Genomic DNA, 60,948 nt, shown 5'->3' on the forward strand with positions numbered 1-60,948 from the left:
TGTGGACCACCCCCAGAAGACCCCCGGGGCTGCTTCTCACCCGAGGGAGACCCGTGCCACCGTATCTGCCCCGTCAAGATCTCCGTGATGATCCCTCCTCGGCTCGTCCCCGCTGCCCTGGTCCTCAGTCTCAGCCCTCAGACCCAAAACCAGCAGGTGACTGTCACGGATCGTGGCACCTCGCTGCAGGATGCTCGACCTTTCAGAGCACAAATATCCCGGACTCGAGAGCTGAAACAGGAGCCAACAGGGCCGCGTCTTCTTAGGGTTTGTAGAGTACCTACCACGATCCGTGTTCCCAAGACATCCTGCCAAAAGAAGCGTGTCTTAATTCCCTGTTTTATTTATTATTTGCTTGGGGGGGGGGGGGGGGGGGGGGTGCGTGTCTAATTTATTTCCCTCTGTTTTACATGAAATGTGGAATGTGCTGAAGAACCTCCTCATTTTCCGGTTGACTTCCAAGTGCTTAGTTGGAGTTAGCTTTGTGGAGACGTGTGGTTTTTGCAGTGCTGTTGCTCCAGGATTATTTATTAGCCATTATTTATTTAATTTATTTTCCTCCTGCCCTGGCGGTCTATCTTCTGGTGACTGAACCAAGTACTTTAGCCGAGGGGTTGCATATTTAATGGTGAACTCCATATTTAACATTGCCATTTCTCGTGTTTTGGATGGTGCCCAGCAGCTCCCAACTCGTCCCCTGTATTTCTATGAGCAATAACTTTTAAAGGCTATGCAACTATTTTTGTTTTCAAGAAAATGCAGGCAACTATTTTTGAAATCCCCACTGGCCTCGCGAGCCCGGCTGGCCGAACCTCACTCTTTTACCGAGGTGTTTTGTACAGAGTTGGGAATTTGGAGATGATTTGCGCTCCGGAGGTCCCTGCCCAGCCCCTGGATCCCGGGGCTTGTTTCCTTTTGTACTGAGAGCAAATGTTTATCCTTTTGTAAAGAAAGCAGAATTGGGTTTTTAGCTCAAATAAAGTTGTGGTCTTGTTTGAAGCAACATCACCGCGGGGCTGTCGTCTCCTTGTCTGTGGTCTTCAGCGTGGTGGCGCGGGCTGCCTGGCAGGGAAACCAGAAGGACCCGGGGAGTTTTGATCCCAACCCCCCCATGCTGGGGTCCAGCTGGGATCCCTGACCACGGGGCTGGGCTCCGTGCGCTGCTGGGAGTCAGGATGGTCCCCAGGGGTGGCAGGAGGTGGGTGGCACTGGGCTCCCCCGTGGGGTGGTGGCATTTAGCATCCAGCTGCTGCTGGCTCTGCCCTGGGGCTCTGCTCGCTGTCCCTGACACTTCGACCATCTGCAACTGGTTTTCATGGGCTGCACGTCACAAACATGCTCACACACATGTTGGCGTGTGCCCAAACATACGTGTGGACTCGCACACGCACATGGGGACCTCCCCTTGCACCCCAGCAGCCATGCGCACCCCCCACAGCCGCACTCACACACAAATATCACACGTGCACAGCAGCACTTTGCATGCTGGCACGCCATCCTCTTGCTCCCCCCCCACACAGCTGCATGTGTGCACACACAGGAGGTTGCCAAAATGTACACACACGCAGGTGTGCACGCACCAACGTCCTGGTTTCACCCCGGCCACGTGCAAGGCGTGCATCGCCCTGCCCGCGCTCGGCGCTTTGCTCGCCGGAGCCTGCCTTGCCCAGCTGTGCTCAAATCCTGGAGCAGCTCCTGGCTGCCGCTGGGGCCTCTCGTCCCCGCCGTCCCCTCGCATGGGGACCTGAGTGCCACGTGTCCCTGTGCCGCTCGGTGCCTCCCCGTCCCCCCCCCATCCCCACGCCGGCTGCTGCACGGAGCCCGGTGGGAGCCGCCGAGCGCCTCGTCCCTGCAAGCTGTGCACGGCAAGGGGGCTCTCTCGGGGGGGGGCCCGCAGCTGCAGCTTTGCTGCTAAGGGATGGGGGGACGTGCAGGCGGGTGTGGAGGCCTCCTGAGTCCCCTAACCAAGAGGGGACCCCCCCCCCCCCTACACCGGGGTCTTACCCTGCCCCAGGCTGTGCGTGCCGTGGGCTGGGGGTTATTGCAGCCGGCAGAGAGGGTGAGACCCCCCCGCAGTGACCCCTGCAAGGATGCTGGGGCAGCAGTGGAGGGAAAAACAGCCTCTGGCTGTGGCAACGCTGCCAGCTCAGTGCTGGTGCCCAGAGTCCAGCTGTGCCCTGGCCCCCCCGGCCCCCCCCAGCACCCTTCGGTGGCCAAACTCATCTCCAAAACGCAGGGAGCTGCACCAGGCTGTGGCCAACGCCACTGTGCTTGTGCACGGTCCCTTGTGAGCTCACAGCCGTTTCCTGGTGCCTTGGGGGGGCTCTTGGACTTGGGGGGACACTCAGGGGGATGCCCTGGTGTCTCTGCAGCATGCAGACGCTTCACCGTCTGCTCAGGTTTTGGGGACAGCAGTGCCACTTGTCACTGTCCCTAGCGAGGACGTGCAGCCACGGTGGGCATCTTGGCTGCGGTGCGAGGAGAGCAGGGTCCCTGCCCCATGAGTTTAGTCCATCAGGAGCACTTACCCGGCCTTAATGACTAATTAGCATTGAGCACAAAGGAGCCTTTGTTAAAAACTCCCCCCGTCCCATGCCGTGTCTCAGCTGGGGCTGGAGGATGCTCCTTCGGGAAGAAGGACCAGGGAGGCTGGAGCAGGGGATGGTCCGTCCTCTCCTCCTGCATCTCAACGTGATGGGAGAGCATCGCTTTTGGGAAACGGCTCTCTGTGGGGTGGTGGGACCCCAAGCGGAGAGGTTTAGCCTGGTGGACTCAGCACGCAGAGGTGCCAGGCTTCCTGGAGGTGCCCCAGCTGGAAGCACTTGGGGACGGAGATATGCCAGAGCAGGGAGACCGTGTGTCCCCCAGCGTGGTTCAATAACGGGGTGAAAAGAGATGAACTCGGCAGGGAAATGAGGCTCAGAAATAGCCACAGCAAACCTGGCGGAGCTCTGCACACCTCTAGGACTTCTAAAGCTTTGCTTTAAGTCCACTTGATCTCCATCCTGGGGACAGTGGTGCTCAGGGAAGACGACACCCCAGCTCGCCCTGGAAAAGCCGTGGTTGGAGCAACTCCAGGGGTCCTGGCTCCGAGTCGCCCTGGTTTCCACAGTGGGGTGGGAGAGCCCCGAGCTGTATAATTGCTAAGCCTTTTTAAAACCCAGTTTTAAAAGCTGTAATTCTGATATTGTTTGTAATCTGATAACGCCGTGAGCCACTGAGCTCCTAATGTGGCCAGCTTGGGAAGCCACGAGGCTTTTCCCACTAAGCCGAAATATCGGACGGTCGATTCTCGAGTTAATCATCTTTTCCCCCTTGGGGACATCAGATTTTGGCAACTAACTTTCTTGCTGATTAGTGCAGGGCCGGTGGGTGAGGAGCTGCACGTGGTCCCGGGGGACAAGGTGGTGGCACCCCTTTGAGCCCGGGGGGATTTGGGACGTGGCTTGTCTGCCCCCAAAGGGCACTGAGGGTTCGATGGGGCTTGTGCAAAGCTGGGACCCCCAGGCACACGCGCGTGGCACAAAGCAACCCATCGTTTGCACATCTGTCCAGCAGCCCACCAAGCCCCGGAGCAGTGTGTGAAGCTCCACACGGGGATGTGGGACAGGCAGGAGGGACCCCAAAAGCCAGGCTGGAGGAGAGGAGCGAGAGAGGGGCTTCATGCCGAGCACCGTCACAGCATGGGCGAAGGGCAAGGAGGCTCCACGGGGTAGATGTGTCCCCAGACCGTGCAGCTCCCTTGGGTGTTCTCCCAGCTGGTGGGCTTGAAGGGAATGGGACCTGAGGGGTTTGGGAGCAGGCCAGCCCCTGGAGCAATCTCATCTCCCTCGATTCAGGGGTTTGGAGACCACCCAGAGCTCCTCAGGACATCCCTGCAGCTGCTCCCCAACCCCAGGCACCCCCAGGGCTGCCCCACTGCCCTGCCACGTCCCCCCCATGCCCTGCTTTGGGGCCAGGGGAATGGGGCAGAGCCAAGTCCCCTCCCCATGTCCCCCCAGCCCCATGGGGGTCCCCATCCCGCCGGCTCCGGAGGAGCCTCCCGCCAGTGCGGGGCGGGGAATTCGTGCAAATCCCGGCGCTGGCTCCTCTGAGCCCCTAAGCTCTCCGCTCTGCTCCAGATCAGCCGCGCTTCAATCTGTTTGCAAAGCTGTACAGAGTGTTTACTCAACAGGGGCCAGGGGATTAGGGCCGGCGTTCCCCCGGCATCTGCTCAGTCCATCCCGCATCTCCAGAGCATCCCGCATCCCAGGACCATCCCGGCTCAGCCAGCTTTCCCAGGGCTGGGAGCACCTCGTTGAGGGAAGCAGGGAGCTCCGAGGATGCTCCGTGTCCTCCTGGTACCCAAGGGGACACCAGCTAAGGGACACCACGGTCCTGCCCCAGTGGTGGTGTGGGGTTCTGGTGGGGCTGGGTGGCCACGGGGGGCTCTGGGCTGGGTGGGCAAAGGACCAAGGGCTCCGTTCAGAGGATGCAGCGTGCAGCAGCTTCTTCTCCTCCAGGTCCCACCATCCTCCCCCATATGGGAGTCTCAGAGCTCATGCTTGGACCACGAAGGACATTTTTGGGGTGTCCCCAGGGCTCAGGTCTGGTGCTCCACATTGGGGGAGGAGAAAACCTGCCCCACGCGGGCGTTTCGGGCAGCCCCAGCCCTGGCTGCGACGCCTGCAATGACAGCTGTTGTGCACCGGCCAGCACACACGCGCTTCTTTTGTTATTTATTTTATTATTATTATTATTATTATACAAGTCCAGGAACCTCCCTGCTTAATCCCCACCAGATAAACTAACAGCGGAGAGATTTGGAGTTATTGACGAAGTCTTGCTGCTCGGGTGAGATTAGAGCTCTGCTTAATCTTGTAGCAGGAGGGTTTGGGGACGGTTTAATCAGAATTTGTACAGGAATAATCCCGTCTTTAAACTCATCCCTGGCCCAATCCCCCCCAAGTTGTAATCAGGCGGGGGGCTCTCCGATGAAGAGGCCCCTGGGGGTGTTTCCAGCTGGAACGATGCTCGGGGGGTCCCAGAACTGGATGCCCGGAGGTCGGAGCTGAGGGGAGGAAGGTGCTGAAGCCCCTGCATGCACCTTTGGGTGCTTCTGGCTCCACCAGCCATTCCCAGCAGGGGAAACTGAGGCACGGAGCCCAGCAGGGTGGTGTGGGGGACTCCCGAGCTGTCCAGCACGAAGCAGAGCGGCTTCCCCACGCCAGGGGATGGGGACCGGTGCCGGCACGGAGCAGTGGGAAGAGGCCCCCAAAATGCAGGATGCTGTAGGAGCGGGGCAGAGCGGCCCCAAAAGCCAGCCCAAAGCTCGGGGTCTCAGCTGGGCGATGGGTCCTGAGCCAGCAGCCATGCCCGCGATATTTGAAGGGCTGTAGCACATGCCAAGGACCCCCCTAACTCAGAAATAAAACACAAATCACCCGCAAACGAGCTTGCTAGCAGCATCCAGAGACCTCCAAACCCTGCCACGGCGCCCTCCGCAGCTCCCTTCACCCCTCCGTGCCTCAGTTTCCCCCCCAGGGAAATGGGCAGAGGCTCGGGGAGCGCCGGAGCCTCGCTCCTGGCGGGGACGCGGCTGCCTTTGTGCGGCGCCGTCCCTTTCAGGGAGCACAAAGAGGGGACCCGGCGGCACAGATGGACCCTTTCAGAGGGGAGCGGGCTCCTTTCTCCGTCTGCCGCCGGGGCTCTGCCTTCCGTCGCAATCCCCCTTAATTGAATCCGCACTTTCATAGCTCATTACCCCCCTGATGGATTGGATTAGCCCGGGCTGCAGCCCGCCGGCCTCTGCGGGGAACAGTTGGCTGCTCCGCGTCCCCGCGGGGAGCCCGCGCGCCGGGGCGCGGAGCGAGGTGCGGCGGGGGCACAGCCGGCTCCCGGCCGTTAGCCCAAGCCCACGGGCAACGGACGCGGCCACCGCTTGGCTCCCTAACGGCCAGAGCCAGCTGCGGGCCAGCAGCGCCGGAATCCCTGCCCCGCTCGCCGTGCCGTGGCCACCCCTCTGCCTGGCCCCCATCTTCTGCTCTGAACCCCCCCGGTGAAACCCTGGGGTCTTTTTTTCCCCCGGTGGCATTCGTTAGTTCGTGGGAAGAGCATCCCAGTGGGGCTGGGAGGGATGCAGGAGGGGTGAGGCAGCTCCGAACATCTCCGGGTTCGGAGCATCCACCCTGCACCTCGGGTGGTTTGGAGAAGAGGGGGCTCGGACCCACACGTGGGGCAGGGTCCCGGCACGTGCCGGTCCCCCCCCATATGGGATAACCCCATATGGGATAACGGCCTCGGCTGTGGCTCGTTAACCCCTGCTCTGAGGGCGCCTGCCCCAGCCCAGCTGTCAGCGATGCCCCTGCTTGGGGTGGGCTCGTCTCTCCCCTCCACCCCCCCACCACTCTGTTTGCCCCCCAGGGGGGAAGCACTGTGGCTGCAAATAGAGGATTTTCCACGCTTAAGGCCCGGCTAAGCTCCTGGCTGCACCGCAGCAGGATTCGACCCCAGTCCTTCATCCCCAGGTGGGCTGGGGGAGAGGGGGACACTGCCCCCGGGTCCCTTCTAGGTGGTTCCTTGAGCCTCTCATGCATGTGAGGATTTTCTGGGTCATTTTCCCTTCTGCTTGTGCTCAGCTCAGGGACAGTGAATTTCTGAGCCCTCCCTGAGCTTCCCATGCTCGGGACAGCATCTCCCTCCTGCACCAGCCTTGGCGTAGAGCATCGTGGCTGCTCGGGGATGGGGCAGAGCTGCTGGGGGGGGGTGGAATTTCTGCCCTCCCCAAAAGGCTGAGCAAAGGGAGCCGGACCCAGCAAGCCGCCCACCTGCAGGGCTCGTGGCCGCATCCGTGCCAGGGCTTTTCGCGGGAGGGTCCCAGCGATGCTTGCCCTGATGAGGGGCGGCGAGGAGGGGGCTGCCGAGGTGCCGCCCGCCCAGACGGAGAGCCGGCTCCGACATCTGATCGCCGCGGATGAAAAAAGTGCCCGCGGCATAAATGGTTTAGCATATTCCCCTCCGCATCCTCATCCTCTTAGCGAGCCGCGGCCGCGGGCAGCCCCGGCGGGCTCTCCTACCAGATGTGGCCGGAGTCCCATCGGGGCAGTTAGCGCCGTATCGCTTACGGGAGGGGATTAGAGAGCCTCCACTTAGAGTCCCGGTCCCCAAGGCCTCTCGGATTAGGATATAATGCAGCAGGCTTTGCTCCGCGGGGGCTCGGGTGGAGCTGGAACCCTCCTCATCCTCACTTTGCCCTGCCCGAAGACGCGGTGGTCTCGGGCTCGTGGGTGCCACCCCGCGCTCGCCCCCTTGTCCTGGCCTTTTGGTGGCAGGGAGGGGAACGGAGAAGCAGCTCCCGGCCATGGATGAAAGGATTGGAGACCCAAATTTGCAGCAACCCTTCACCGAAATATGTGTGTGTGGGGGTCTTGCCTGCCTCGGAGGCAGCTCAGGTCGCCCAGGGGAATGGTTCGGGCACAGGCGTCCTGCGTGGGAGATGCTCCAGCAGCCTCTCCGGAGGCTGCCCGGGGCCAAAAAGCCTCACTTCAGGGGTTCACCTCTCCCTTACATTAGGAGGGGGCACATCTGCCAAGGAGGGATTTTTTTTTTTTTTTTGGGGGGGGGGGGAACACAAGGAGACAGCCCCTTTCCTCCTCGGTGCAGGGAGCAGAGGCCAGAGCCCCCCTGGGAGCTCAGCTGCAGCGCTCAGCCCCGTGCCCCCCGTCCCCCCGCGAGCCCCCCAGCCGCGGCTGCGCTCAGGTGGGGGACGCTGCCGTGCTGCCCCCCCCACTCCAGAGAGCGCACATCGGCCCCATCGGACGCAGAGCTGGGGCGGAGGGGGGGGGGGGGACCCGAGTCCCCGAGTTGGCAACAGATGGCTGGAGGCAGCTTGCTGACACCTGCCCCTCCTCTCCACCCCTCTCCTGCCCCTTCCCTTTCTTCCCCGCTCGTTTTGTTTGATTTCCCAACGCTCGGGGGGAAGCCGGAGGGTCCTAGGCAGAAGGGGCAGGAAGATGATGAGAGGGGATGTGGCGGGGGCCCTGGAGAGGCTCTGGGGGGTCCTCAAATTGGGGGTGACACCGCTGTCCCCTCCTGCAGCGGGCAGGGAGCGCAGGGTGCCCAGTGGGGTGGACCTGGTGGAGGTCCCCAAAGGGTCTGCTGGGTCCTCGGCCGCATCCTGCTGGTCCTGTGGGTGCAGAAGGGCAAGGCTGGAGCAGGACCATGCCCACACCAGCCTGCTGGGGGCTGGGGGGGGGTCTGCTCAGCCCTGCTGGCTGTTCCCTGGAGCCTTCACAGCTCACAGCCCGAGACCAGCAGCCAGCCAGGAACGTGCCCACCTCGTTCCTCCTCACTCCCCTCCTGCCTGCAGCAACCCGGAGATCCCAATTCCTTCTGGATGCAGCTCCTCAGCACCACCTGAGCACCTCCCAGCCCTACACCCATCACCCCCGCAAGGCACAAGGTGGGTGACCTGTCCCTGCTGGGTTTTGCCTCCGTTCACCCCAAAAACGGGTGCAGGGAAGGCAGCCCTGGGTGCCCAGCGACCGCCAAGCGCAGGGGACCTGAGCTCTCTGTGACGCCTGGGATCCTTCTCGATGGAGATGGAAGGGAAATTGGGCATCCCGGAGGCTGCTGCGTGAGGTGGCAAGGCCAGCAGGTGGGCACACGTGGAGGACGGGGCTGGGGGGAGCAGAACCGGGAGGAGGAGCTGGGTCCTGTGCCAGGGCAGCCCCGCGGCAAGCCGCTCCCCCCCCCCCAAACCAGCTGCCTCACCACCGAAAAGCTTCGGGACGAGCTCCAGCGAGCACGAGGGTGCCCGGGGCATCGCTGTCCCCCCCGTGCCCTGCCCCACGCAATCTGCCCCTTGCCATCCCCCCGCCCCCAGCACAGCATCTCCCCGGGTACAACCGCAGCTCCCGGGCTGCTGCGTGCATCCCCTGGGAGGACTGGAGCGGTGCTGGGGGCGGGGGGGGGGATCCAACCGCGGGGAGCCCACCCGCACCCATCCCAAACACATTTCTATAAATCAAGCTCTGGCATGCCCCCCCCCACCCCCCCCCCAACCACCCCTCCTTCCCCTGCGGCGGGGTTTGGGGGGGGGGTCACCCGTGACCCCTGGCAGATGGCGCGGGGACGCCCACCCCTTCCCCAGCAGCGGTCGCAGCCGGCCATCTGTCGGGCAGCTCAAATCTCAGCGCTCCTGCCCGCGAGCGCCGCGCAGCATCCCCACCCCGGCACCCGCACTGCTGCAAGCCCAGGGGGTGCAGGAAGGCAGCGGGGCGGGGGGCACACAGAATGACACACGAGCCAACACCCTGGAGACGGTGGCCGTCCTGCCCACAGCACCCAAATCCCCAGGGGGAGGAGGTGAGGGTGCACGTGTAGGGCAGAGGATGGGGTGTGGGCAACTCGGGGGGCTCAGCACTGTCAAGCAGTAAGGGGGGTGGCAGGGGTCCTTGTCACTCCCCCCCCCACCCCAAGGGTGCTGGGACAGCGTGGGGAGGTGGGGAATAGAGCTACATCGGGTGCCATCTCCTTCGGCTGAGCTGCCCACAGGGGCTCTGGGATTTGTGCCCCGAGGCGCAGGAGATGTTGGGTCGCCCGTGCTAAGAAAGCCCCAGGAGCCCGGAGCAGCCCCAGCTCCGTGCTGGGAACGGGGGCCACTGGGGAGGGCCCCCACGGAGAGCACAGATGGGTTTGGGTGGAGGATGCACCTTCTGCAGACCCCGATTCCCCTGTGACAGTCCCCAGGGACGCAGCCGCGGGCACACAGCGGCTCTGCGGGTCCCCGAGCTGGGTAATTCCTCGGGGCAGGACCCGTCGGCAGCTGCCCAAGGCTCGAGGAGTGAGCGAGGCTGAGCCCTTTTGGCACCCAGGTGGGCGCAGGGCTGCAAAAAGGAAGGTGGGGGACGAGGTTTGGGGGGCACTCTGCAGGGTGAGCGGCACGGGTGGTGGCACCGACCCTGGCTGGCAGGGGCTTGCTCTGCCAAATGTCCTCGCCCCTCTGATGGCCCAGACCCAGGACAAAGAGGGGCTGCTCCCTGGAAGCCATGGAGATAAACGGGGATGGGGCTCCTGCTCATTAATGTGCCACAGTCCTGGGGGCTCTCAGCCATTCACTGTCCCCGGGGTCCCCAGAAGAGCCGGGACACTGCGTACGTGTGCACCTGCGTGGGAAGGGGATATTAAGGATATTTCCCTGCACACATTTCCCCGTGTAGCCTTCATCTGCAGGTGGATTGTCCTGGGATGGGGGAGTAAGGACCCTGTGTGTGTGGGGGTCTTCTTGGGGTCCCTGATGGAAGGGAACAGCCCTGCACTCTTCGTCCGTGTGCACACACGTGCATACAAACACTGAGGGGGTAAAATGAGAGGAGGGGACGGGGAGGATAGGGGTGGCCCCAGAGGAAAGGCGATTTGGGGAGCACCTGGCAGCACCCAGGGGTCCCAACACCCACCCTGTCCATGCGGCTGGGGAGTCGGGGGGCTTGCAGAGCTGCTGATGCCCATGGCACATCCCTTGGGGCAGAACAGCAAAAGCAGGGTCTCCAACACCGAGGAAGTGAATGCGTCTCCTTCCAGGGTCAGTGTTTATTTCGCTCGGGGGTGCTTCTTTCCACTGCAGATCCCTCTCTGCCCCCTGCTCTCCTGCCGCGACTGGGCGATGCATCACTCGGTGGTACCAGGGCTGCCGAGGCTGCTGCCTCCCTCCCCTCGCTGCCTCCACGCGGGCCACAGCCACCTCTGTCCTACCCCACGCCGGTCCTGGGGCTGTCCACCTCACAGGGGGGGACAAATCCTGCCCCACATGGGGCGTCCGCAGCGAGGGGCAGCCCAGGGCCCCGGAGCGGTGGGGCTGCGGCCGCCCCGTTCCTCCCAGCCGGGATGGGGGCAGCCTCAGGGCGAGATCACGTAGGCGGTGGCGATGTATTTCTTGCCAGGGCCGTAGGTGGACTTGGTCCAGGTGTAGGTCTGGATGCTGATGCTGTGGCCACCCAGGCTCAGGTGGCATCTGTGGGGACACACGCTCCACCCCTGAGCCCCACGCCCACCTCTCCCCCCTCCCCAAAGCACTCCCGGTGTCCCCATGTCCCCGTCCCATCCCCATCCCACCCCTGAGCTCCACACTCACCTCTTGCCCCCCTCCCCAAAACTCTCCCGGTGTCCCCATGTCCCCATCCCAATCCCACCCCTGAGCCCCACACTCACCTCTCCCCTCTCCCCAAAGCTCTCCTGGTGTCCCCACATCCCCATCCCAATCCCACCCGTAATGCCCTGAAGCTGGGCTGAGGGCATCAGGGGCTGATTCAGCTGCTCCGTGGGGAGCAGGAGGGCTCCGTGGCAGGAGGACAGATGGACGGATGGACGCGGTGCGGTACTTACGCCCTCCCAGGACGGGCGATGAAGCACAACGTGTAGACGCCGAACTCGAACTCGGGGCTGCAGCCGATGAACGCAGAGCCCACCTCCTTGTAAAAGCCATCCCAGCTGAACTGCAGCCCCAGCACGTCGGGGTAGGTGTCCCACTGGAGGGCAGGAGAAGGGGGTTCGGGGCTGAGACCCTCGCTGAGCTTGGCTCCAGGTGCAGCAAGGCAGGGAAGCCAAGCAAAACCCTTGTGCCCTCTCCGGGATGCTCCCAGCCTCACGCCTGCTCCTGTCTGGGAGCTTCATTTGCCCTTTGCAACCATCTTCTCCGGCCCTCCCCACGCTGCTTCCACCCCATGGTCCACCTACGGGGGCAGAGGGGTGAGCACCTCTGCCCCATGTACCGGGGGGGTCCCCGTTTGCCCCCCTCGGGACGCAGCTGATGGAGCGAGGTCAGCACTCCCTGCCCAAGCCCTCACCCGGCGGGAGCACTCACCGGCCCGTCGTAGTTGTGGCTGTAGTAGTTGACGAGTCCCTGCTTTTCCAGGAGGTAGAAGCGGATCCAGTTGTGAAATCCGCTCACTTGCCCTTTTTTAATCTCCCCTAAGCACAAACGAGACCCTGGGGTGAGCCGGGCACCCCCCGCTGCCCAGCCCCTGCCCCTGTCCCACCAGGACACGCCGGCTCTACCCGAGAAGACGTGCTCGAAGCCGCTGGAGTCCTTCTCGCCGTTGCCTCGGGAGTAGAGGCCAAACCACATCTCCTTCAAATCCGCAAGGAATTCCTGCTCGGAGCCGTAGCGGTCTGCGGGTAAAGCACCGTGGGGATGGAGGCAGGGAGATAGGAGCTAGGGGATCAATGCACAGGGACCCCGTTCCTCCCAAGCTCCACACTCACTTTTCTTATGGAGGAAAGCGAAGAGTTTCTTCATCAGCTCAGTCTTCATCACCTCCCTGAGGAAGATGTCCTGCTCCATCAGCTCCTCCGCTGTCACCTCCTCCTCCCGGCCGGTCGCCCTCTGGTAGTTGTCCAGCAGCCTGATGAAGCTGGCGTAGGTGGGTTTGGAGAAGAGCTTCTCATTCACGTACGCATAGAGCCTGGGAGGGAGGAGAGGAACCCTTTGGAAACCCTTTTGGACCCCTCTCCAGATGGCCAGGTCCTGGCCACGGTGGTCCCTTGCTCCTGGCCACACAGCGAGGGCGTTGGTGGCAGCGCCAGGGCACACTCACGGCCGGGGGGAGCGATCCTCCTGGTCATCCGTCTCATCAGGGGCAGCCCGGTACTGCGGGTTGATGGTGATGTCCTGGGGCCGGGCTTTGTTGTGATCGGCCCCGTAGAGCTGCTCGGAGACCTGCAGGAGCTCCTCGTCGGTGACGGCATCGTGGCTGCTGGAGAAACCCTCTGCAAGGAGAGGCACAAGGTGACCTCGGGGCGCAGAGGGTGCAGGGGGGTTCCAGCCAGCACCAGCCCCACGCTTTGGGGGCAAGAGCTTTCATTAAGTGAGAGGGGGACATCAGTCCCCGTCCCCCAGGCTCAGCACCAGCATGCAGAGGCTTTGCACAAACAGTGGCAGCACCGCACGGGTGCCAAAACCATGCTGCCCCACGCTGTTGGCCCCGGGAGCAAGTGGCCCAGAGGTGCACGGGGGGACCCGGGTGGTTTTCCTTGCCCTCGATCAGAAGCAGAGCCACTCACCACCAGCATGTCTGCGTGCTGCTTCCTCATCCCATTCCCCACCTGCACAAAAACAAGAAAAAGAGCTCAGGGTGATGGAGACGCAGGCTGGAGCTGCCCAGGACCATGCACACAAGTGCACAGCGGCACGGGTGGATGTCCGCATGGAACCAGCCCTTGGCACCCCATCACCGGGCTCCAGCAGCCCCATGGAGCCCCCTCCTCACGCAGCAGTGCTCACCCGGTCGGCAGTGCTCGTAGTAGTCCTCGCAGCAGTTGTAGTGGCTCTCACACTCGGCGTCGCAGTGGCACTCGTCCTCCTCGCTGTAGGGCTCCTCGCAGCGCCCCTTGCAGGAGTCGGGGGCCGTGTACAGGTCTTTGGGGGAGAGAAACAACAGCTTGGTCTGCGGGATGGACCAGCAGCCCTGCCTCATCCAGCCCCAAATCCAGGAGCTTCTCTGCCTTCTGCCCAAGCTGCCGCGTGGCTCTGGGTCCTGCCTGGTGGCAGGGGACAGCACAGGGACACCGGAGCTGAAGGTGTCCAGAAGTGAGGAAAGGAGCGAGGAAAGGAGCTACAGCTGCTCCGGAGCTGGGCCAGTTCCTCATTCCCCAGACCGTGGGGATGCTGAAGCGTCCCAACACCCATAGCTCAGCGCATTCCCTCCTTACTCCCATCCAAGCTCCCACCGTGAAGCTGTTCAGGATCCTTTCCCAACATTTTGGGGTGGCGTTTGGACCGTCTGAGTCCTCAGGACGCATCTCCGCGGGTCACTCGCCTTTGGCCGCAGACACGTGCCACGCCAGGGACCTTGGCAGGTCGCTTGGCACGGGGAAGCACCTTTTAGGCTCCCCACCACTAATTGCCTGCTCTGATTCACCCCCTTAACACCAGGCTTAGCGGCAGTGCCCCAGGCCCAGCCGTCCCCAGCCCGGAGGAGTGCCACATTCCAGACACCCTTATTTGCTGCCCGTCCGTCCGTCCTTCCGCCACGCTGGGCAAACTGGGGACTCCCCGCTGAACTATTTATGTGATGAATATGTTGGTCAGCCCGTGCTTTATTACACATTGTGGCAAAGCTAAAAATAACGCAGCGACTCAAGCCATGCTCTGAATAGCACAAATGCCACCTCTCCGAGGGGCAAGGGCCACCTGCTGCCAAGCAAAGCGGGCTGTAGGGGACCGAGGTGGGACCAGAGGCTTGGTTTTAATTAAGAGACAACCAGGAGGCATCGTGCCTAGGGAAGGTGCCTTTTTCTCTGCCCACTGCTTAACGATGCTCCTGACAAACAGGGCAGCCTGGGCACGGCTTCCCTGACACCCCCTTGGTGCCATCACCCCCAGGGACGTGCCAAGAAGCCATGCCCCAGACAAGCCAGCCCGCAAAGCAATCCCTGGAGGAGAGGGCGCTGCTTTCCCTTGCAAACCTGCAATCATGCAGCAGCATAAACACGGCGAGCAACACCTCTGGGTGGCCTGCCTTCAGTTTCAGCAGGTGAAACGTGCCCACGGGGCAGATCCTGATCCAGCAGTGCGCAGCGTGACCTCCGAGGTCACCCTGGGTGGTTTCTCTCTGCAGCCACTTTGCTTGCTCTGCTGTTTTCCATTTTCCCCAAACTATTTGTCGGTTTTGGGGATAGCAGAAACGTGGCCCTACAGGTGATGATTTGGGAGGAAGAACCTCTTTGCTCCAGCAGCCCCTGTTGGCTGGTCTTGCTGCAAAGGCGAGGGCAATCCTGCTTGATTTCATGGGATGCTCCTTGAGGAGATTCACCCTCGGTGCTACTTCGGTCCCACTTTTGCTCATGCTGATGCAGGAACAACTGGAAAGGGCTGCAGAGGGAAGGAGCATCCGATGGTTTTGGGGACAAGCATCCCTCGTGCAACCTGGTGTCACCCGTCTGTGCAGCAGGACAGCCGGGTCTGGAGCCCTGGTGGGGACAGCAGCTGCAATCCCCATCGTGCAGGACAGCACCCCTCTCACTCCCAAAGCAGAAGTAGGGATAAGTCGAGCTGAATGACACATCCAGGTTCGTTTTCCAGCAGGAGGGATTGTGCAAGGCAGGAGCTGCCCACACATCAGCCAGCACTGAGACGGTCGTGGGGCACGTGCTGCCCGAGCGTGTCGCAGCAAAGCCTGGTACCGGGGCGTGCGGTGACTCAGCGGAGGCTGGGAGCTCTGCAGAGCCCTCGGAGGAGTGAGTTCAGCATCATTTTCTACCACGGCTCGGGTGCAAGAACAGCAGCAGCAAGCCGAGGCTTCTCCCAGCGCAGGGCACGGGGATGACTGCAGGAGGCTGCTTGCCTTGCACAGCCAGGGAAGCTCAAACCTAAATAGAGCCAAGCAGCTGCAGGGCAGCCAGGCGCTCCTGATGGTCAAAGTTAGAGGAGCTGCTGGAGCTTTGGGGAAGAGAAGAGCTGATGGGAGAGCTCACAATGCTGGAGGAGGGCAGCCGGAGCAGAAGGACGTGGCCAGCTGTGCCCAAATGCTGCTGGTGCTGGGATCTGGGTGGGGGGAACCAAGACCTTCCTCCTGCCCTCTCCTCTGACCCATCGCTCCCCAGCACTAGCCCCAGGTGTTCGGCCTTTCCCCAGCAGAAAGCTCCACTTTCCAGATGAGGCAAGTTGAGGCCAGATGTGGGTTTGGCAACCAAACCCTCGGAATGGCCCCCGGTGGGACAGGACGGGCTGTGCTGGGCTTGCCCAGCCCGTGGATCTTCTCTATGCGCATAGAGTCAGACAAATATCACTGTCAAATATCTCATTTTCAGCTCTCCAGCCAGACCAGTCCCTGCCTGAACGCAGCTTTTGGACGAGAGCAAACTCGACTTTGTTTCCGCCAGGAAGCTTTGACGGGGAGAACACGGGCTACCTCCCGAGCATCTCCATTCCCCGAGGTGTGGGGAAACATTTTGGGGATAATTGGGCAAAACCTCCCGCCACCATCCTGCCTGGATGAGGATAAGGGCGGTTTTTACACCGTAGAGATGCACCACAAGCAGCCAGCGATGCTCCCTGGCTCCTCGCTCCCCCAGGCACGGGCTGGGGCCCCGCCGCCCACCCACAACACGGAGAGAAATTTGAGGTCTAGTTAGATGGGGCTGCTCAGGACCTCGTCCAGGGAAGTTTTGCCTTCAGGGTCCTTCCACCTTCTCTCAGGGCCTTGAGGAAGGATCTTGGAGAAGAGCAAAGCTCCCCTTTGGCTGCAACCCCCTTCATCATGTCCCAGGTCCCTCGTCCTGCCCCGCTGGCTGCTCCCCAGCTCCAGCACACCCCGGTGATGCTTCCAAGCAAGGACAGCTTCTGTGCTTGAGTTAAGCAAGATGAGAACACAGCAAATTGTCATGGCAGCCCACCAGCTGGATTGCAGCAACGACAGGATTGCAGCAGCAACTCCTCTTCTGCACCTGCCTTGCAAAATTCCTCTCCACTAACCTCGAGGCCAGATACAGCCTGCTTGCGACGTCAGAAAAGTGATGAAACTCCCTTCTTGAGAACGGATTACAGCTCGCATTTTATGTGAGAACACGGCCAGGACAACACCCGGTCACGTGCAGGATGCTCAGAAACAAAGAGGCCCAAAGCTGATGCCCAGAAGCTGCTCCTTGGCGCAGCATCGTGCCAAAACCAGAGTTTTTCCTGCTCGCCTATCCGAGCCCACCTCCAAACAGCCTTGGCTGAGCTCCACCTGCATCGTGCTCCGTCCCTGATGCCCCAGGAGCCCTGGCCCGGGCTTGCTGCTCTGCCCCATCTCCTAAATCTCTTGTTCCACACGAATCACATGCACCTCTCCAGCCAGACGCCCTACAACACACCAGCACCCACGATGACAATCATGACCACGATGATTGGTGTGACTGATGGGATGACCAAATGCCACCAAATCCAATTCCTGGAGCCACCCGACCTGCCCCACAGGATCCCAGCCTATTGACCTAGGAGCTGCCAGCACTTTTGGAGCTGTGCGGGCAGATCACAGCTCTCACACAGCACCCCAAGGCTTTGCTCACCTACCGAAGCTGGAATCCAGCTCAGGATGAAACCAGGTGAGAAGCAACTCAGTGCTGGGAGCCCCAGCAAATCCCAGTGTGCTTCCAGCCTGGACACTGGGGCTGTGCCAGCACAGCTGCCCCGACCAGCCCGTGCCCAGCCCGAGGGCTGTGGGATGGGCTGTGTGGACGTGCTGGGCTGTCCAGGAGCACAGCGGAGCTTCGGTGGCTTCTTTGGGCAGTGCTTGTGATGGGCAAGGCACCTGAGCTCGCGTCGTGTTCTCATTGCAACCGATGGGCTCCCGTCCAGCATCGGCCGGGAGGATTGCGGGTAAGGTAGCGGAGAAATATTACCTTTAATCCTCCCCCAGCACGGGAGGATGCAGGAGGCAGAGGAAGGGGGGTTTGGATGAAGAAAACCCAGCGGGATGCAGCGGGAAGTGACCCAGGGGGAGTCACAACCCAGCAAAGAGATGGAGGAAGCCCCCTCCTCCCCAGCTGAGCCCCCAGAGTCGGAGGAAGCCCACGACCACCACCCTCCACCCTTTCCCCTGCGAAGCTCTGCCGGATCCGACCCTCACCGAGCCCCCAGCCTCCTTCCAACCCCTGGCCACCCCCTCCCCAAGCCAAGCCCTGCTACTCACGGCCGGCCACGCAGCCCAAGGCCATCCCCACCCCGACGAGGAGCATCCAGGGCTTCATCGTCCTGCGGGAGCTGAGCCAGGTGCTTGGGATCACCTCGGAGAAGCCGGCTGGAAATGTGGGTGCTGGCCGGCGCTCCCTGCTATATGTGGGGCCCCGGGAGCCGAGGGAGGAGCCCGGTGCCACCGAGGAGCTCGCGGGCAGGCTGCACCCCGACTTTGGCAAAGCTCGTTAGGCGCATGTCCTAATTACAGGCTGCCCGGAATGGGAGGAGGGCTGGTAAATCCAGCTCCCTGCATTGCTCCACTCCTTGTGCCCCAGTCCCCCCCAGGCAGTGGTCGCGGAGCAAAGGGAAAGCTTTTTTTGTGGGGGGGGGGGGGGTGTCCCTGCCTGCCCACAGCCCTCATGTCCCCATGAATCAGTGCCACAGCTCGGTCCCTCCACGTGCTCCCTGGCACTTGGTGGTAAATCCCCTCGTACCCCCTTGGCACCTTTCTGCCCCCAGTTAATTGCAGGGGTAACAACTCCTTGCACAGTCCCCAGCACAGCTCAGCACCCCACCTCCCACCGGTCCCCAGCTCCTGCCTGTCCCCAGCTGCTCACAGGGCTCTGCTCTGAGCCCCATCAGGAAAATAACCCAAGCCCCCCTCCTTCTGGGGGCTGCTTGGGTGTCCGCAAGCATCGCCCTTCCAGGAAAGCGATGGGACCAGCAGCACCCATTGGTGTGCACCCCAGGGTGCACCCCAGCTGCTGTTTTCTGACTTCTTTGCTTCCCATATGGCGATGTGGATTTCTCAAGGAGCCTCACCTGGAGCCCAAACCCCAGGGTCCAGCATTTTCCTGCTGCACAGACAAAACCCCCCCTTGCTGCAGCACCTCCCCTGCCCACCCCTGCACCCTCACCGCCAGCAGGTCCAGGACAGGACCTCCCCACACAGGGGTCATCACCCCCACCCCAAATTAAGGGCATCACCCCCACCAAGTGTCCCCTCCAGCCCAGAGGAGGGGATTTCTGGGCAGCAAAACAGACAGCAACCGCCTGCAACACACCCTGCCCACATAGAAGGCTTGCAACAGTCTTAACCCTGCCGGGATGCATCATCTGGCACAGGTGAGCAGCGTTTGGTGTAATAAGGGCCAGGTTTGGCTTCCTCCTCACCCCTCAGTCATTTCCTCCCCTCCACCCTGGGCTGGTGACCCCATTGACCTGTCCTTGCTGACAGTGGTTTTGTTTTCTGTGACGTTTTCACGTCATCCTGTGCTGAGTCTGCTCATCTGCTGGCTCTTGTGCCAGGAGGCTGCTGCCACACGTGGCTACTTGTGCCCCGTCCGGGTGGGGAAACTGAGGCACGCAGGTGGCTGTGGTGAGCCCAGGCACGGCTGCTGGGGCTGTGCAGCTCCCAGGAGCTGGGCCTGGGGACGCAGCACCTCCCAGGGGACGAGCAGGGCAGAGGATTGGGGTGGCCCCCTCTGGGGCAGCACAAGCCAGAGCCACGAGGAGCAACGGGCGCCTTTCAGCCCAGCACCCCCGGGGCGAGCAGCATCGACGTGGGGCAGCCAGGGCTCCTTCCCCCCATCCCAGCTGCTGCAAGGAGTGAACTCAGGCTGCTGCGTGGCGAAGAAAGGTGACTGCAGCCGTGCATACAAAAATACCTCTATTGCTCACTGCGTGGGGGCTCCCCACCCCGCTGTCTGTGGCCTCGCCTGCCCGCAGCCCCCCGTGGGCTCCCGGCTGCTGTGCACTGCCGGGTCCGGGGCCCGTGGCACGGCCGAGCAGAGGCTCTTGGCCAGCTCCAGGGTGGCCCCGTGCGCCCTGAGCCGTGGGGAGCAGAGCCGAGGGCTGCCCCCCGGCTGGCAGATGCGTGCTGCCGCATCCCCGCTGCATCCCTGCTCCGTCTCCCTCCTGCCCGTCAGGACTCCAGGTCTCGGGAGAGCCGCAGCAGCTCCTTCTGGCTGTCGATGGCTTTCAGGTGCTGCAGGTAGGCCCAGGTGGAGACGGGGCTCCGCACGCTCAGGGACTGCTCCGAGCCTGCGGCGGAGATCTGGGCTCAGAGCTGGGCTCCCTCAGCCCCCTCCATCGCCCCTGGCTCGGCTCGTGCACCTCCTGCGGCCTGACTCAGCCGTCCTGCTCCATCACCTCCCACTTGGTTTGTGGCTCCCCCTCCATCCCCTATTGCCCAGCTTGCCAAAATCCCCTCCATCGCCTCCAGCTCAGCTCTCTGACCCCCCTCCATCACCTTTAGCTCAGCTCGTTGAACCTCCTCCACCACCTCCAGCATGGTTCACGCGTCCCCCTCTATTTCCTCTCGCCCAGCACATCGAAATCCCCCCCATCACCTCTATCCCGTCTCATGGATCCCCCCCATCACCCCCAGGAGCTGTAGGAGCAGGAGCAAACTTGCTCCACGGGGCAAAGCGATGCCCGGCTGGGGATGGCAGGGAGCAGGAGCTCCGAGGCGCCACCACCCCCAGCCCAATTTTCTCCCCCTGCAGCCAAGCTGCTGCCCTCAGGGTGCCCCCCACGGAAGGACGGTGTGCGCCCACGTAGCCCCACGGGGCGTGGGTCTCCCGGCACCGAACGTACACGTGCTCATCCTGACGGCCTTGGGGTCCTCTGGGCGGTGCGGGGAGCGGCTCCGCAGCGGGGAGAGCGGAGCTGGGTGCGGAGGGAGAGCAGGAGCTGAGCTACGGCCCCGTGGGGACCTCGCCCCCCGGCTCCTGCTCCTCGCCCCCCACCCCGGGGGGCACTCACCGTGCGCCTGGCCCCGGCAGCGCTGCAGGACGCGCACCGTCTTGGCCATCATGTGCTGCGGGCAATGCACAAAGGTCACTTGCTGCCACCCGGCACCATTTTGCTCCCCGGCTGGGAAAACACAGGCCCCCTGCGGCTTTAGCAGCGGCTGCCCTGCGACCCCCAGCCCAACAGCAAGGGGGTCCTGGCTCCCGGAGGAAGGGGGGGGGGGTTGACGCCATGTGGATGCTCTGGGTCTGCCTCCCCAGGGGGCGGCAGGACAAGCAGGAGCAGGGGAGCAACCCCCCCGCCACTCACCATCTTCTCAAAGTTGATGAGGTTCTCAGCCAGCGTACGATTGCCCTCGTGGATGAAGGTCATGTCTGCGGGGGGGGGGGGGGGGGGGAGGGATTTGGGGATCAGAGCGAGCCCCGGGCTTGGTTTCCTGGTCCCTGGGGAGGGCTGGATGTGTGCAAAGGGCTCTCCACGGCCCCAAAGCGGCGGTACCCACCTTTGAGGAGGAGGGGGACGAAGGGGATGATGGGGGGGCTCAGCTTGGCGACGGCCAGGCGATAGACCCGGTGGTTCCACGATGGGTCCTGGGGACAGAGCGGGAGCTCAGCGGGGTGGGGGTCTCCAGGGAAGGGGGCTCTGGTGCCCTGGCTTGGCACAGCCCAAAATTTGGGAGAAGGGAATGCCCCCCACCCTGTGCCACCCCTGTGACCTTGTAAATTTCGGGATGTTGGGGCAGGAGGGAGTCACAGCAAACCCAGAGGTATGGGGGTGGCACAGCCTCTGCCCCTTGTCCCAACCCCGTGCCCCCTCCCCAGCTCTGCACAAAGTGTCCGCACTCACCAGCATCCGCTCCAGCGCTGCGTGCAGCTTTCGGATCTTGTGGGGCAGCCTCTGCACGGAGAGGCGGGGTCAGGATGGCCCCATGCAGCCCCCCACTACACCTGAACCCCCTTTTAAATTTTCAGGCACCTCCAAGCCCCCCATCCCAATGCCCCTCTCCAGGCTCCAAGCTTGCTCCAGGTGCTTGGGAGCTTGGAGCTCGTTTCCACCGCGGTGTGCGGGATTTGGGATCTAACCATGGATGCGCGGTCGGATGCTGCCCCCCTACATGGTGGAAATCCTGCTCCCCGCCTCCCAGACCTTTTGGGAACAGGGTCAGCTTGGAGCCCAGCAGCCCGGCCACCCTCGTCCCTTCTCTAGCCCAGGGGACCCAGATCTGTCCTGCGGGATCTGTTACCTCCCAGGTCTTGGCGAGGCGGCTCACGGCCGTGTTGCTGACACCAAACATCACCGCGAAGAAGGAATTCAGGTTCTTCTGCTCCTTGAGGCTGCGGGCAGGGACAGGCTCAGCTGTGGGGTCACTAGCTGGTCCCGATGGGGACGGGGACACGGGTGGCAGGGCACTCACTGCGCAGCCAGCTTGATGAACTTGCGGAGGAGCTGGGCTCTCCTGCCCACCTCGGGGCAGAGGCACAGCTCCGTGGCCACCCAGTACTGCAGCTCGTTGAAGCGCCGCATGACGCGCTCCAGGTTGGCGGTGGTCACCTCGTGAAACTTCTGCGGCCCCACGATGTAGTGGATCATCTCCACCTGCAGGGCCGGCGGGGTGCCTGAGGGTGGCCGGGGGGGTCTCGGGGGACGTGCTGTGTCTCCCCTCCCGGTCCGGGCGCTTGCCCCGTACCTGGTGGATGCTCTTGAAGAGGTTCCAGTCGTAGTCCGTCAGGTGGCTGGCCAGGTCCTTGGAGCTGATGAGGTCCAAGGTCTCGGAGGAGCCGACGTGGGGGCCCAGCTGCTCGGGATGGGGGGTCTGCACACAGGGGAAGGGTGAGGGGCAGGGGGACACTTCCAACCCTGAGCCACTAGGGAGGCAGCTGGGGTCGGAGCCGGGCTCTTGCCTGTGGCTGGGCTCACCTAGCCTCCTCCATCACCTCTAGGTCGGTGAAAACCCCCTGTAGCACCTCTGGCTTGCCTCATGCACCCCCTTCATCGTCTCCAGCCTGACTCACTGCTCCTCTTCCTCTGCTGCCTTGGGTCCCCCATCACCCTTTGCTCAGCTCATCAAACCCTCTCCACCACCTCCAGCATGGCTTGTGGATGACCCTATATAGCTCAGCACGGCTCATGGATAACCCTATATAGCTCAGCATGGCTCATGGATGACCCTATATAGGTCAGCACGGCCCATGGATAACCCTATACAGCTCAGCATAGCTCATGGATGACACTATATAGGTCAGCATGGCTCATAAATGACCCTATATAGCTCAGCATGGCTCATGGATCCCTCTCCGTCGCCTCTTGCTCAGCTCACTCAACCTCCATCACCTCTGTCTTGGCTCGTGGACCCCCCCATCACCTCCCCGACCCACAGAAGGACCAGGAATGAGTGGGAGCAGACTTGCTCCACGGGGCAAAGCGATGCCCAACCTTCTTCCTACTAGCCAGAGCATCCTAACCACGCCGTGAGCAGCTGCTGACTGGTGTCTCCATCCAGCAGCTCCCAGCCCCGTGTTGACCCCACCAGCATGGCCCCCACGCTCACCAAGCCGCCCAGCTCCTCCACGCTCACGGCAAAGAGCCGCTCGTTGAGCCCCAGCGAGGTGAACACCCCCACGGCGTCCAGCTGCAGCCCCACTTTATCTGCAGGAGACAGGGCGACGGGTGCTGGGGTGCCTGCAGATCTCCGCTGAGGGACCCCAGGGTGCCTCGGGGGACAGATGCTCACCTCCGGCTGAATTCACCTTCACCAGGAGGTGTTCCCGGTCCCGGCCGAGCCAGGGGGTGAGGGACCGCAGGACATCCCGCACCGAGGCGTTGATGGGCAGCACCGTGATGAGGCACGAGTGGTCCGGTCTGTAGATCTCGTAGGGCACTGGGGGCGTTAAGGCTTCAGCACGGTGGCTGGAGGAGAGGGGATGGCCACATCCAAGGGGGACAGCCCCCACCGGCCCCCTGTGAGACCCCCTACCTTTGTCCTGGGCTCGTAAGGCACAGCTGCTGCTCAAAGCCGCCTCTTCCTGGCTCGCCAGCCAGCTCACGGAGCTCCGAGCCTGTGCCCAAGGTGGGAGAGAGCGGGGACGATGCCATCCCCAAAGCCACCCCTCTCCTGGGGGTCCCAGCTCCCCAGTTCCCCCCGACCTGCCACCCCCCCTACCTTGGGCTGGGGAGAAACGCTGCCGTCTCCGTTCTCCAACCTGCATGGAGAGTGGTGTTAAACCCCCAGGAGCAGGTGAAATGCAACCCCCTGGGGACCCCCATGGGGACAAGGGCATCGGCGGTGGCACCGGGGGGTCCAGCCTGGCACTGCTGCTCTCCACGTCCCCCCCCGGGGGATGAACTCACACTCGGGGCCGCCGGCGTTCCTGCTCCTGCACCATCCCTCCCAGGCGGGGGTCCCGGCTCGCCAGGTCGGCGAGGTTCTGGGGGAGGCAAGGGGGAGGTGGGGAGGGGTCAGAGTGGCACGGTGGTGGCCGGACCCCTCCTGGGGACGCCTCCTGCTCCCGGTACCTGCAGCAGAGCCGTGGTGCTGCGGTCGCCCTGCAGCAGACGCCCGTAGAGCAGCACCCACTGGCTCACCAGGCGCAGGATCTTGCGGCGTTTGTGCAGGGAGTAGGTGGCCTTTTCCTGCTCCGAGCCCTCCAGCGGCTCCGCGCGGAAACTGGGACCAGTTAAGGGCACCAGTATGGGGTGCTGTGGGGGGGGGGGGGGGGGGAGTGACATGGGGCAGGGGAGCGGGCAGGGCAGCGAGGGGACCCCTCACCCATGAGGACAGGATGGGAATGGGGATGTGCCTGGGGGATTTGGGGTTCCCACAGCCAACCCCTGATGTCCCACTGGGGTGGCAGGGACCAAGCTGAGCCCGCTGGTCCCCAGCAAGGGGGCGCACGCCGTGGCCCCCCCACCTCCAGCCGCAGAAGGATATTGGTGCAGCAGAGCTCTGCAGAGCTGCGAGGTCGGCATGAAGACGGTGTAGGTCAGCAGGAAATCCCCCAGGAGGGTGTCTGGAAGAGAGCAGGATGGCCCCCATCGTGCTTCGTGACACCCCCAGTGGGTTGGTGACACCCGTGGCCCCTTTGGGGTTGGCCTGGGATCTCCCCCCACAGCAACCGTGCTCCTTGCTGGTCACTTTTTGCTTCTAAATGCCGAGGAAAGGGTTGACCAAATTCTTTTCTTTTTGAAAAGAAGGAGAAAGGTCTGCACTTGGAGGAGATTTGACTCCAAGCGGCCTCAGATGGCGCCAGCTCAGCAGCTCTGATTTTTTGCCCACTGGGGACATCTCCTGGCTCCTGGCTCCTGGCTCACCCTCTTCTGCTGCTCTCCGAAGGCAGAGGGAGGCGCAGGGCCGTGGGAGAGGAGGGAGGAGATGCTCTGGAGCTGCTTCTCTCTCCCAGCCCCAGTGAGGGATTTAATGGTGAGAAAAGTGGCTGTTTTCGGTTCAACTCCTGTGGTGGTGACGGCACGGGGAGCAGGGGTCCCCCTGCCAGGACTGCAGGGTGGGAGCGAGCCCCCACCTACCCACGGGGTCGTAGAGCGTGGCGTCGAGCCTCATGAACTCCAGCAGATGCTCGAGGATCTTCTCCGGCGTCCCGGCCATCACCAGGTACCTGGGGGCAGAGGACAGGGTGCATCAGGAAAGGGACAGCGAGCACGGCGTGCCATCCCCATCCTGCTCCTCCGAGGGAAGCCAGGATGGGGCTGTGGAGCCCAGCCACGACCAGCAAGGTGGCCGAGGGACAGGAGACATGGGGTGGCAGCACCGGGAAGGAGGGACGGGGAACGGAGGCTGTCACCTGCTGCTCCGTGCCGCGGCCGGCTGGCTGCTGCCGCCCTGCAGGTTCTTCTGCAGGACCAGCACCACCTTCCCGTGCTCCTTCAGGCGCATGGTGTTGGCCTCCACGTCCTAGAGGGGGAAGATGGCCGGGGTAAAGCATTGCCTCCGAGCCCAGCGTGGGCAGGCACCGGGTTTCGGGGAGCAAGCGGTGCCCAGCCAGCTGGTTGCACCCCAAAAATCACATCGGCACACGGAGAACTGCCCTACCCTACAAACCCCATGGCTCTGCACATCCCACAGCCCCGGGAGGGTGCCCAGGATGGGGTGCTGCTGCTGTGCCCAGCATGGGACCCCCCCCGGCCCCCTGCCCACCTTGAGGATGTGGTTGAAGTCCTGCTTGTCCACCCGCAAGAAGTGGCAGTTGTCCTCCCGCAGGATGATGCTGGCCGCGCGGGGCGCGTCGTTCACCAGCGCCAGCTGCCCAAAATCGTCCCCCTCGTGCAGGGTGGCCACCAAGCCCTGCGGGGGGACAGGGATGGGGTGACAGCCCCGCTCCCCTGCTCCAGGTGGGCGATGCAGGGTGTCTGGAGAGCCCCACGCCTCAGCACCCGGCAGCATCGGAGACAAGGTGGCCTCACAGGGACGCACCTACCTTGCCGTGGGTGACCACATTCACCGAGCCCTTCCAGACGATGTACCACGAGGTGCCTTTATCTCCTTGGCTGAACACTGTGGGGAAAAACCGATGGGTTTTCTCTTGGGAGAGCCCGAGCATCCCTCATCAGCCCCATCCCACCCAGCCCCAGAGAGCGTTTCGGTCCCCACCATCCCCGGTCCAAGAAAATCCAGCTGGAGCATCCACACCGATGGCAACGTCCACCCCGCCTGGGGACCCTGTCCTCGGGGACATCCTGTCCCCAGCCCGCGGTACTCACGCACGGTGCCGGCTCGCTGGTGTGACTCGAACATCAGCACGGCCGCCAGCTCCCGCTTCACCTGCAGCAAGAGGCGCCCACCCTTAGGGCCAAGCGAGGAGGGGACACGCTTGGGATGGGGTGACGGGGTGGCAGGGGTCCCCAGGGACGGCTGGAGAGGGCCAGGAGAAGAGGAGGAGGATGCAGGAGGATTTGGGAGGGGATGGATGAAGATGGGGGGGGGCACTCACCGAGTTGGAGAGATGAGCCACAGCTTTAATGTGGAGCAGCTCCTCAAATATCAGCTCCAGCTCGTCCTCCGTGCGCTGGGCCGGCCTGGCAGAAGAAGGGTGGGTAAGCGGCTGCTGTGAGGACCCCGGGGCCCTGCACCCCTCCCTGCCACCCCCTGGGCTGCCACCTTGCTCCGGGCACAAGCCGGTGGCATCCCCTCGAGTCCTTGACCTGGCAGCTGGGGAAGAGATGCTCGGTGCACCCCATCCGCAGCAGCCTTTGGCATCTCCAGAGCTGCATGGAGCAGGGTCCAAATGAACCCCCCGGCCCCCTGGGAGCCCCCGGGCACTCACGGCTTCCGCAGGGCCATGGTGAGCAGCGCGTCGGGACCCAGCTGGGCCAGGAAAGCCACGGCCTCCAGCAGCTCCTCCACATCCCGCAGCCCCGCGCCGGGCTCGGGGCTCAGCTCCAGCTCAGCAAAGCGATAAAACTGGGTGTCCTTGTCCTGGAAATGCCACTCTTGCTTGACTGCGGAGGGGCAAAGCACATCAGCTTAGGCGTGCGTGGCACCCAAGCACCCAAGGGAGACCACAGCATGCTGCAGGAGCAGGGCGACTCGGTGCACCCAGCACCCAAAGCCCCAGAGGGCCCCTGGTGGTGCTCACCGTGCGTCAGGACCCCTCCGTCCACCAGCACTTGGCCCACACCGACGGCCTGGCTCCGCATCTGGACGCCCAGCCCCGCGTTCAGCAGCCAGTCCACCAGCTCCTTCCCCGAGCAGCACTGCCTGCAAGACGGGGAGAAGCGTGAGAAATGCCCCCAAAATGGGGTTGCAGAGCCCAGGAGCGTGGCCAAGCCCTCCTCGGAGGGTCCTTCGCAGCCCGCGGTGGCCCCACGCACGGTGCGGATGCTCGCTGTCCCACCTGTGGTGCCGCAGGTGATGCTTGTGGTCCCGGATGAGGCCGCGGCAGGTGCTGGTGAGGTGGGTGAAGAGGAGCTTCCCGGCTCGCCAGATCTTCTCCGGGGATGCCTGGGGGGGAAATGAGGTTAGATGGTTTGTGGGGCGGCCAGAAGGGCACGGGCAGTGACGGACACCTCCATGCCAGCAAGCTTCCTGCTGAACTTCCGCAATATGGTGCCAGGGTGCCATGCCTAGACCCCGTCCCAGCCCCCCAGGATCTCCATCCCCAGCCCCAGGAACAGCCGAGCGCAAGGGATTGCCCATCCCACCGCGGCCCCCTACCCACCGCAGCCTTGGAGACGTTTCTGTCCCCCCCCCCAGCCCTTTACCAAGCACCAAACTTGTGTCCTTGGGGGCACCCCCTGTCTGCCCACCTGGGTAAGGCTGTGTCCATACTCCAGCGAGGATTCAGTGTCCAAAAGCGGGGTCTGGAAAACCAAAAACAAAGGGGTTGGTGGCCAGGGGGGCTCTGCCATGCTTCCTGCACCCCCTGGGTACCGTTCAGCCTCACGTGCTCTGCACCAGGAGAGGACACACGCATCCCCGAGCGCTTGATCCTAAAACCACAGCAAAGTCTCCTTTGTGCCATCTTGCTGAGAACAGGCCCCTCCAACACCCACAGCCCCAAAACAGCCCCTGCTCATTTTCCCCTGCGCTTCCCTCACTTTCAGCCACTTCCCTTTTATGCCCAATTTTCCCTCGCACGCTGCCGGCCGTGCCGATGCCACCGCCACGTGTCCAGCTCGCGTGCCGGGCTCCTGCCATGCAAAACCCCTTGGGCACCACCAAAACCTGCCTCGAGGAGCAGTGAGCTGGGATGTCCCGGTGGGGACAGAGCCTGGAGGGGGCTCAGAGCATCCCACACCCCTCGCTGCCTTGCACACCAGGGACCTGACCCTGCGAACCCCCCCCACGGCAGTGATGTTTAACTCCAGGACGGAAAGCGCCTTCAAACAAGCGAGCTGGGAGATAAAAGAAGGAAGTTAAAAGTAAAACCCTCGCAAACAAGGATCAAAGGAGCCTTATTGGAGCCACGGAGCAAACACCACTCGTGGAGGACATCAGAAAGACCCATGGGAAGCCGGAGCGGCCCCAGGGCAGGGAGAGGGAAGGCCCCAAGTTTTTCCTCCAGCTTTGAAGCTGGGTCCAAATGAGGAGGGGGAAAAAGATCACAAATTCCAGAGGAAAGAGCTGGAGGAGCAGACCCGCTGCCAGCCCGTCCCACAGCAGGACGAGGACGGCAGAGAGCGATGATGAGGATGAGTTTTGTCCATGTGCTCGAGCACGCCCAAACCCCTTTTTGCAGGTAACACATCGGGGACTGGTCTCGGATCAAAGCACAGCCAGAAAAGCTCATGCAATAAATCATGGAAACTAAACAGAAACAGCACCAGGATGTGGTGGTCCCACAACTGCAGGAGCCCAGCAACCAGACAGAGGCTTTGCTGAGAGCAAGGTGCAACCTCGGCTTCCCAAGGGCTGCAGGTGGCAAAGATGAAGTTGTTTTTTTTTTCCCCAAAGGATTTTAGGGGGGGATCCTGGAAGCTCCCAAGCACCAGGCTCGTGCCGACACGGTGTGGTCGCATTCAGCAATAATGTTCAGGTGGACAAGGGGATGGAGCCTCCTGGGGATGAGTTTTTGCGTTCCCAGCAGGGAAGCAGAGCAGCGGGTGAAATTCAACCCAGACATAGGTCAGTATGGGGTATTGGAAGGAAACAAGCCCAGATTCCCCTTGTTCATGGTCAGAGGCTCCGAGCCAATGATTACTCCTTGAGCGCAGCAGGAGCCCAGGCCTCCGTAGCTGTAAAAAATGCAAATAGTGGGATGGGTGTTGGCAGGAAGAGAAGAAAATAGGAAACCTCGGTGTGCCACGGCACCAGTTCACAGCACGCCCTTTTCACTTGGCCTTTCAGTGCTCCCTTAACCTCAAAGAGAAATGAAATAAAGACAGAGGAAGGCAGTGACATGCTCCAAAAAGCCTCTTCCTGGAGGACCTCTGAATCTGACGAGGGTCTCTTGCAAGTCGAAGGAGCAGACGGGAATGAAGCGGGGTGGGCAAGGGGACACAAAGCGGGGGCACTCCGTGCCGCAGGGCACCCGGGACGCTGAATTTGCTGCAGAAGGGGGCTGGGTGGGTTAAAGGGAGACCAAAAATATCTGCCGCGTGCAAAGGCACCGCTTCTAGCTCAGGAAGCCCGAGTTGCGAGTCGCTGGGAGGGAGCAGAAGATAATTCCTCTCCCTGGTGCTCGTGAAGCTGAGCCCCAAAGTCATCCCTGGGAGCTCCTCCCTGCTCTTTGCAGCTCTCGTACCTCGGTGCTGAGCCTCTCCCTCCTTCTCCAAACCCTTGCCTCGTAAAAATGCATCTTCTAGGGACGGGAACCGCGGTCACCCACTGAGTTCTTGCTTTGTTTAATGGACACCGAATCGACACGCGATGAGCTGACCCAGTGCTATTTTCTAAACCAGCTCCTCTAATGTCTCCGCCGTTCACCAAGGCCAGTCCCGAAATAGCATTGCTCTTTTGGGCTCGGGGACTCCTTCCTGGAGCAATCCATCACTGCACCATTGGGAATTGCTGGAAGCTGCCTCCGCTAGCAGGGTGCGTGCTGCCCTCGGAGCATTAACCCTGAGACGCAGCAAGGAGCATCCTCCTCGGCTGCTCACCCCTGGGGGTGGGCTTTGTGGGCACCCCCCTGGTTGTTTCTGGTTGCTTTGAGAAGGGTCCTGAAGCACTCAGGGCTGGTGGTGGAGGGGCGGGTGCTCAAAATGTAATTTTGGCAATTTGGCGTCTTCTGGGCCAGATCCTCCTCGGATCTGCTGGCTCCGGGCTGGTGGCGGTGGTTTGGGCAACCCCAGCAAGAGGGACGGCCCCGATGGAAGCCCCAGTGAAGGAATTCAAGGGTGTTGAGCTGCAGAATCCTCCTCTGCAAGGGAATTCGAGGGGAAAAAAAACACCTAGCAGGGAGCTGAGGGGAAACCAAACCGTCCCGGCACCTCTGGGTGCAGGCAGGTGATGGAGGTGGGCGCCCACTGACGGGTGCACGGCCGGGTGCTCTGCCTGGCTCAGGCTGCTCCATCCCCTCCATCCCTTCCCAAACCGCCAGGGCTTCTTCCTGCTCCTCTTCTTCCTCCTCTTCCTCCGGAGCTTGAGCCCACAGGCAGCAGTTTGCAAGAGGCTCAGGAGCAATTCGGGGGGGGGGAACGGATGGAAAACAAGTGGCAGGTCCCCGGAGACGCTCCCAACCTGGCCGCTGTCACCAAAGCTGGGGCGCCACCGCTTACTCACTCTGCAAACTTTCCCGAGTCCCGTGACGCCCCGCGGAGCAGGAAACGCTCCGGCAATCGGAGAGCAAATGTTTGCAAACAGGAGCCCGGGCTGAGGAGCATGGAGCTGCCTCCCTCGGGACCCGCAGGGCGATGCCACCCGCACCGGCCCCGCACGGAACGGGCTTCGCCGTCACCCCGTGAAGCGGGTCTGTCCTTGGGGCGGAGAGCCAGGACGTGCCACGGTCCTCCTCGAAGCAAGGACGGCGAAGGAGATGGAGAAAAACCTCCCCTGCCCAAGGACAGCTGCTCGGGGAGGTTTCTCCCTGCTGACATTTTCTCGTTGCAAAACCAGCTCTGAAAAATGTGGGCAAAATCTCCCCAAACGCCTTCCCAAGCACGCCTGCTCCCCACGTGCGGGAGCTGGGTGGTTCCCAGGGCTGGCCCCACAGGATGTCCCCCCCCACCCCCCCCCCACCCCCAGGTCGTCGCAGCATCGTGGCCGCCGTCTCCAAAGCGCTTCCTAAGGAGTTGCCTGTTTCCATCTTCCTGCTTACGGGACACGGGGGCGCTGAGATCCTGCCGGTCTCCAGAAATCCGGCAGCCGTGGGCGAGCGGCCAAGGCCGGCAGCGACCGTTCCGCGCTCGCGCGCCGCTTTGTTTGGGATCCCAAGGAAAAACAACAGGAGCTATTTCAGGCTTTACGGCTCCGGAGAAAGTCCTCGCCCATCCGCAGGCTCCAAAGGCACGGCAGCCAGCCAGGGGCTCGCTTCCCCCCGGGACCCTCGCCGGGGAGGGGTCTCCAAGGGGACCTGCTCTGTCCCCTCCGCCCCTCTCCAGGGACGCGGTGACGATGGCGCTTGTGCTGTGGGATGGGTGCAGCTGTTTGGGGACGCTGGAGCCTCGTGGCAGAGAGCAGGGCTGGAAGAGATCTGGTGGCCGCAGGGACAGGCAAACGGGTCCCCAGGAGGGACGGGACAGAGCCACACACGACGAGGAGCTTCCAGGAGCTTGCGGCCACGGGGACAAGGGACACTGTGTCACCTAGGCACAGCCAGACGGCTCCCAGCCATCCGCCTCTCCCCACCCGAGCACCCTCAGACCTGCAAGAACTGGGGAAAACCCCTCTTCTGTCCCCCTCCCCAAAAGGATCCCCCCATCAGGGGGGAGCCACGCAGGGGGGACACTCCTGCCACGCTGCACGTGCCACCGCGCTGTCAGATTTTGCCAGGTTTTTGCTAGCCCAGCACTTGAAAACCGCGGCGCTGCGACCTGCTGCTGTCCCGAGCCCTCTGCTTTGTGCCACTCTTAAATAAAAATACCCCAAAGTGAGTCCCTACAAGTTCTGGGGAGGAAAATATTAGAACGAAGAGGGGGGTGGAAATAAAAGATTAGAGAATTTTGCTTGTGAAAGAGCTTGCAGACTGCACAAAAGCACGCAAAGCAATTTTTCCTTATTCCTTAAGAATGTTTGTGCCGGGTCAGGCAGCGTGGGAAGGGGAAGGTGGGTGGCCACGGGGCTCGGCTGGGACACCGGGTGCCTGCAGCCACCTCCAGCACCCCGGGGACAGCGGGGGGCCGGCAGCGGGGACCCCAGGGGCTGGCAAAGGGGGCCGGCAGCGGGCTGGGGCCGGAGGCCGTGGCGCTGGGCACCGTCCCGCTGCCAAGCGACCGGTTCCGCCTGGAGAAATGGTGCTGAGCCGCCACCGGGGAGGGAACGTTTTGAACCCTGCGTGCCGCGGACGCGGGGAAGGTGTTTCCTGCTCGCTGGCTGCAGATCGGGGTGCGCTGCCCGGGCGCCGCGCGCTGGAGCACGACGGCCCCGGGCTCGTTTCGTGCCCCGCTGCCAGCTGCGCCCCGGAGAAGGGGCTGGGGCTGGCGGCTGCCCAAGGGCGCTCGCCGCACGCCTGGCCCCGCAGGCAGCAAACCGGAGCGGGGCGCAGCTCACGGCCGGCTGCCAGCCCAGCTGGGTGGGCTCGGGGAGGCCGGAGCTGCCCTACAAAGCGGGGCTGGGGGCTGCGGTAAGGCTGGGGGTCCCGCTCGGCTCCACCTCGTAGCCCCCAGCCCTGCGGGCGCAGGGGAGGATGCTGAGGGGTGCAGCGGGGGGACAGGCGGGTGGGGGCTCCTGCAGGTGGGGTCGGTGACTGTTGTCCCTGCTGTCCCCAGGTCCCTGCTGTCCCCATATCTGTATCCATGTCCCTGCTGTCCCCATGTCCCCACTATCCCCATGTCCCCACATCTGTCTCCATGTCCCCCCTGTCCCCTTGTTCCTGATGTCCCCACATCCCTGCTATCCTCATGTCCACCTGTCTGTCCCCAGGTCCCTGCTATCCCCATGTCCCCATGTCTGTCCCCAGGTCCCTGCAGTCCCCATACCTCTGCTATCCCCATGTCTGTCCCCATGTCCCCATGTCCCTGCCCATGCCCCTGCTATCCCCGTGCCCCTGCTATCCCCGTGCCCCCATGTCTGTCCCCATGCCCCTGCTGTCCCCACGTCCGTCCCTGTGTCCCCGTGTCCCCACTCACCCAGCGGATGCCCTGGATGCGGGGCAGGCTGCCCCCCTCTCCCTCCAGCCGGATCTCGTAGCTGGAGCTCCGGAACAAGTGCATCTTCCTCAGCAGCACCGACAGCCGCTTGCCGTCCCCCCCGGGCCCACCGGCTGGCGGCGGGGGCGGCGGGGCAGCTCCGGGGCCCTGCTCCAGCCCGCTTCTCCCTGCGTCCAACCGGCACCGGGGCCCCAGCGCCGCCGCCCCCCGCCGCGCCGCCTCCCCGCTTGCGCCTCCGGTGCCGGTGCCGGTGCCGGTCCCGGCCCCGCGCACCTTCATGCGGCGGCGGCGCGGCGGGGCCGGTGCCGGTGCCGGTGCCGGTGCCGGTGCCGGGCGCGCCCCGCCCCGGAGCGGGGCCGGGAGAGGGAGCGGAGCCCGGGGGGGGGGGGGGGGGGCCGGCCCCAGCGCCCCGTCCCGCCCCGTCCCGCCCAATCCATCCCGCTCCTCCCTCCTCCCTCCCCTGGCATCGTTTTTTGGGGATCCCCCCCCCCCCTCCCCCCCAATCACTCTGCTCCTCCTTCCCCCGGCATCCTTCTTGGGGACCCCCCCAAACCACCCTGCTCATCCCCCCTTCCTCTCCCTGGCATCCTTTTTGGGGACCCTCCCAAAAAAAACACCCCACTCCTCCCCCCTCCTTCCCCCGGCATCCTTTTTGGGTATCCCCCCCCAAATCATCCCCCTCCCCCTGGCGTCGTTTTTGGGGATCCCCCCAATCCACCCCACTCCTCCCTTCCCCTGGCAACCTTTTCGGGGACCCCTCAACCCTCCCACCTCCCGGCCCCCCACCCAACCTGGCACACCCCATCCCTGGGGACCACAGTGGCCCCCAGGAGCCCCCTGTCCTTCCTGGGGTGCTCTGCCCTGCTCGGCCCCCCCCGGGCACCCCCAGGGACAGAGGTGCAGGAGCGGCTTTTGCCGGGAGGTGGCCCCCCCAGCACCCGAAGCTGAGGACTCAGGAGCAGACCTGGAGCACGGCCAAGGGGTCCTGGGAGTGCTGGGGCTGGGGCTTTTGGCTAAAAGGAAAGGTTTTTCTGCCAACGTGAACTTTCACTTTTGAAATAAACCCTGCTTTAATATTTAAATATATATTTTTTTAAAAAAAATCTATATTTAAATAGCCCCACACCCCGGCCAGCAAAGCAATGAGAAACACCAGCTGAACACGAGCACGTTGGAGGCGCGCCCTTGGCACGCTCCTGCTTGCCGTCTTCATCAGCCACCCCGGGGATTTCGGGGTCCCGCCGGGCTCCCCAGGGCTGTCACTTCTCCGGGTCACCCCATGTGGGCCTGGGGAGGTGGAATCAGCCTTGGGCAACCCCCCCCGAGCAGGAGCAGCCGTGTAGGACGGGGACTGCAATCCTTCCTCCCACTGCCCTCTTTGCCTCCGGGGCCCCGTAAGTGTCTGGGGGCAGAGAAGGCATTTTCCTGCAGGGCAGGGGACCCGGAGGTTTCTGCTGCAAGAGGGGCCTGTGCCCGAAACCCACGCACAGTCATGGCATCAGGGAGCCTCGTGCTGGGATCTGTCACCGCGTACCCTGTGCCTGCTGCCTCCTGTAATTATTTGGTCCGGGAGCTCCAAGCGAAAGCAGCGGGGCTACTGCATAACAGCACACGTTGCAAATCTCCACCAGCAGCCTCGCTGCAGGACTCCTGGGGCATTTTTTGCTGCTGTGGCCACTGGTCTGAGTGGGACCCAGCTGGGTGAGGAGGGACGGAGCCACCCTGGAGCTGGATGGGGCTGGGAGCAGCCTGGAAAAGCCGTCAGCATTTCAGATGCTCAGTGGCAGTGGAGCCATTCCCCCGGCCCAGATGAATTTCCCAGCTGAGGCCTCACGGACAGAGCAGACGTGGGTGGGTTGGGTGGAGGTGGCAGGACCTGGGGACTTGGGATGCGATAGAAATGGGTGTAAAAGTCCTTGTTTGCTGCTTCTGCTGCCAAAGACACGTTTTCTGCACCTCTGCCTCGAAGCCCAGCACGGCAGCGTGCACACAGACTGTGCCCAGGGAGTGCAGCTCCTACTCACCCCCCCCACCGTGGGCTTCTCCCTGGGTGTTTTCTGCATTATCCATGCCCACCTTTCCCAGGGAACCACCGGTGCCAGAACCATTCCCTACCCTGGCCTGAGGGCCACAGACCACAACAGTGTGGTGCTGTCACGGGGCTGGCCCAGCGGTAGATCCTGGTGCGTGGAGACCTCTTGCTCCATCCGTACATGTGCCCATCTCCCCTGTTTTGTGCCCATCTCCCCACCTTTGTGCCCTTCCCACCTTTGTGCCCTTCTCCCCACCCCGTGTGCATCTCTCCTGTCCATGCCCACACCTCCCCATCCACATGTTCCTGCCTGTGCAGCATGGAGGGCTCCGAAGCTGACAATTTTTGGACACCCATCTGCTCCAGGAGGCAACGCACAAAAACATGGCCCTAAACAAGCCCAGCCTCCCAGCCTGGAGCTTTGCAGCCCCAGCTTGTTATAAAGGACACCAACCTGGTGACAACCTACTAAAAGGGCTGGAGGAAGGACAATTTGGCACTGGCAAATGCAGCTCGGTGTTCGAGCACACCTCCCTTTTCCTCCGTTGCTTTCCAAAGACCAGTAAAGCCCAAGCACAGGAAGATAGGAGAGACTGAGGGGCAGCAAAGGGGCTGCTCCTGCTCTCGAGGAGCTGGTGCTGAGGTGGGAACGCTCCTGCTAAAGGAGCAGGGCTGTTCCCGCAGGGCAGCAGGCCAGGAGCCGGCCCCACCGCGGCGCGCAGGGAGGATGCTGGCTCGGCCGCGGCAGGGAGGAACCTTTGGAAAGTTCCCCAGCCTGATGGAAAGCGCCCTTGGCTGCCTTGAGCTTTGCACGCCGAGGATCCGCTCACCTTTGCCAGGCCCCTGAGTCCCTGCTGAGGTGCTCCAGAGGTCCCTGCACCACATGGCCCCGTGCAGATGAGGGAGAATTAAGCAGGGGTGGGGAAGGAGGAAGAGGAGCGAGGAAGGCTCTGCGAGGCCCCCCCAAAAGCCGCGGGTCCTCCCCCTCTTCCCGCATCTCGCGGATGCTCCCACTGATGTTCCCACCTCCCCGCCCCAGCCATGACGGGTGCTCTGCCAGCATCCCCGAAACGCTTTCCCTGCCCTTCTCCTCCCTTCCTCCCACCCCGCATTCCTGGGAACGGCTCCCAGCAGTGGCGGGGTCTGGAAACCTCTCCGAGGTCGTGGCTGCTCCAGTGGCGCGCGCAGGGAAGGCGCAGAGCGGCGCGGCTCTGTTTGCTCTCCTGGTGGCTCAGCATCCCCAGGGATGAGGCTGGACGTTGCTCCAGGACAGCTCTGGACACCCTCCAGCCCAGCATCCCACTATTACTGGACCAGTAAGAGCTGATCGAGGATGAGCATGAGACCGTCGGGCGGCAATGTTGTCCCTGCTGCGTCCTCGCAGGTCCCGGTGACGCGCAGCACGGGGATATGGCAGGGCTCTGGGGCATGCCACTGCTCCAGTGGCCAGCACTGAAACCCAACACTTTGCCCTCAGCAGCCCCACGTGCATCCAGCCTTCGCTTTTCCCGGTGCAAGCCGAGCACAGGAATGCAGGAATATTGCAACCGTGCGGCCGCCAGCACGCGGGGTCACCTCTGCGGCCACGGGGACACGTTCCCAAAGGCTGCACCAGCTGCCCAAGTCTGGTTAGCTCCTAGCAGCGAGCTCCTGCCTTGCCATAAAATGCAAACAGCTCTGCTTTATCTAACCCTTTATCGCTGTGTTTAACTTGCTCATTTTATCTGCGCTTGAATAATAATTAATCTCCTGGAGTAGGCAGGCCTGGCCCCGTGCAAATGTGCCTTTCGTGCAGAGCGTGGTAGGCTTTCGGGGACCTGTGGAGCTGGGTGGCTTTGCAGAGGGAAGGTTTTTGGCTGCCGAGCCGCCTCCCAGATCGTTCCCAGTTGAAACTGGTGGTGCTGGTGTTTGTGCAAGTGTCTGTTTTACCCCTCAGGTCTCCTCGGAGCTCAGACCTTCAGCGACAGCGATCCGCGTCCGCAGGCAAAGTCCCGGAGGTTTTGCTCTGTGTGTTTCAGGACTTGAGTAATGGCTGAAATCTCACGTGCTTTGGTTAAAAAAAAAAAAAAAAAAAAAAGATAAAAATCTCATCTTTATGGGTGGTTCAGTGCACAAATGACGCATTGTGGCATTGTCGCCCCCATCCTTCTGCCATTTGCTGCCCCCAGCGTGGGCATCTCGGCCCCGTGGGCAGCCCCGTGCGGTGCGGGTGCCGAGGGCTCGCCGTCGCCTGTTGTTTCCTCGTTGTTCGTTAGCACAAATCAATAATTGCCGGCTGCTCTGGCAGGGCTGGTGCCCTGAGCTTCAGGCTTTAAATAGCTGAGGGGGCAGCAGAAATAGCCTCTCCTGGGGTGGTGCGGAGGACTGGGAGGATGGGGGAGAAACTGGCGGTGCTGTGACCTCCACATGGCCCCCCCTGAGCCCTGCCAGGCCATTTTTGGGGTGTTTTCCCAGCCTTTCCCCTGCTCCTGCAGGATCTGTGAGGCCCATTTCAAGCCCCTCCATCTCCAGGCTCCTCTCGGGCTCTTTCGTAAATCAAGCTGGGGATAAAACAGCATTCCAGGAAGGCGGCGGGCTGGCCCTGGCTTTCTGTGGGAAAAGCAGTAAACGCACGGTGTCAGAGCCGAATAAAGCTTGGCGACATGGCAGGCTAATTCTCTTTATAGCTCTGGGGCTGGCCTTTCCCACAGAGGACGTGGTGCCCAGGCTGGCTGGCAGGTCCCGGGGGCCGCATCCTGCCCGTGGCAGGAGCAGCACCGGCGGCGGGTGGCTCGGGTGTCCCCCGGAGCAAGGCGACCGTGGCGCACGGGCAACGCGCAAGAGCAAGGGCATGGTGCAGCCTGGGTGGGTATAAGGCATGAGGATGGGGTTTTTGTTTCTTTTGGGTGGAAAAAGACGGGTTTTGGTTCGGTTTGCAGAGCCTGGTCCCCTTGGTGCACAGTGTGAAGAAGGAGAAGGCAATGATGGGACGAGCAGAGCACAGCTTTGTGCTGGCTGCAGAGCAGGAGCTAATTCTGTACCCGTCCGGGACGAGCTCTAGACCCAGATCTGGTTATTAAATGATGGCAATGCTACGCCCAGGATCATTTAATTGCGATGTGCTAATGAACCTGGGGCACAGCTGCTGGCTGCTTTTCTCAGAGTCTGGGAGCTGAAGGTGTCTTGCATGTGTGCGTGGAGCAGGCAAACCTCTCCTCTGCTCCACTCGCGTGCAACAGAGGGCTCAGGATCCGTCCCATCCCAAAAACACGAGCGCAGATTTCTGGAGGATGCAGGGATGCGCAGGGCAGCAGGATGCTGGAAGCTTTTTCCCCTCCTCTGCCTGTTACATAGAGGCAGTGCTCGATAAATGCTTGCATTTCGCCACGTTCTCTATTTTGGAACAGTTTCATGAAAATCAGTGGTAGGGCCTCGTGTGTTTGCACGGAAGAAGCAAAACAAGAAGAGGCTCAACTCTTTTTATTAGTAATGAGGATGCTGGCTGGCAGATGGTTACAAAAGAAATCTTTAATATTTATCATCTCTTTGGCTTACTGGGATGAGATAACAAATTGGTGTTGAAAATATGATTGTGGGGAAAATGGCTCTAAATTACTCTGCTCCGTGCATGTTGTTTTATTCTTTAATGTAGATGCTTTATGTATTTCTTTTCCTTAACCTATATATATTTCCTTTTTATTGTCTAAGCCTTTCCTAATTTATATTTTCATTACTTTGACTAATACCACTTCCACAGTGATATTATTATTCTAACGCAGTTTTGCAAGTGTCTCACTGAAACACTTGGCGTTAAATAATCTTCGGATTTAGTCTGCATGATTTGTAATTTAATAAGCAGTTCCGTTTCTGCATTTTACCTCCTAATTGGCACAGAATTAACCACTACTCATGCACTAACACAAGCTCTCATGTGCTTTTTTTTGGTTGGAAAGAAAGCAGCTGTCCTTTAGGTATCCTATAGGTGCCCTTTGAGCGTAGTCCTTTGCCTGTAGCCGTTTAGCCAGAGCCTTTTTAGCCATTTTGGGGTCATTTTGGGTTGTAGCAGGAGCCTCATTCCCCTGGCATGGCAAAGGGATGGATGCTGCTCCTTTGGGAAGGAAGATCTCCGTCTCCCAGGCGCTTGCACTTGATTCTCTTTTAATTACTGCTTGGGGAGCATGATACGTCTTGCTCTCATGGCATTTCCATATCCAGTTTGCTTCTCCCAATTCTTCCTGAAACATGATGCCCAGATTTGCGTCTCTGAAGACATGTAAACACTTGGATCTGAATCCAGCAAGGGCTTATTATTATCACCCATCAGCAAACGATGGCTTTTGCCTCCCTTTTCAGGCAAAAGACCCCTAAATCCTCAGCAAGCAGTGTTACGGATGGTCGAGAACCAGAAGATTTCACGTGGGAAAAGAGATTAAATGAAATTTTGGAAAGCAGCTCACACGAGGGCTGCAGCCGCGGGGATGTTTTGGTGCAAAGGGCTTTGGGGTTTGCCTTGCAGCATCCTTTAGCACCGCAGAGGAGTCCCCACAGCACGGGGACTCCGGGGCACAGAGGCCCCGAATCGCCGGGATGCTGGGGCAGGGAGGTGCTCAAGGACCAAGGCCCTGGGACCCAGCACCAGCGAGTGACCCACGGACCGCCCCGGGCTTTAAGGAGGGGTTTAGGAGAGGAGCGGGGAAAACAATGGTTTTTCCCAACAGGGCTGTTTTAAGGAAGCCTTGGTAACCCCTCCCTCTCACCAGGAAGGGCCGGGACCTCCTCATTTCCTTACCTTTTCCTTCTTCCGTGTTTTCGCCTTGGAGTCTTCAATATTCATGGGATCTAAATCACCTTTCCTTGTTATTCACATATCTGAAATGCTTCTGTAAAGGATTGAAAAAAAAAAAAAAGCCTCAAGGACAAATCCTCAAGAGATGAGCAGGATAAAATACCAGCTCTCTGCAAACAAACGGGGCCGCCCGCATCTCGACGGATTTTCTGTCTTTTGCTCCCAGATTTAGCCCCCATCCAGCTTTCTCCCCCCTCTGGCACATGGGGCAGAGGGAGGAGGAGGAAGGTGATCCCTCGGCTTGTATCGCTGCTGTTTCCCAGCTGTTGCAGTGACTTCAGCCTTGCCAGGCAGGGGCAATTAACGGAGGAAGTCCTCTGCCTGCCGCAACCTGGCCACCAGGTGCTGGAGAAAAGGTCCAAGGTCCAAATCTCTGCAAGAAGCAGCGCCCAGAAGCAGGTGGGCAAATGAGATCCCGTCCAGGGCTGCCCCCTTTTGTGGGGTTTACTAAGGATTGGGGAAACCCGTTTTGGGGCAAAAGGTGACAAAGCATCGTTGGGTTAAGAAGTGCACCCAGGCCAAATGTAAGCTGTTAAGCAGGAACACGTGTTGGCATCACAGGAGGCTGCCTGGGATTTTTTTTTTTTTTTAACCCCAGATCACCCAAAATGAACAGCTCTGCCATAAATTGGGTATTAAACCCCCTATCTATCCTCTGTGTGACAGCCCTGGAGGACACAGCTCCCATCCCGTCCCGTGAGAGCGGAGATTTCCTAAGTGTGGGATGTGAATCATGCCCTGAAACATGACCCAGGGCAGCCCACGGGGAAACGCTGAGCACCGGGCTGGCTGCTCAGACTCGGTCTCGTTGTGTCTGCTCAGTGAATCTTTAATTAGGCTATGCAAATTCCAGCAGCTTCTAATTGGCTTAATCCCAGGGCCAGCTTGAGGTTGCTGTTGCTTCCAGCGCTTTGGGGGCTGCTTGCTCCTCTGCTTGGCTGAGGACGCTCCAAACTCACCTCACTGACCGAGTTGGAAGGGGTCTTTTCCTCCCTGTTTCTTCTCAGCCCGGTTGACCCCCCCATTTTCTCGGCTGTAACCCCAAAAGGCATGGAAAAGCCACGTCCACCTGCAAGCCATGTTGTCCTCTTGTCCGAGAACGGACAGAATCATGGATAAGAGTGATGCTGGATGGAAACCTTGGCTGGAAGCCCCATCTCCTCCAGTGCAGCATCCCGATGGAGATGGACGTGGCATGGCACTTGTCCAGGGATTGCATGGGTCTCGATACACCAGGGCAAGGAAGGAGGATCCACGGACTGATCGGCCCAGGCACCTCCATGCCCACTCAGCTTCTCCGTGCCCCCTGCAGACTCGGGGTTTGTTGCTCTGGGGGTGGTAGCGGCACTGCCTTTCCACCTGAGGATCAGCACGTTTCTGCACTGTAATCCCAAAAGGATCAAAAAGCCGTCCCAAACCAGATTCCTTCAGCACCAAGGCGCACGCCTGTGCCAGCTGCCAGCCCTGCCTCTACGGTTCTGGCAGGGATTTGGGGTGCAATCGCTTCTTGGGTGCAATTCCCCTGAGCTGGCTGAGATCTTTACCTCAGGACGAGGTGACTCATGCCCCGAAGTGCCCGTTCCCCTTCATGCTGCTGGCCCAGACACGCACGTCTGCGCGGCAGCAGTGATGTCAGCCCCTCCGGGACGCGTATCGCAGGCGGCATCGCCTCCCGTCCCGCTCCTAGGGAAGGGATGCACACGCTGCTCCCTCCTTCCTATGCCTACCTGCTATAAAGCTACTGCTGAGCACTGATTCTGCTCCTACATCCCTACCTGGGACCTTTGAGCCGAGGTCCTTGCCAGACCCATCCTCTAAATCTGAATCTAAATCGTGCTGGAGGCTGGAGGCGGCCAGACAAATACCTGATCTCGCCCCCGTCTTCCTACAGGTCATGCAAAGCTTCCTCGTCTTCGTTTTGGGTCTGCTCCACCATCGTCCTGCGTGAAAGTGTATTTTCTGCCACCCTGCTGAGAGTTGTCTCCCTTCCAGGAGCTCACGAAATCTCTGCGCAGCCCCCAGCCCACTCCTCTGCCCGTCCCTCGGAGCTTTCCTGCGCTCGGGGGCTGTCCGCGATGCTGCTCCTGGTGCTCATCTGCTGGGGGGCTGCTAATGCAGGGGGGGGGCTTTTCTCCTCCCCAGCAAGTGAGCAAAATGGATTTCATTAGGAATCGATGTCCACTACATCCCTGAGGCCACTTTATTCGTATGCACCCTTTTCAAAGCACCTTGCAGGGTATTTACCTGAGTCGTTGTCCTGTTGTTTTTTTGAAACAACCCAAGCTCTCCCAAACCCATCTCCCAGCCCACAGGCAGATCCACCCACTTGTGATTCCCACATCCCTCCTGCAGCCTTTTAAAAGACACATTGGCCACCTCCGAGGTTGGTCACAGTGATGGACCTGCTCCCCAGAACCAGCCCTTTGTCCAATTTTTGTGTCCCCAAATACTTCCTGGGTGACTTTCTGCTGTGGCCTGATCCTCCCTAAACAATCCCACTGAACCTTGGTCATCTACAACGAACAAACTTCCCCGGTTCCGATCGGTCGTGAAGGTTTTCCACCTGTAAAAAAGGCGCCTGCAAAATCTTTCCGCCTTTGGTACCCACTGCTCAGCCGGACTCAGCGCAGCCGGGGTGACACCATGGAAGCCCTCTCTGAATTTCTGCCGGGTAATTTGCAGGCTGCACGTGTGCGAACAGCCAGTCTGGGCAGAGAGGACCACAGCGGAACTGATTTTACCTGTTTTGACACAGAACGGCCGCCTGGCATTTGCTGACGCCGCGTATTGCACTTTCAGGTATGTGCATGCAGCACCTGAATTCCTGCAGAAGAAGGTGCCAGAAAAGGTGTTGTTTTTTTTTATTTTTATTTTTTTGCAGGTTTCAGGGCTCCTTGCAGGGTTTAACTGCTAAAAAAAAAAAAAAAAAAAAAAAGCAAGCACTAACAGCACATCCACCCCCAAGGTCGAGCAGGTCTCTGCAGCCATCAGTCCCAAGGGCACACGACGTTTTATTAATGTCCTCCGAGGGCTGTGCTCGGCCCTGGGGTGCGTGAGGCTGAGATTTTCGCTGCCGAACCCAAGCACACACCAGGACCATCCTGCAGCGCTTCCACCGGCGCGTGGCCGACGTGCGCTCGGCGTCTCCGGCGTGAGGGGCGTGCGGGACGAGGGGTGCTCCCCATTTCTCCGCTCGCCCAGCGAGCTCAGTGCTCCGATCTTCCCATTCTTCAGCCAGGAATTTGCTAAGGCTTCGCGGCTCGGTCATGCTGCGTAAATGTTTTTTTGTCTTTCTTTTTTTTTCTTTCTGATTTTGAACCGAGCCGAAGCCTCAGGCACGTCTCGCGATGAGCATCGACCTTCCCGATGAGCACCGGCCTTTCCATGGTGGGCACCATCCGAAAACAAGGCTCCTCCACATCTTCCCCTTGCTCCCCGGCGGCACCACACCGCTGCGCAGCCTCAGGGCATGTTTCGGTGCCGAACAGCCTCGAGAACGTGCATTTATGTAATCCCATGGCTTAAACCTTCCTTGTTTGCTTTTGCCACGTGGCCGTGCGCAGGTGGCAGGGCCACATCTCCGATCCGTCCCTGCGAGGGCTGTGCCTCTTGTGATAGCCTCCAAACATTTATAATTAATTTTCCCCGCTGGATGGGATCTCGTAGGGTGGATATCAGGAGAAATTTACTCTCAGAAAGAGCGGTCAGGCGTTGGGACGGGTTGCCCGGGGTGGTGGTGGTGGCGTCACCATCCCCGGGGGTGTTCAAGGAGAGGTTGGACGTGGTGCTTGGGGACATGGTTCAGTGGGTGATGGTGGTAGGGGGATGGTTGGACCCGGTGATTTTGGAGGGCTTTTCCAACCCTCATGGTCCTGTGATTCGTTAAAACTATTTCACCTCGCAAGGTGAAATACCCGCCCTGCAACGGGCCGAGCTGGTGGCCCCGTGGTGGTGGAGGGTGGTGGCACCTGGAGCACCACGGGGACCCGTCCCGGACCCGTCCCGTGTCACACCATGAGCACGAGGAGGCAACGGGGACAAAGTGATCGGCTCCGGAGGTGACACCCAACTTGGGGAGCGGACGATGCGCTCGATGTCCTGCCCCAGGAGGGACGAAATTCGTCGTCTTCTCTGCTCAGCGCTCGTCAGACCACATCGCGGCACCGTGTCCAGTTTGGGGCCACCCACGTGGGACATTGGTGGATGAAACAGAGGGGATTTAGGGGCGGCCACCAAGAGGGTCACAGCCCGGAGCACTTCCCACGGGGACAAGCTGGGGGAACGGGTCTTGTCCATCCTATAGGGGCGAGAAGCTTTGGGGTCACCTCCCACCCTCTTTTTGGGGTTAGGGAGAAAATGGAGCCGGGCTCCTGGTGGTGGTTGAACTCGGAGAGGGTCTCGGTGGGTCTGCGGGGCAGCCCCGTCCGTGGTGGGCTTCCAGACCCCGCTGCGGGGCGAGGGAGGGAAGGGGAATTGGTGCTTGGGTGCCTCGGCCCGAAAGGGAAGGAGGCTGCTGCCATCTAGAGCAGGGACTCCTCCGCGTGCGGCCGCGCCAAGCCGGAAACATCGCCTTAAATTTACGGAAATTTAAGGAAAAAGCATCACGAGCTGGAACGCAGCACGCAACAGGCTCCGGGGCGCCGGGCTGAGCACCAGGCCCTGCCACCCCGGAGCGGCGGCCGGCGAGCCGCAGTCAGAAATCGAGCTGAAAAAGGTGGAAAAAAAAATATATTTTTTAAACCATTGTTTTTTTTTTTTTGTTTTTGTTTTTGTGTCCCTCCCACGTGGCCCCGTGCCTCTGTGTCACCCCTTGTCCCCATGTCCCTCATGTCCCTCTAGGCCCCTGCTCCTCTCACGCCCCCCCTCCTTGCCCTCACCCCTCCCATGCCCTCACATCCCCAGGCCCCTATGTCCCCTGTACCCCTTCGTGTCCCCATGTCCCCCATGTCCCCACACCCCCCCATGTCCTCTGTGTCCCTCCATGCCCCCATGTCCCCCACGTCCCCATACCCCCATGCCCCCCATAACCCCCATGCCCCCCTCGTGTCCCATTGTCCCCCATTTCCCCCATATGCCCCCCAATGGCCCCATGCCCCCAAATCCCATACAACCCCCATGCCCCCCTTGTGTCCTAAAAATCCCCCATTTCCCCATGTCCCCCCCATGCCCCTATGCACCCCACACCCCCCATAACCCCCATGCCCCCCCCCATCCCCCCATGTTCCCCCCAAATCCTCCGGGCCGCCGGGGGGAGCACTGCCGGTGGGCGTGGCTTACAGACGACGGCGGGCGTGGCTTAGCGGTGGGCGTGGCCCGGCGGGGGCGGGACTTGGAGACGGGGGGTGAATTAACGGCGGCGAGAGACGGGGCTTGGTGGTGGGCGTGGCTTTGTGGGTGGTGGGCGTGGCTTTGTGGGTGATGGGCGTGGCTTTGTGGGTGATGGGCGTGGCTTGAGGGTTATGGGCGCGGCTTGGTGGTGGAGTAGACTGGGTTTAAGGGCGGTGGCGGGCGGGGCTTACGGGAGGCGGGCGGAGCCTATGGGCGGTGGGCGGGGCTTTCTGGCAGTGGGCGGGGCTTGCGGCGGCGCAGCGCTCCGATGGCGGTGAGCCGGGCGCTCGCCCTGCGCCTGGCCTACGCGGCCACCGGCTGCGTGCTGGGGCTCTCGGCCTTCTTCACCTGGAGCCTGGCCCCCGCCTTCCGCCAGCCCGCCACCGCCGCCGCGGGGGGGCTCTCCGGTACGCCGGTGCTGGGGCTGGGGCTGGGGCTGGGGTTGGGGTTGGGGTTGGGGTTGGGGGCAGATCGCGGTGGGCAGGAGCCGTTCGTGGCCGTGGTGCAGGGGCCCGTGGTGCTGGGGCCCGTGGTGCTGGGTCCGTGGTGCTGAGGCCGTGGTGCTGGGCCCGTGGTGCTGGGCCCGTGGTGCTGAGGCCGTGGTGCTGGGGCCCGTGGTGCTGGGCCCGTGGTGCTGGGCCCGTGGTGCTGGGGCCCGTGGTGCTGGGGCCCGTGGTGCTGAGGCCGTGGTGCTGGGCCCGTGGTGCTGAGGCCGTGGTGCTGGGGCCCGTGGTGCTGAGGCCGTGGTGCTGGGCCCGTGGTGCTGAGGCCGTGGTGCTGAGGCCGTGGTGCTGGGCCCGTGGTGCTGGGCCCGTGGTGCTGGGGCCCGTGGTGCTGAGGCCGTGGTGCTGGGGCCCGTGGTGCTGGGTCCGTGGTGCTGTGGCCCGTGGTGCTGAGGCCGTGGTGCTGGGCCCGTGGTGCTGAGGCCGTGGTGCTGGGGCCCGTGGTGCTGAGGCCGTGGTGCTGGGCCCGTGGTGCTGAGGCCGTGGTGCTGAGGCCGTGGTGCTGAGGCCGTGGTGCTGGGCCCGTGGTGCTGGGGCCCGTGGTGCTGAGGCCGTGGTGCTGGGGCCCGTGGTGCTGGGGCCCGTGGTGCTGGGTCCGTGGTGCTGAGGCCGTGGTGCTGAGGCCGTGGTGCTGGGGCCCGTGGTGCTGAGGCCGTGGTGCTGAGGCCGTGGTGCTGAGGCCGTGGTGCTGGGCCCGTGGTGCTGAGGCCGTGGTGCTGGGCCCGTGGTGCTGGGCCCGTGGTGCTGAGGCCGTGGTGCTGGGGCCCGTGGTGCTGAGGCCGTGGTGCTGGGCCCGTGGTGCTGAGGCCGTAGTGCTGAGGCCGTGGTGCTGAGGCCGTGGTGCTGGGGCCCGTGGTGCTGAGGCCGTGGTGCTGAGGCCGTGGTGCTGGGCCTGTGGTGCTGGGGCCGTGGTGCTGGGGCCCGTGGTGCTGAGGCCGTGGTGCTGGGCCCGTGGTGCTGGGGCCCGTGGTGCTGGGGCCCGTGGTGCTGGGGCCGTGGTGCTGGGGCCCGTGGTGCTGAGGCCGTGGTGCTGAGGCCGTGGTGCTGGGCCCGTGGTGCTGGGCCCGTGGTGCTGGGCCCGTGGTGCTGGGGCCCGTGGTGCTGTGGCCGTGGTGCTGGGGCCCGTGGTGCTGAGGCCGTGGTGCTGAGGCCGTGGTGCTGGGCCCGTGGTGCTGGGGCCCGTGGTGCTGTGGCCCGTGGTGCTGGGCCCGTGGTGCTGAGGCCGTGGTGCTGTGGCCGTGGTGCTGGGCCCGTGGTGCTGGGCCCGTGGTGCTGAGGCCGTGGTGCTGGGGCCCGTGGTGCTGGGTCCGTGGTGCTGGGTCCGTGATGCTGAGGCCGTGGTGCTGGGGCCCGTGGTGCTGGGCCCGTGGTGCTGGGCCCGTGGTGCTGAGGCCGTGGTGCTGGGGCCCGTGGTGCTGAGGCCGTGGTGCTGGGCCCTTGGTGCTGGGGCCCGTGGTGCTGGGGCCCGTGGTGCTGGGCCCGTGGTGCTGGGTCCGTGGTGCTGGGTCCGTGGTGCTGAGGCCGTGGTGCTGGGGCCCGTGGTGCTGGGTCCGTGGTGCTGGGTCCGTGGTGCTGAGGCCGTGGTGCTGGGCCCGTGGTGCTGGGCCCGTGGTGCTGTGGCCGTGGTGCTGTGGCCGTGGTGCTGTGGCCATGGTGCTGAGGCCGTGGTGCTGAGGCCGTGGTGCTGGGCCCGGGGTGCTGGGCCCGGGGTGCTGGGCCCGGGGTGCTGGGGCCGGGGTGCTGGGGCTGGGGCTGTGACAGGGGAGGTCCAGGGGAAGTTCTGCACCCAGAGGTGCTCGGTGCTGGGACGGGCTCCCCAGGGACCTGGTTGCAGCCCCGGAGTTGGGGGATCCTTGTCCCAACGCTCTCGGAAACATGGTTTGGGTTCGGGGTCTGCAGCCAGGAGCTGGACTCGGGGATCCTCGGGGGGCCCCTCCATGGTGGGAAGCTCCTTGTGACAGCCACCGGGGGGCTTTGGGGCTCGGGTGGGGGCTTGGAGGCTTCTCCTGGCCTCCCCCAAGGGCGTTTGGGGCTGCTCGGGACTGGGGACCGGTGTCTGGCTGCGTCTGCAGCTGGAGAAGCCAAGCGGCATTTTGTGGGACGCGCTGGCTGCACCTGTGAGCAGGGAGCCCCAGGTGCCGTCCGACCTTCTAACCGAGAAGAGGCTTCTATTTTAAACTTCAAAACTTAAAGTTTTGTTGGCTTTCCTAGTGAAATTTTGGCCTGGAAAGCAGCGTTTACGCGTGCTCTGTGTTTTCAGGAAGGGAAACCCAAATCGCCAGCTTCCTGAGGTTCGTACCCACTGAAAGCATCTGGGCCGGGTACTCCGAAACAGGCGTTTGAGCTGCTTTTCAGACAGGCCACAGGCCGTAAAAACGCATCTTCACATCCGCTGAAATCAGTGAGATTCAGATGCGTAAATATCTTGCTTAAATTATATATTTTTAGTTAGTGGTTGGGTTGGAGCAGATCGCAGTCATCCCTCCATTTACCAGCTCAGCAGCTCAGGGGTTTTGTGTGGCTGAATGCAAGCAACCACCTGGGGGAAGAGCAGAAAGGGAAGTTAAACTTGGTAAAGAATCTGGATTTCTTCTTGCACACGAGTGATGCCATCGCTGCTGTGAACACCTCGGTGTTTGCTCCGCTGTCAGCTCAGCTGTGATGCCCAGGGTTGTGCTAGGTTTGCCATTCAGCTGATTCCCTCCGCTCCCTCGCCCTCTTCTTGCTGTTCCTCCAAAAATGTTTAATTCTAGCTGGAACTGGAATGAAGCAGGGCGGCCCCGCCACGCTCATCTTGCTTTACTAGGTGGTGGGATGGAAGCTGGGGCGTCGTAGTACCCCAGAAACGCACAAGGAGATAAGTGCTATTTTACGCTGCCAGTGCCTGTTATTTTGTGTTCGCAGAGGAATTTCTGGAGCCTGCGTTCCAGAAGGAAGCTGGTGAGAAAGCAGAGGGAGAAACCATCCTGCACTGACAGTGCTGAAGTTATTTAGCTTATTGCCTGCTGGGAGGAGGAGGAGGAGGTTTGTGTGCTGGCTAGTCACCAGTAATTCGAGCTAGTTAAGGTAACAGGGGATCAAGGTAAGCAAGATTAAAAGAATGGTCATTTGCGAGGTTGCACTCCGTGAATTTGTAGGCTCGCAAACATCTGTGGAATGTCCACTGGCAGGGTCCCAGCAGGATCACAAAGCCTCAGAAACGCATTAAGAAATAATCAGAAGGGCTTTCAGCGTCTTTCGGTGTTATGACAAAGCTGATTTAAGAGGTTCCTGTCATCGTACACTCTTGGCTGCTTTTTCCTGCCCTTCTGCTTCGCTCTCAGTGTTTCAATAGGCGAAATGGGCTCCAGGCTTCTGAGATGAGATTTTTCCTTTATGCTCCCGAGCTGATCGTATATAGCGTGCTATCCTGCAAACAGCTCAGGGGCCGGGATCGAGTAGGAATAGAACCACTCGTGTACGGGAAGGACCTTTGAAACTTGTTCTGCTGCCAGACGAGCGTTCAAGTCAAGTTGTGCCAGCCTTCATGGGCAGACATTTCACGTCGCTCATGGGTAGGGCTAAGCGGGTGCTCAGTCACTTGTGGAGGGGGAGGCTTAAAAAAAGAATCGCTGCTTTTTTTTTTGCCGTGCACTGAAGCTAAGGCTGCTTGCTGAATTAAGTTTGTTCTACGAAAAAATCACTATGTGTAGGAGGTTGGCCTTGTGTTCAGACGCCATGGGTCATTCAGTTTCAGGTATTTCACTCTGTTTGTTTTTGGCATACTGCATTAAACCACCTTTTTTTTGTTGTCGCACGCTAACTAGCTCTTATTTCCACTGGCAGAGAATGGCAGGAAAGGAAGTGGGTGAGCGGCTGAAACTTTCCGCTGTGTAGACACTGCAACGTTCATTCTCAGGCACTGCTGTGTGCCCTTTAGTCTCCAAAAAAACCTGTTGCAACTTTCTTTTAACACAGGCAGAAGGACGGCTTCTCCCCTAATCCCCCTGGCAGAGCTCAAATGCGGTGCGTGGGTGCTGTTGGTGTCGCGGAAAGCAAAAAGCCCTGCTGGAGGTGTCCTTGTGCGCTCTCTGGTGTCTTCACCACAGGCTTTTTTTTTTGGGGGGGGGTCAATACGTGCCTTTTTTTGTTCAGGAGCTTCCAAAAGCGATCCGAGCACCTGCGTGAGCTGCAGGTCCGGCTGTTGTGGCTGGGAGCGCTGACACTTTATGGGGGGGGAATTGTTTAGGCTGGTGTAGTTGGCAGTTTTGCAAAAGTTGCTAATTAACTCTGATTAAGCCAAGGCTTCTCCTGCCAGCCTTCTCTGCGAGTGTGCTCATACGTGCTTATCTAGTTTTAGCTATCTTTCTGGTTTTCCCATCACCTCTGGTGTGTTTGTCGTCGCTTCTCTCTTGCCCGCGTTGGATTGCAGCCTGCTGAAACTTTTGCTGATGTGCATTTGGTTTTATCAGGGGCGTGTTTTTTAGGATGTTTATCTGTGTGCTTCCTCTCTCCTATGCTGTCTTTGTCTCTGTTTTAATCTCTGTAAGAAGCCTTGCTGATACCTCTATCATTAGGAACCCGTGTCTTTGTAATCAGTTTATTTATCTTTTCCTTATCTTCCAGAGAACCTTTCCTACTGTGTTTTCCTTTGAAATCCATCTTCCACTACTGGTTTTGTTAACTTTCACCTGCTTGGATGCATTCATTCGGATCTGAACTGATCTTCAAATTCATTTAATCCCAGTTGCAGTACGCGAGCTCTGCGGAGGGGCAAGCGGTCGGATTCTGCTGAGTCTGTAACCAGAGCCTTCAATTACCTCTAGTTATGAAACTGGAAGCGTGCAATTTCAGATGCTGAGCAACCCCCTTTCCAGTCTTTCCAGTCGGCTTTCGTGATAATAACCCCCCCCCCCAGCCCCTCCTGCCGCAGTGCCCGGTAAAATCAACTCACTAATCCTCCGAATCTCAGCTCTGCCTCCAGGCGTGCATACTTGGGAATTTTCGCATCCTCTTCAATCAGATGCAGACCTCGTCTATCAGCCCCTTGTTCTAAGCAGGGACACCCAACCGAGGGTTTCCGATAACCCCAGGGACAGCAACTCAACAGACCGATCACAGGACCCAGAAAGTCATCCCTGAGTTAATGCTGGCTGTCTCGGTGGTTTGCCATTTCATTTCGAGCTAGTCACGGTGGCTTTTGTGATTTAGTGCTTGTTTGTGTGTTTGACCTTCCCCCCCCTCACCGCCTTAAATTAATTTTTTTTTGAAGTAAGCCGTGAATCTCTAAGAAACTCTGATGTTTTCGTTCAGCCAGAGGCAATTTAAAAGAGAAGAAAGCAATTAAATGTTTTCAGGATGTATCCAGCCCTTTCCTGAGTGGCTTTTAATGTTCTTGTGTATGTATCTTCTCTCTTTAAAATGAATAGAAAAAGAGGGGTTTTTTCCACTCCAAAGAGACTTTATTGGCTGTTTCCAAGCTGCTCAGATATTTCTGGCAAAATAGAGAGCTTGTGCTTTGAGAACATAACGTGGACCAGATATTAAAGCAGCCGCAAAGAAGATGAAACACAAAACGTACTTTCCAGACATGTGAAACTTTAAAAATATCCGATAAGTGAAAGTAGTAGAAGCTAGCTTAGGCTGTTCACAGTACCCATTGCGTACAAAAGCTACGATTCTCTGAAGGCACTGATAGCTAATCTAACGTGCATATCGCAGGGAAATTCAGGCAGATTGGCTTGGTCCCTCTCCAGGGCTGGAACAGCACGTAAAAAAGGCGTTTCAGGAATAAAGCATTTTCGAGTGCTTGGATTTGCATACAGAATACTTGAAAAAAACGTTAAGTTTTGCCTCGTGCCTGCTTTATTCCTTCGTCTTAAGCAATGGCGAAAAGCGGGGAAAAGCACACTGAAAGAAAACACAAAGGCACAAGGCTTGTGCTTCGTTATGATCTTACTAAATTGCGAGGGGAGAACCGAATCCTTCCTAAGTGGAAAATGTGATGTTGGTTTTGTCTTCAGCGTGAATGGCAGAGGCACAAAGCATCTGAAATCTGTACATCTTCCATTTCCTGCTTCTAAAAACGGCTGCTCGGGCCAGCCCGGTGCCGAGCAAGCGGCTGAAATTTTATTTCAAAATCCCCTTTTTTCCTCCAAACTGAAACGTCCCAGAATAAATAGCAAAGCTCTCGATTGCACGTGCCCAGAGGGAGATTTTACCGAGTGCTTTTCACTAGAATACTCCAAAGACTCCCCTCCTTCGAGAGCTGTTTTCCTTAAATATTTCAGTGTTGATCCTTAGCTATTTTGGCAGAATTGCTGCTTAGAGAAAACCCGTTTTTAACCTCTTCCAAAAACAGCTGACGCTGAGCTGGCTTGGCTTGGACTCGTGGAAGAGAGCATTTTACCCTTTCTGGGAATCAACCAGCGAAGGCAAAGTTTCTGCAACTTAAAAATGGGAAAAATGAGCTTAAACTGGTGCTGCTAGAGTAGCAGAGTGTGTAAAAGGAGGTTGTGCAGATGGACAATGATGGAAGGCTTTGAAAAAATTCTTCTTGCTGCTCACCGTAGACTTCATCTCTTCCAGCACCATGCAAGTAGTTTTTAATGCTTTTCATTTTTACGTTTTTAGTCTCGTTTTGCTCGCCGTCAGCTTTCTCCCATCGTCGACGCGCGCTTGGAGCTTCAGGCAGCTGGCAGAAGAGCGCCGCTCGCAGAATAGCTCCTGTGTGTGTGCGCCTGCTTGGCTTCTTGGCCTCGCTTGCACATTTGTTGTTTTTTTTTTTTTTTTCCTCGAATCTGTACCACCCATTAGTGTCGTACACCACGTCCCAGCGCGGCGTGCAGACGTGGCCTGACACGCGTGGCCTCTGGCTGCTCTGAGCTCCGGGAAGGCAGCTGCGCTGCTTTTTCCCTGCCAAACAATGCGACTTGTTTTTTGCAGGGACCAAAATTGCTGTCCGTGACGAGCAGGGCTCTGAGGAAACCTCTGTTTGGTCGCAGGTTTTTGGGTTTATGCTGGGAGAAAGCGAAAGTTTGGTTCCACTTCAGCTGAAGCATGCCAGCCTGTCGGTTGGCTTACCAAAATATTTGGATTTTCGTGTTTTTCTGCCCCTGCCCACAGGCTGAGCTCGATCCGTGTTTGGGACTTGCCTTTTAGGATTTATTTAAACGTGTTCCGAGTGTGCTGTAGGTGTTTATATTTCAAAAATGAATTAAACAGCTGCTAACAGGTATATTGACAAGGCTTTAAAAAAAAAAAAAACAACTGCCCCTGTTGCTGTTGTTTCAGATGTTCTCGTGATTGTTTGATGGGCCAGCTTCCTTTTCCTGGAGCTTTGTGTACTTTGGGTAATTAGTTTTTTTGGTTTAAAGGTAACAACTTTCCCGCTGCTCTATGTCGGAAATCCCTCGATTGTGTTTTGTTTAGTGCCCCTCGTTTTAGGGCCATTCCAGCTTGGAGTAAATCCACCCAGCCAAAATGTTTCCCTGAAAAGGGGGCAGAGTTTTTGATGTTATTTCCAGCAGGTGATGTCACTGCAGCTCCAGGGCTGCGTCTGCAGCTTCTGGGTCTGCTTCTCAGTGAATGCAAAATGCAACCCAGAAATACAGGTGTGGATGTGGAGAGGATTTGGGGGAGCTTGAGGTGAGAAAGAAGAACTGAATGCAGAAGGTCCTGCGGTTAATCACTGCAGACTTTAAATGGCGTGACTTTTATTCCTGTTCCAGTAAAAAACCTTATTAAAATGTGTTTCTTTTTGTTTTTTAAGTTGCACAGCTGAATGAGTTAGCTGTTGTTCTGCTGCCTACATCCAGCTGAGGGGTTTGTGTTAAACCTGCAGGCGCCTGCTCTCGGGGGGTTTCAGGACGTGAGTCCTGCTCTCATTTCTCCTGCCTGTGTCTGAGCACATGCACGTTCCCTCTGCTGCCGTGGATGCTTCTTGAGGCAGCTCTGCCAGCTGATTTAACTTGTTGGAGGACTTTTCTGCCCTTTTAGGAAAAAAAACCACCAAACCCTGCTGCTCTGCAAGCTCCATAGCCTCGCTGAAGGATTTGGGGGTGTTTTAGGGGTGCAGGGGAGAGGCAGGCATCGCGCAGCCGGAGCTGGCGAGGACTCCGCTCCCCCCTATTTCATGGGGTAACGAACATTTTGCTGACATTTTGTGGGTAAAAGGGTTCCCTGAGCCTGTCGGCCGTGTGACCCGGCTCTGCACGTGGAGGAGCTGTGTTTTTTGCCTCGTCACAGTTACGGACTCACAGCTGAGGTTTGCCCCACGGCTTCCTTTCGAGCGCTGTGTCAGGCTTTAGGGCTGGGGAAGAGGCAGGGGCAGGCTTGGGGGGTGGGGGGGGGGGGCGATCTGGTGATGCTCATGTGCTCCTTCTGTTCTTGCCACGAGAGCTTTTGGGGCGTTAGAGGCTTTTTTGGCGTGGAAACATGAGCAGCTTGACTCAGCACTTCAGATAAATTGTGCCAAGTCATCTGAAAGCGCCAGTGGGGAAGCGGCTTGTTTTTGCTAATCGTAAAGCCAGAGTTCCTTTTTTTTTTTTTTTTTAAAAAAAATGTGGGTTGAACTTGCTAGAGCACGAGCTTAAAGGTAATATGAAGTCAAGGAAGTGGTTGGTCAGCAAGCTGAGCGCTGGGCTTTTCCACCGAATCCCGTGGCAGGCTTTCTGAAAGGCATTGCCAGCGCAATTACGGTCGTCTGCAGAGCTCCAAAACGCCTCCTGACAGCTCGGTCGTGGCAAAGCAGCATCCCTGCTGCCTTGGGGAGAGCCACAGCAGCAAAATCCGGAGTGCCCCTAGTGAAAAGTTGTCTTTTCTGCTCCATCATCCACCTTTTTTCTTCTTCTGGGCCACCGTGGAGGGTGTTCTCACCCACTTGGCACCACCCTAAGGCACTGAAGAGGCAAAAAAAACATCACCAGGGTTCTCCTGCCCAGCCTGGAACTGATCTTTGTGAATGTTCAGCATCATCTACCATGCACCTACGACATACCCCTTGTCCGTGTGGCCCCGAGACCAGCCCACCCGTAAGCCAGGGGTGTTCAGCAGCAAGTCCTGCAGCTCCGTGCCGTGGCTCTGCCCCTCTATCAGCTTTGGCACCGTTGTTTTCCTCCGTGCCATAAAGCACTCTTTTAAGCCTCAGGAAGCTTGGTGCATAATGACCGTATCCAGTAACAAATGAGCTCCGGCAAGACTTGTGGCTGTGCTTAATATGAAAATGTTTATCTTGCAGTGGGCAAGGTTGGGTTTCGCTTCCTTTGATGCCGAGCGGTAGCTGCAGAGGGAGATCTGTGTTATTACAGGGTACCATGTAAAGCAGCCTGGTATTTTAGCAGTGCTATTGTCCTCTTTTTTTTTTTCCCCCTTTTTTTCTTCCTTCCTGCTGCTGCCCTTAAAATAAGACGTCTACAGGAGGTGGCAGCAAAAAGGAGGAACACCAGCCAGCTCGCTGCACCGCTGGAGGCTCGGGTGTCAGCAGTGCCACCACCCAGGTCTTTGCCGAAAGGAGGCAATGTTTGGAGGTGTAAAGTGGCCCAGACTGCAGGCTGGGTGGGATTTAAGGAGCTGCAGCCCTGCTCTTCAGCGCTGAGACTTCAACGGGGACGATGCTGGGGTTGCGCGGTGAGGAGCACCAGGCAGGCTTTAAGCATTTGGACCGACTTTTCTTACACCAAGTGCCTGGTCTCATTTTTTTTCTTTCATATTTGGTGAAAAGGTGGCAATTTTTTTAAAGCACGAGATCAGGGAAGTATGTGTCTTTTCTCTTTACATCGGAAAGTGCTCGGTACTTGGGGGCTTTCGTGCCTTTTGCTCTCTCATTTCCTCCCTTCTGACAAGGGGGTTGAAATGTGGTTCAGGAATGGTCACCTAAGCCCTTGGAAGTGCCTTTTGCTGCTTCTATTAAAGCTGCGCCGATCTTAAAACACAAAACAAAGACCTGTACGTGCTCAGATACTTGTCTGGTTGTGTAACCCAGACGTTTTGGGCCAGCCCCAGGAGTGCGGAGCCAGATTTAGTCCACCTTAAGCACTTCGCGAGCGTGCTTTGCCCTAAGTGGGAATTGTATGTAAATATCAGCTGGGAGCTGAACTTCTGCACCCCTTTGCTTTTAGAAATGTCACAGCCCTTTGAAAATCTGGCCAGCTTGGCAGCAATGTTGTGGGTTTTGTTCCCTGGTGCTCCTTTGCTTGTGAGTTAAAGACTTGGGCCACGCGTTTAAAACTCTCAGGGTGCTGCCAGAATATTTCCAAATAAATTGGAAAAAAAATAGAAATAGCTGTACAGTTCTCTGAAAGCACAGATAACAGCAAAGAGAACAGGAAGGCTTCGTGATAATTGGGTAAAACCTGAATTAATCTTGCTTGGGAGAGCTTTGGATCGTGTTCCTTGTACACTTGTGCAATTGTCCGTTGGCACAGCAGCACGTTGTCCTGTCCCCACCTCGTGGCAACCCTTCTCCTTTAGCATAAGGAGTAAATTTGCTCTGCAAGTAAATGCAGACCGCGTAGCAAATGGTGCTTGTTGGCGTCGGCTAGCGGAGAAACCTGCTGGCTTTGGTGTTACTGGTGGCGAGGCAGAAAAAAGCCACGCTGGGCTATTTTCACCTCTGCCACAAGGGTTTTCCTTTAAGGCATCCGGGCTGTAATACAGATCCGAGTGGCTGTTAATTCTGGGTCACTTGAAGTGCTCGGAGGGGATTTGTCTACGTGCGCGCCCTGTGAGGTTAAGTGGAGATGTGCTGGAGCTAAAAGATGCGGTGTGAAATGCGGGGTGCGCGGAACAGCTCCCGTGTATCTTCCTTGGGTGTCTGAAATGAGTGGTCGTGGGGTGCTCTTCATCGGCCCTACGTGTAAAAGGGGCTCCTTGGCTTTTGTAAAAAGGTGAGCTAGTTCTCGGGAGGTGGCTGGCTGTGGCTGCTGTCCCGGAGGCTGTATGGAGAAATAAATAAATCAGAATCGTAGGGCTTGGAAGGGCCCTCGAGATATCACTGTGTATGCAGGGGTCCTTCCAAATGGGTCTGTTCAGAACAGGAAAATGAAAATATTGTTTAGGGGAATCCATTCAATGAACGAAGCCCTTTCTGCGCCAGCCTGGGGTCCAGACCTGTACCCTAAAGCCTGTGCCCAAGCAGGGGGTGTGGGGTGCTCGCAGAGGGCGATGCTCGCCCAGGCAGCCGTCTTGCCCCCCTTTCATGAGGGCCCTGGCAATGAAGCGTTAACTTTCTGTGATTTTTTTTGGGGGGGTGGTTATTGGGATGTGTATTTATTCGACACCTTTCTGTGTCGCAGTGTGATGCACGGTACTGATTCCCCTTGCTGTCTGATCGAGCAGGTGTTCTGGCGCTCTGGGCCCTAATCACGCATGTGATGTATGTGCAGGATTACTGGAGGACCTGGTTAAAAGGGCTGAGGTTCTTCCTCTTCATCGGGATCCTCTTCTCAGCCCTCTCAGTGGTGGGGTTCTGCACCTTCCTCGTTCTGGCCATCACCAAGCACCAGTGTAAGTAGTTGGCAGCAGTACTGGGAGCAATGGCTGGCGCTGCGGGGGTTACTGGGGCTGGGTTGGAAGGAACAGACTGGGGGTTTGCTCCTGCCACTTCTTCAGAGGTGCCACGAGACTTTTGGGGAGGGTGCCAGAATGCATTTCAGTTTTCTGCTGTCACGACCTGATGACACGAGAGCGATCCTATGGCCGATGGGTACCACTCCCTGGGGCAGTGCCCGTCTGCTGATGTCTGATAGCTGCCCTGGTAGACCTAACCATGCTGCAGGCAGTCCCCATTTTCCAGCTTTGTCTTCAGTAGAAACTGGAATTTACTCCTCTGACAGCTGAGGGGAGTGCTCTTAAACATCGTGCTTCAGCGCCCATAAAGCAGGTGGGTGAGAACTTTGAAATCTAAACACAAGCCAGCAGGGTGAAATGCCTTCTAAGCTTAGTCAGCACGTAAAGCTGTGTCCCTGGAGCTGTGTAAGTGTCATATGAGGGCTCGTGTCATTCCTCCCAGTGTTTGCTTGGCAGTAGATCAAAGGGAGAAGGATGGTGTTTGGTTTTTTTTTTGGGGGTGGGGAGGGACTGTGTTTTTGTTTGGGACTGAGGTCGGTTCTTTCTGGCCAGGCTGCATAAGGAATAAAACGATTTTTAAATGCACCTGTATCCTTTTTCTCTCCTAGCCCTGACTGATCCCAGAAGCTACTACCTGTCGTGCGTCTGGAGCTTCATCTCCTTGAAATGGGCCTTCCTGCTCAGTTTGTACGCCTACCGGTACAGGAACGAGTTTGCAGACATCAGTATCCTCAGTGACTTCTAACACTTGGACTTCAATCCCGTCTGAAGGTGCTGGAGGTCTGATTTGCATCCCCGAAGGCATGGTACATGCGAGAGATGTACAAGAGGCGGAGAAGGAACTCACCCAGTGCTGCTTGGTTTGTCTGTCTGCAGTAGGGGTTCTTCCTAATTGCTTTTACTCAACCATTTAAAGTTTGGCTAACGATGTCAATCCAGTCTTTCTGTAACTTTCCCGGGAGTCCCTGTGTCTGGTAGTGGGTCGAAAGACTCCATCTGCTTACACACAGCAGGCCCAGACCCACTCTTTGCGTTGCCCTCAAGTCCTTGGGCTTGCACTTGGGGAGAAAGCCCTGGACAGCACCCTGACACCTCGTGCTTCCGAGGGAATTGCCAGGTGGGTGCCCCAGATGTGCGTAGAAACCCTGCTGGGTGGAAGTCGTCGTCCATTTTGCACTGCTCTGCTCCTCAAACGGAGAGCCTTCCTTCGTAGCAAGTCCCTGAGTACCTTCCAGCCAGTACCAGGCATCTTCCAGTACTCTCCTTTTACAACTAGTAGTAGGAGTAGTACACAAAGTCTGGAGGATGTGTAGAGCCCCAGGGGACGGGGCTGCAGCAGAGAAGTGCCAGTCATCCCCTGCCTCTGTCAGAGGTGGAGAGTGCTGATTCTGGCTGCTAACCTAGAAGGAATTTAATATTTAATGCTAAATTTTCTAGGAAGCAGAATAAGGTGTTTGGGTGGCAGGTGTGCTGGGTAAGGGCTTGCTTACCTGAACCTCAGGAGAAACCTGAATATGATTCTTCTAAAAAAGTATTTCTGTAGGTAGCAGTGTTTCCTTTTCTTTGCTCGGCTTCCCTGTATCGGAGAGCAGGATGAGAGGGAAAGGAGATACGGTCCTCAAAACTAAAAAAGGTATCCAGCAAGCCTCCAAAACAAGCGCCCGATGTAGGCACCGTCTGTGCTGCCACTGGTCCCTGCTTTGCTTTGGAAGGCGAGAGGTTTGAGCACGTAATAATTAAATTAAGCTGATGGGGTTATTTTGGAAGCAGCTGACAACACCTGGATAGCATTCCCCAGTTTTTTGGGTGGGAAGGTCCTCAACTTACCCAGCTCGCGGGACAGCGGGTCAATGCGCAAAGCGAGGTGTTGCCAGCCTTGCCGGGGAACCTGCTGGAGGCTGCTAACCCCCGACAAAAGGCTGTGTACCTGAAATGCGCTTATGAGGTTAATACTCAGGCTTTTAAATCCTAAAATCTCCCGTACTGCTGACGTCGGGCTGCCAGCGTGCCCGGCAGGAGATGGAGCAGCCGAGCTCGCTTCCCTGCCACGGAACCGATGCGGGGTTTGCGAGAGGTTTTAGGGTAGGGAGTTTCAAGAAGCCATCTCTCGTCTTAAATTTCCCCAGCACGACTCTGCCCATGTGTTCGCTGTCCGGGTGCAAGCCCCAGCTCTGAAAACTGCGTTGTGGTGTCCTCGGGAGGCAGAAATCCTTACGGGCAGAAAGCCTCACAGCAAAGCGTTGTCCCTCTGTGTCCCCACACTGCAGCGCCCTCCTGCCTGCACGCCGCTGGCATCCCTCAGCAGCACATCGGGGCTCCCTTCCCGGGCACGTGTCCAAAAGTCCCCTCGGCTGACCCCGGAGGTTTTTTAAAGTTTATTTTTGTGACACTAAATTTGCCTACGAAACAGCTCACTGAATCTAACCCCCCCCCAGTTTTCTCCCTGACATGTTTTAGCTCTGGAATTTATACTTCCATCTCAGCTTTTTAAAAGATCGTGTATGTAAATATATAATATATTTTTACATCGTTTACGCTTTGTTTGCACGCTTGGTGTAAGACTTGGTCCTGCAGCGGGATGGTGTGATTCACAGCGGGGTTCGTTTGTGTGTATCCTAGTGTCTCCTTGTACTAAGCTACGCTGTGTAACTCGTGTGTGACACCACGATAAGAGCAGAAATACAGTCGTCTTTCTCACCAAACCAGTGTCTGTAGCATTTGTTCTATAAAGTTGTTAAATTCCGGCTCTTTCCCTCTCTCGGTGGTAGCCTGCAGCAGCATCGCTCCGTGGGAAGGACAGGAATTGTACAAAACACTTAGCTTTTTGGGGTGATGCAGAACCACAGCAATTTTAACTCTTACTGCATCCCGCGCATCTTTACCAGCACCCTCAACATCTAGATCCACACGTAGCAATACCCGATAACGGTATTTTTTTTTGTTTGTTTTTTGTTTCTTTCCTCCCAAAACTTCACGCCCTGTCTTTCCCGTTCCCAAACTGCACCTTTTAGGTGTGGTTTTATTTTGGAGCGGTGAATTTTCTCTCTGAGGGATCCCACGAAGGATGCGCTGGGGTGGTTTGTTGTCTTGCAAATAGTAAAAATAGCAGACTGTGAATCCCTGCAACCCCAGGTGAGATTCCCAAACCTATGCTCAGGGGGGAGACCCCACGTATTTAGTGCCCATCGTCTGCTTTCTGTCGCCCGGCAGGGGGGAGGCTGTGATAATGAGAACATTTGGAATAAATCTGGGAAGCGCTGGGACATCATCTCCCCTTTGAAGCTTTTTCTCCATGAGTGAAGGAGTCCAAGCGCTGAAGCCCTGCGGCTGGGTGCGCTGGGGGAGCTCCAGCCACAACTGAAACGAGTTTGCTGGGCTCAGCCCCATCCCTGGCTGCCTTCCCCTAAGGGACCCCAAGCAGCTTTGCTGGGGGCTTCAAGGGTGAGAGGTGAGGGGTCTGCTCAGGGGGCAGGAGGGGTTATTTCCCTCTGCCACCCTAGCAGGAGCAGCCTGGAGGGGGTTCCTGGCTGAACTAGGAGCAGGAGGGCAGCACCCATGGGTGCAGGGTGGGCAGCGGCCGGCGGAGGGCAGCAGCGGCTCGACCATGGGGAGCAGCGGTGGCTCAGCACGG

At 59.5% G+C, this 60,948-nt stretch overlaps 3 protein-coding genes across 3 annotated transcripts; 1 reads left to right on the forward strand and 2 right to left on the reverse strand.

Annotated features, from left to right (window-relative positions):
- Positions 1-10,875: 10,875 nt before the first annotated feature.
- On the reverse strand, positions 10,876-17,706 carry ENDOU (endonuclease, poly(U) specific). The gene is made up of 9 exons (XM_035570355.1): positions 17,661-17,706; positions 13,268-13,393; positions 13,042-13,080; positions 12,573-12,744; positions 12,241-12,440; positions 12,034-12,147; positions 11,840-11,946; positions 11,362-11,504; positions 10,876-10,990 (listed from the first exon to the last, which is right to left on the reverse strand). The coding sequence occupies exons 1-9, from the start codon at positions 17,704-17,706 to the stop codon at positions 10,876-10,878; spliced, it is 1,062 nt and encodes a 353-aa protein (XP_035426248.1).
- A 1,794-nt stretch (positions 17,707-19,500) lies between these two features.
- Positions 19,501-33,361, reverse strand: RAPGEF3 (Rap guanine nucleotide exchange factor 3). Its single transcript, XM_035570326.2, has 27 exons — positions 33,062-33,361; positions 27,644-27,697; positions 27,232-27,338; positions 26,974-27,095; positions 26,662-26,836; positions 26,329-26,413; positions 26,099-26,159; positions 25,816-25,892; positions 25,536-25,682; positions 25,183-25,292; positions 24,908-24,996; positions 24,315-24,393; positions 23,900-24,050; positions 23,735-23,811; positions 23,547-23,586; positions 23,361-23,442; positions 23,118-23,264; positions 22,935-23,032; positions 22,074-22,199; positions 21,801-21,982; positions 21,630-21,720; positions 21,233-21,283; positions 20,889-20,976; positions 20,696-20,760; positions 20,399-20,453; positions 20,231-20,302; positions 19,501-19,675 (listed from the first exon to the last, which is right to left on the reverse strand). Exons 1-27 carry the CDS (start codon positions 33,359-33,361, stop codon positions 19,557-19,559), a joined length of 2,850 nt encoding a protein of 949 aa, XP_035426219.1. The 3' UTR covers positions 19,501-19,556.
- Positions 33,362-45,455: 12,094 nt separating this feature from the next.
- On the forward strand, positions 45,456-60,019 carry SLC48A1 (solute carrier family 48 member 1). The gene is made up of 3 exons (XM_035570333.1): positions 45,456-45,674; positions 57,087-57,254; positions 57,926-60,019. The coding sequence occupies exons 1-3, from the start codon at positions 45,536-45,538 to the stop codon at positions 58,060-58,062; spliced, it is 444 nt and encodes a 147-aa protein (XP_035426226.1). The 5' UTR covers positions 45,456-45,535; the 3' UTR covers positions 58,063-60,019.
- Positions 60,020-60,948: the final 929 nt, after the last annotated feature.

Source organism: Cygnus atratus, chromosome 29, assembly GCF_013377495.2.
Source record: "Cygnus atratus isolate AKBS03 ecotype Queensland, Australia chromosome 29, CAtr_DNAZoo_HiC_assembly, whole genome shotgun sequence".
Classification (NCBI taxonomy): domain Eukaryota; kingdom Metazoa; phylum Chordata; class Aves; order Anseriformes; family Anatidae; genus Cygnus; species Cygnus atratus.

Bases quoted from the DNA above. Each gene is read 5' to 3' on its own strand.
- ENDOU (XM_035570355.1), bottom strand. From the start codon at position 17,706: ATGAAGCCCTGGATGCTCCTCGTCGGGGTGGGGATGGCCTTGGGCT. The intron at 13,394-17,660 runs GCGTGGCCGGCC...TCTCCCCCAAAG, and splicing joins GGTGGGGATGGCCTTGGGCT to ACCTGTACACGGCCCCCGAC. The intron at 12,148-12,240 runs GTGAGTGTGGAG...CTTTACCCGCAG, and splicing joins CGCTTTCCTCCATAAGAAAA to ACCGCTACGGCTCCGAGCAG.
- RAPGEF3 (XM_035570326.2), bottom strand. From the start codon at position 33,361: ATGAAGGTGCGCGGGGCCGGGACCGGCACCGGCACCGGCACCGGAGGC. The intron at 23,443-23,546 runs GTAGGGGGGGTG...CCTTGGGCACAG, and splicing joins GCGTTTCTCCCCAGCCCAAG to GCTCGGAGCTCCGTGAGCTG. The intron at 21,983-22,073 runs GTACGGGGCAAG...CCGGCCCTGCAG, and splicing joins TCTTCAAGAGCATCCACCAG to GTGGAGATGATCCACTACAT.
- SLC48A1 (XM_035570333.1), top strand. From the start codon at position 45,536: ATGGCGGTGAGCCGGGCGCTCGCCCTGCGCCTGGCCTACGCGGCCACC. The intron at 45,675-57,086 runs GTACGCCGGTGC...CTGATCGAGCAG, and splicing joins CGCCGCGGGGGGGCTCTCCG to GTGTTCTGGCGCTCTGGGCC. The intron at 57,255-57,925 runs GTAAGTAGTTGG...TTTCTCTCCTAG, and splicing joins GGCCATCACCAAGCACCAGT to CCCTGACTGATCCCAGAAGC.